A 72,089-nucleotide genomic window follows, 5' to 3' on the forward strand; every position below is an offset into this window, starting at 1 on the left:
CTAAATTGGAATTTTCCTTTTTGTAGTTTCTTTGCTGAACTACCTTTTGGAATCCATTATGTTTTAATAAAACTCATTTTGGAAAAAAAAAAACAACCTCAAAAGCACTAACAAGGAAATTACCTACTATATGCCAGGCATTGTGCTAAGAGTGCTAGGGATATGATAATGAAGGCAGAAATCATCTCTACCTTCATGTAGCTCAAAGTCTTTTGGGGAAGAAAGACACTGAAAAAGAAATTCAAATGTGATGTGTTATGAAAGAGGAAGTACAAGTTGCTAGGGGCATTAGTGGAGAGAGCAATTAGACATAAGCAGAAGAGAAATTTTCAGTGGAAAGAAATCAAAAGCCAAAATAAAAACCAGGAACTCTCAAGAATAAGTGGGAATAGATGGAGATCCATGAAGTTAAGATTTTATTCTTTTGACATCAAGTGGGTTGAATATTTCGATTAGGTAAGGACCCTATTTTTTCTTTTTTTCTTTTTGGGCCTTTGCCCAGAGAGAGTGGGAGCACTCTGAAAGATCTTGTCTGAATCTAAGCTCTTTCATTATTTTTATGGATTAATTAAAACTGTTATACACAACAGGGCTACAGAATGTGGGAGACAGGGCTATTGTTCAGAAGAGCTCATAGCCTAGAGAGACAATGTATAAAAATTAAAGAAATACAAGCAGTTTGTCAGACGACTATAAATGAATAAAGCCTTATAGAAGGCAGAGGAAGAAACTGCTATGGGCAAGAATGATAAGGGACAATGTCATGATGGAGATGTCCTATTTTAGAACTTACTGGTGAGTTATGACACTCCAAGACAGGGCTTAGTGTACAAGCCTGGGGCTTAAAATTAGACCAGGATTTATCAACTTTAACAGTATTGACATTTTGTGTCAGATAATTCTTTGTTATAGGAGGCTGTCCTGTGTATTGTAGGATATTAAAAGCAATCCTGGCCTCTACCGAATCACATCCAGCAGCACATTCCCCCCAGTTAGGACAACCAAATGTCTCTTAGCATTATCAAAATGTCCCCGGGGAGGCAAATCACCTTCCTGTTGAGAACCACATTAGACCCTGATACCATGTTGAGCCTTGCTCATGGCATATGCAGGTTCAGCAATACAGGGGAGATGCAGTACCAAAGATGGGTTGACCTACAGTCATGATGAGATAAATAACTGACATCAAGATTACACATTCTGGTATCTAGGAGGAGTGTCTTGAACTACAGAATGCCAAGCAAAAACTTCCCTTTCAGTATGAGACATTATGGGTTCAACTGTCCTTGAGACTAAATATCCAATGATTAGGACTAGACAGCTATTTCTGGGACAAATGAATAGGGAAGATAATTCCACACTAAGTCTCACTCAAAAGGAAGATAAAAATCTACTCAAACAAGTATCTATCAGGGATCTACAGTACCCCTGTGTCAACATATAGGGGATGAACAGGTCAAGCCATGAAGAGCTGGGGCAGGTAGACATAGATGTGAAACCCCTTCTTTTAGGTTTGGGCTTATTCATTGGTATTAGGGTGCTGGCCTGGATAGATAACTCTTTCAATTCCAAAGTTATAGCTATGAGATAAGGGAAGACATTTTAATATATATTTAATATAATGTATATTATTCAATATATATTTCTTAGTGTCTACTATGTGCCAAGTACTTTAAAAACATTATCTCACTTAGTTAGTCCTTAGGGCAACTTCGGATTACTATCCTCATAGTATAGCCAAGGTTTAGAGGAGTTAATAACTTGCCCGAGGTTATACAGCTAGTATGTAGATAAGCCAAAATTCAAACCCAAATTTGTCTGACCCCCAAAACTTTGATCTTTCCAATCACTATGATGTCTTCTAAGGTGTGATAAGGAAATGATGTGAAGGAAATTTCAGTTTCAGTAAGGGGTGGAGTAGGGGAAATGAGTAGGCTCTGGGTCAAAGAGGAATTGTGTAAGGATGAGTCTTTACTCATACATACAAAGGTTCTTAGCAAATATTTAATGAAAGTTTGTAAAATAGTATTGTGTTTAATTAAGGGATTGTTTGAGGGAGGCACTGATGAATGCTGGGTATCTAAAATATAAATAAAATTTTTATCCCTGTTCTTTTTTAAAAAATTTTATTTTATTATGTTATGTTAGTCACCATACATCATTAGTTTTTGATGTGGTGATCCACGATTCATTGTTTTCGTATAACAACCAGTGCTCCATGCAGTACATGCCCTCCTTAATACCCATCACCAGGCTAACCTATCCCCCCACCCCCCTCCAAAACCCTGTTTGTTTCTCAGAGTCCATAGTCTCTCATGGTTTATCCCTCCCTCCAATTTCCCCCTCTGCATTTTTCCCTCCCTTCTCCTAATGTCCTCCATGTTCTTAAAGAATTCTCAAACCAATCTAGCAGATACAACTTACAATTCTACAGAATAATAATAATACTTGATGTGAACAAAATGCTATGGGAGCTGTGGGTTGATGCTCAACCTCTTTCTAATCTGAAAAAACTGGAAAGCTAGTATCCTTTTCAGTTAGGATTCTAGATGTGATTGAGTCCAATGGATCTTGTGAGAAATGAATTCAGAACTGAGCCATGTGAGGAGAAAGGAAAGATACATGGAATCTAATTTGCTTGTGTGGATTTGGCAGAGGTGATATATGTGATTCTGGAGCTAGCAGTTTCCTGTAACAGCAGTAGCAGCAGCTGCAGCAAGTCATGCAGTTCTGTGGTGAACAACAATGGCAGCAGCTTCCTACAGCAACAGTAGTGGGAACATTTCTAATCATGGTAGAAATACCATGGTTGTAAGGGCTGAAGGTTATTCCAAGGAGTTGGACCTAGAAGTTGCTCCTCTACTTCTTTCAGTGATTTTGTAAGCACTCAGTTCCTCATTTTAAATCTCTTTTTGCCTAAACTAGATGATTCTGTGTTATGCAATTGAACACTGATGCAGTAATAAGAAAAGTTGTTAATGAATGATTTTCCAGGAAATGAGAATGTGGGATACCTTATCTGACTTGGATGTATCTGAAGGCAGCGGGGATCTGGTTACTATTAGTGGAGACTGGTAGTCTAAGATACACAGAAGAGAAACAGTTATTTAAATGATCACCTATGGACTAAAATAAACTAGTAAAATATAAGCTAAAGACCATTTCTGCCATCACATGGAAAGAGTCTCCCTGAGAATAAAGACAAAAGAAAAAGGCACAGTCATGTGATGGCAAGGGATAGATTCTTATAGACATTTGAGTCCCTGGATCCAGGCCTATCTGTAGACTTTTCAGTTATAGAAAATACATTCCATTTTTGCTTTAAAAAATTATCATCGGGGACCCTGAGTAGCTCAGCCAGTAAAGTGTCCTACTCTTGATTTCAGCTCAGGTCATGATCTCTCGGTTGTGAGGTGGAGCCCTGTGTTGGGCTTGCACTGCACATGGAGCCTACTTAAGATTCTCTCTCTCTCTCCCTCTGCCCTTCCCTTGCTCTTTCCAAAAAAAAAAAAAAAAACAAAACCAAAATTATCATCTGGTGTTACCCAGAATGAACTACCTATCAAAAGTAAGACTTTGATGGACCAACTGGCTGCTAAGTCAGAGTATTATGAAATGCACAAGAAATACAAGGGTAGGGATTACTTCTCATTGTGCTAGAAAAACCTAAAGAAAATTATAGGCTCAAGATTTCACATTTTTAGCCTAGGACATGTTAAAAAAAAACAGGCGTTTTCTATGATTGCTCTAAAAACATCCTTTATCATTTTTTTAAAAAAAGATTTTATTGATTTATTTATTTGACAGAGAGAGAGCACAAGCAGGCAGAGCAGCAGGCAGAGGGAGAGGGAGAAGCAGGCTCCCGGCTGAGCCAGAGAGCCCAATGTGGGGCTTGATCCCAGGACCCTGAGGTCATGACCCAAGCCAAAGGCAGATATTTAACCAACTGAGCCACCCAGGAACCCCATATATCCTTAATCTCTTAAAGCCAAGGGTCTAACACACCAAAAATTAGAAATAGAATCTTCTTTGTAAAATGCTGAATTATGAAAAAGGTAGAATTAATAGCTTCATTTGATCTCTGATGTGGAAGTTTTGGTACCGACAGTAAGAGAGTTGTATTCCAAACAAAAATGGTATCCTGTGCTGCCAAACTCCACCGAGTGTCCCTTGCCTGCAGAAGTAGCTCCCTTCTTGCCCTGGTCTTATCTTCCTTGAAAAGCCTAGAGACCTTATAGTAACCAATTTCCAAGAAGATTTCAGTGATTTGTACCTCTTAGTATTAAATGCCCAGTGTAGTCCTCTCCCACAATGAAAAGGGCTGACCTTTATAACCTATAGGATATCACAGAAATGATGGTGTGTGGCTTCCAAGGCCAGGCCATAAAAGATAGAAGTATGAAATCTATGAAAAGGTTTCTGAAGAAACAAACATTGAAGAGGGTTGTCATTTGTATTGGATCATCCACCCCTACTTATGACCCCAAAGGACCTAGAGCATACCCTCTCTTTACCCTATAGCATGAACAAATAGATTGAGGAGTACAGCACAAGCATCCCTGAATGTTACTGTAATAGCTGTCCTCTGGGGATAAAGGTTGCATGTGTTGCCATTCAAATGGGTTTTCTAATTTCAGTGATGTTGAGGGATCCTGAGGTCAGGTAGCAGAACATAACTGCTATAGACACAGTGGGCACAATTACCAATAAAAAGTTGTACCAGAGTAGTAATTGAAAGGTTTTGATCTACAGAGATCTTTGGTGGTGGTTAACTTTTTAATAGAGTTTCCAGTATTAAAATAGAAGGGTAGCTCACTAAGGTCATACATATTTGTGTAATTGAACAATCCCTAGGTTGGGAAAACAGAAGCTAGAGATACCACTAAGAGTAATGCAATAGCTTTCACCCATTTCCTAGTTCTGGAAAGTTCACAAACCCAGAGGCCCTTGAATACGGAGTATCCTAGGTACCTATGAGAAAGGACCTTGTGATAACATCAAAAGTATGATGTATGAATCTCTCAGCCTTTCCCCAAAGGGACATACAGTTATTTCCTAGGATAAAAGTGTGCAGTGGTAGGGGGGAAAGGGGGAAGACATGGACAATGGTGTTAATCCCTGGTGACCCAGAATACTATGCACACAAGACTCACTGGTCTTATTGTATATCCCCATCATCCAGTAGCAGCTTGTCTTTAGAACTCTTGAGTGGTCTTCTGAAGACTCAGTTCCAGTGTCAGCAGGGAGGGAACAATTTGCAAAGTTAGGGTGTTGTCCTACAGCAGGGATTAGCAAATTAGAGTCTGAAGGCTAAACCTGGCCCACATCCTGTTTTTGTACAGTTTTAAGAATGGCTTTTACACTTCTTTACATTTTATTTATTTATTTGGGAGAGAGAGAGAGACAGAGACAGAGAGAGCATGAGCAGGAGGGAGGGGCAGAGGGAGAAGCAGACTCCCCACTGAGCAGGGAGCTCAACATGGGGCTTCATCCCAGAACCTTATGATCATGACCTGAGCCAAAGGCAGATGCCTGACTGAGCTCCCCAGGTACCCTGGCTTTTACATTTTTTAAGGGCTGTAAACAAAAACAAAGAATATGTGACAGATACCATATGTGATCCTTAAACCCTAGAATATTTACTATCTGGCCCTTTACAGGAGAAAGTTTGCCAACTCCTGTTCTACAGTATTATGTGTTGTGAACTAGCAACTAACATAGAATGTTGTTTCTCCCTTATCTACGGCACAGGAGCTGGGGAACCCAGGAGTGAGACAGACAGCTCCCACTCATACCTATTGATCTACCCATAAAATGTTTTGCTTTCTATTCCCATAATTTTGAGGTTTGACCATTTAAAGGTCTCAGTATCCAAGGGAGGAATATGCTCCCCAGCAAACTCAACAATGGTTCCACTTAACTGGAAGTTTATACTACTAGTTGATTATTTTGGGCTCTTCTTGACATTCGAACAATAGGGGGAAAAAGAGGTTATAGTGTAGGCTGGGACAATTTATCCTTGATACCAAGGGAAAGTGTGATTGCTGCTACATAATAGGAACAAGGATGAGAAATGTCTTGAAACCCGGGAGATGCTTTGGGTCACCTCCTAGTATTGCTATGTACAGTGGAAAATAGGAAACTATAGCAACTGAATTTAAGCAGAAGCACCAAGGACTCATTCCTGAAGAATGAAAATTACCACATCATGTGAAAACCCCAACCAGCTGTAGATACTGGCAAAATGAATATGAAATAATGATGGATGGTATTTTAAAAAAAAAGCCTCAAGACCAGTTATAGAAATGAGGATATAGTAGCTATCCATCTCCTTTGTTCTGTTTTATATATATCTATATACGTTAATCATACCCACTGACTTGTTTTCGTCCTACTTGATATAGGGTATATTTGCAGTTTAATTAATGGTATTGTACTCATGTTAATTTATTAATTTGTGTAATTTTAATATGGTGATATAAGATGTTAACATTACAAGAAGCTAGGTGAAGAGCATCTGTACTATGTTTGCAGCTTTTCTGTAAGTCTAAATTTATTTCAAAATAAAAAGCTAAAAAGCACAATTATAAAAACATAAAATATATATTATAATTTAGACATACATATAATAAAAAGTGATGAAATTTTAGATGCAACCTGGCAATAAAAAATAAGATGCACTTAATGTTTGATCTTTTTAAAAAATACAGATGGCATTAAATATTTCTTCTAAATTACACTAGTCATACCAGGATTTTCTTCTATTATTTCTTCAGTTAATGCTGCCTTAAAATTCTCTCTCATCTCTTCTTTGGAAATATGAAATATTGGAATCTCTGGATTTTCCTTTCATCTTAAGCCACCTCTCCTTCAATATCTTTGTTCTTTTGGAATAATTTTTCAGTTTATTCTTCCAGTTTTGCTAATTTGCTTTTCCTCAAAGTCCACTTGCAGCTTAGACCATGCTTTATTTTTTAATTTAAACAATCTTTAACTCATTCTTTTTTCATGAAATTTAGACACAATATTCTCTCACAGTCTCTCATATTCCTCTGGGGATATTCTGCATAAGGATTAAAATTTTAAAGTACATGTAAGGTGCTTATTAGAACAATGCCTGATACCACACCCATTATGCAGTAAATAATTATTATTTCCAAGATCCTCCTCTGCTTTCTCTAATAACTATTTGCTTGGGTGTTAGTTCTTTTGTTGATTGGTATCAACTTTTCATAGCATTGGTTTTCCTTGGGTATTTGGTGGTTCTTGATTTTGTATTGATCTTCCTTGGGTATCCCTTCCTCGGGTGGTTCTTCGTCTTGGTATTCCTTGTTCTCTGTGCATGATGCTGTTTGTTTACCATAGTTTGCTCTGATGATTGTGAGGGAGGGTACAGTAATTAATATTCTGGGTATGAAGTGAGGCTTCCTTTCCTGGATATAGTCTCCTGGGGTACAGCCTGGCTCATCTGCCACAAGTTTCTAGAGTCAACGAGCTAGCTTAGGGGCAAATACCATTCCAGAGTACCCTTAACTTTGAAGAATGAATGGATGGAGAAACCAACTCAACCAGAGGTTTCCAATTCCATTCCTTATGGTTGCTCTAGGACACTGTGCCCTTCCCCTCCACCCCAACTCCCTGTTATCCATTGCCTCTGAAGCCTGACTCTTGCTCTGATTTCATATGCCCTCTGACTTTCAGGGAGTCCTCAAAATTCCAAATCTGCTGGCAATCCTGGGCTCCAAAAATCCTCAATAATCTTGATTGGGTTTTTTTGTTTTTACAATTCTGTGCCTTTGTCACCTGGCAAATTGAGATTCATGCATTAAGACTCAAAGTACTTCTTCAATTCATACTTCTTTAACCATATTTCTTCTCTGAACTTACATAGCTTCTTGTATACACCTTTATTGTTATTTACAAATGTCTGTGTCCTTTCCTACTAAACTGAATAAATCAACAAATAAAAGATATGCTTTCCAAAGGTCCATCAATGACACTAGTATGCCCACCAGATTCTCTTCCTTATATGGCCTTGTTGAGAGGTGACTTACACTTTATGTGCTTTTTAGATGATGAACATTCGGATATTACTAAAATTTGAAATTTATGGTACCATGGACCGAGACTGAAAAAAGTTTAACTTGTCCTATGTATGAAGAAAATGATTAGGATGAACAATCCTAGGAAAAACAATTAGGATGGAAATGGCTTATTTTATCTTACAGAACAGATAATTTTAACACTTTAGAATGATTCATTTCTAGACAAGTTTATGCTAGCCCTACATTATTACCATGTATTCAATGGGAAAAGAGTAATAGAACACTGTGGGCTTTGTCTGGCAGATGTTATTTGGAATCTCAGGTTTGCTACTTATTAGCTTTATCAAACTGGATAAGCAACTCGAACATTCTGACCTGTGGGAGGGTGGTCTTCTAAAATGGCTCACAGTGCTCTCTGACTCCTGATATTCATGCCTTTGTGTAATACTCTCTCTGTTTTTGGTTGGGGGATATATTCCCTATGCTCTACTTTTCATCCCTGTGACTCATTTATTTTATAATTGGAATTTTGTACCTCTTAATCTCCTTCACCTATTTTTCCCAACCCCTAAAACTCCTCTTCTTGGGCAACCACCAGTTTGTTCTCTGTGTTTGAGTCCGTTTCTGTTGTAATACTCTCTCCTCTTGAACGTGGGCTGGATCTAGTAACTTGTTTTTGTTTGGTTTTTAAAAATCAATAGAAATTCATTTTTTAACTGTTCTTCTGGAGGCTGGGAAATCCAAGATCAAGGTACCAGCAGATTCAGTGTCTGGTGAGAGCCTGCATCCTGTTCACTTAGTGACTTGCTTTTAATGAGAGAAGACAAGAAAAGTGATGGGATAATACTTCCAAAATTAGGTTGTAAAAGTTTGTGACTTCTGTCTCACTGGCTGGCACTTTCTCACTTGCTCACTTTGATGAAGGCAGCTGGCATGTTGTAAGCAGCCCTATAGAAAGGTCCATGTGTTAAAGAGCTGAGGGCAGCCTCTCACTCAGTCCAACAGCCAGTGAGAAACTGAACCCTGCCAACATGAGTGAGTTTGGAGCTGGATTCTTCCCCAGTGGAGCCTTGACAGGACTGTAGCTCTGGTCAATAACTTCACTGCAGCCTATGGAAGACTCTGAAGCAGAGTCTGAAGGTAAGCTATACCTAGGTTCCTGACTTACAGAAACTGTGAGATAATAAGTTAATTTGTTATACTGTAGATAATGCAAAGCCCTAGCTCATCTCTAAAAATGGAGCTGATAGCCTACCTCATAGAGTTAAATGAAATAATGTATATAAAACATTTGGCATCTAATATATGCTTTTTGGGGTGGGATGGGGGGATGGGGTAACTGGGTGATGGGTATTAAGGAGGGCACGTGTTTTGATGAGCACTGGGTGTTATATGCAACTAATGAATCATTGAACACTACATCAAAAACTAATGATGTACTATATGTTGGCTAATTGGACATAATAAAAAAGAAAAAAAGATTAAAAAAAAAGGAGTTCTATAGTTGAAGATCTCTGGAAAATAGTGCCTACAATATACCCCACCCTCTTAAAGTTACACAATGCATGTAAGAGCCAAAATCCTGCTATAAAAACAGTAACATTTAATATCCTTAAAAAAATATATACTTAAAAAAAATTTTTTTTTACCAACATTATGTTTTGGGTTATTTATTGTGCAGTAATAGTAACCAGGACATTATTCATAGCTTTATGATAAATATTTCACAAAATGTGTGAAATACTTAGAAGAGTGTCTAGCTTATATTAACATTTAATAAGTATTAGTACTTATTCTCCAGGTTAGATACTATTACCAGCACTAGAATTCAAACTATGTTTCCCTTTTAAAAATTTGAAAAACTATCATCTTAAACTTTTTTCCCCATTTCTGCCATTTATTCTTTTTTCAAAAATTTAAATTCAATTAATTAACATATATTATTGGTTTCAGAGGTACAGGTGATTCATCAGTCTTATATAATATGCAGTGCTCATTACATCACATGTCCTCCTTAATGTCTATCACCCAGTTACCCCATCCCCCCACCTCTCTCCCCTCCAGCAACCTTGGTTTGTTTCCCATGATTAAGAGTCTCTTATGGTTTGTCTCCTTTTCTGGTTTGTCTTATTTTTTCCTCTCTTCCCTTATGATCCTCTGTTTTGTTTCTTAAATTCCACATATCAGGGGCGCCTGGGTGGCTCAGTCGTTAAGCGTCTGCCTTCAGCTCGGGTCATGATCCCAGAGTCCTGGGATCAAGCCCCGCATCGGGCTCCCTGCTTGGCGGGAAGCCTGCTTCTCCTTCTCCCACTCCCCCTGCTTGTGTTCCCTCTCTCGCTGTGTCTCTGTCAAATAAATACATAAAATCTTAAAAAAAAAAAATTCCACATATCAGTGAGGTATGATAATTGTCTTTCTCTGGTTGACTTATTTCACTTAGTATAATACTCTCTAGTTCCATCCAAGTCATTGCAAACGGCAAGATTTCATTTTTTTGATGGCTGAGTAATATTCCATTGTGTGTGTGTGTGTCTGTGTGTGTGTGTATACACACACCACGTCTTCTTGATGTCAATGGACATCTGGGCTCTTTCCAGTTTGGCTATCGTAGACATTGCTGCTATAAACATTGGGGTGCAGGCGCCCCTTTAGATCACTACACTTGTATCTTTGGGGTAAATCCCTAGTAGTGCAATTGCTGGGTTGTAGAAAAGCTCTATTTTCGACTTTTTGAGGAATCTCCATACTGTTTTCCAGAGTGGCTGCACCAGCTTTCATTCCCACCAACAGTTTAAGAGGGTTCCCCTTTCTCCACATCCTTGCCAACATCTGATTTGTTAATTTTAGCCATTCTGACTGGTGTGATAATATATACATTTTTAAAAAGGTAACTCTTAGGTCCACTAAGTATCTCTACCAGGCAATGTCTTATTATAACACTGTTGACATTAAAATAATGATTTTTAATAATGCTATAGCATTTTGCAGTGATTTTACATACATCTTATTTTTCACAGCAGGAACATGATTAAAACTATGGCATAAGAAATATATATGGTCTCAATCCTGGGTTTCTGCCCCAGAGTTCCTAAAACTCTTGGAATTTCCTGATAGGAAATTCTTTTGTCCTTCATTAGGAGTCCCTTCTGAGTTTATGTTAAAGAAGTGACTTAGGTAGGGCTCCTAGATAGCCTCAGGATGGGGCTAGTCACCAGAAAGACCTAGTGGTCAGAGTTGGAACTTTCACACCTACCCACTGACCTCTGGGAAGGGAGAAGTGGGGGAGGTCTACAGATTAAATCTCTGTAAAAACTCATGAACAAGTTGAGCTTCTGGGTTGGTAAACACGTGAAGATGTGGGGGAGAATGGGCAGCCCAAAAAAGCATAGAAGCTCCTTGCTCCATCGTATATACCTTGCCCTGTGCATCTCTTCCATCTGGCTGTTCCTTACTAACATCCTTCTATAATAAACTGGTAAAGGTAAGTAAATGTTTCTGAGTTCTGTGAACAGCTCTAGCAAATTAATTGAACTGGAGAGGGTTGTGGGAACATCTGATCTTTAGCCAGCTGCTAGGATGACAACCTGGACTTGCTATTGGTGTCTGAAGGGCGGTCTTGGAGGACTGAGCGCTTTAACTGTGGGATCTGACACTATCTCTAGGAGTAGTGTCAGAATTGAATTAAATTGTAGGACATCTGGGGTGCCTGGATGGCTCAGTTGGTGGAACATGCAACTCTTGATCTCGGGGTCATAGGTTTGAGCCCTTCATTTGGTGTAGAGATTACTTAAAAATATAACCTTTAGGGGCGCCTGGGTGGCTCCGGTCACGATCCCTGGGTCTTGGGATCTAGCCCTGTGTCAAGCTGCCTGCTCAGTGGGGAGCCTACTTCTCCCTCACCCTCTGACCCCCTCACTTGTGCTCCCTCTAATAAATAGTCTTTAATAATATATATACATATATATATACATATATATACACATACACACACACACATATATATATAATCTTTAAAAAATAATTAATTGTAGGACATCTGGTCAGTGTCTGCTAAGAATTGGAGAACTGCTTAGTGTTGTTGAAAAAACCACATACTGGAAAAAGGTGATAATTTCTCTTTTACAGATGAAGAAACAGGGTGAGAGAACTTAAGTGACTTGTCCAAGTTTCCACAAGTAGAAAGTGTCAGAGCTGAGATTCAAACCTAATCTTTTCTCTCCATTACCATGTTCGACACTTAATAACAATGAAGTGTTCGGGATTATTCTAGGCCCTGAGAATACAGAGGCAGATAATAAAGTCAACACCTCTGCCCTCAAGGAGCTTATATTCCTTTTTATTCTATAAAATTGGAAATAATTTTTAATGAAATCTTTCCTGTTTATTCTGGATTCATTTTTAACATATTATGACTTAGAAATGCAATGTGTAGTTTACCATCAACTTTGTCCTAATCTGGGTAAATTTCACTAGCAGTAATGTAATACAAAGCAGAGCCATGGTTGTTTCAGTATTTGACTGGTTAAATATTAGGTAAGTGCTCCATGCATACATCAAACAATTCCTCAGTGATTTTTATAACAGGGTTTATGAAAAAAAGTTTGAACTTCAGGCCTTTCTTTCATAAGCTCTATTCATCTCTCGTTTTGGCACAGACTTTAGTTGATAAAAGTCTGCTTTTTTTCTTGAGTACAAAGTTAAGCAAAATAGGTACAATTTTGGTGTTGCACTATTTAAGGAGTGCTGGACTTACTAGATGCTTGCAGGAACACTGAGAACCTCCTAACTTGTAGTCAATTTATCATAAAATTAGTAAGACTCAGAACTTTAAGCTCACAACAGACTAGAGCTCTATGTATATTGTATCTGACTTGACATTGATGCCTTGAGAGTACCTTGTTTTCTAGAACAAGTACACAGTTTGTCAGAGAAAAATTTGTTTCCAAAGCCTTCCGGAAAAGGGATGTTGGTTTAGTTCCCGATAACAGCTGTCTGATCAATTTACGGTGCTTTGATAGACCATATTTATATTTAAAAGCTGGAATGGGTACTTGAAAAGCGAACTGCTGTTAAGATAGATGTGTTCTAGAGTGATCTTCACTGCTGCCTCCTTAAATAGGTGCTTGGTAAGGGGAAAAAGATGGTGAATGAATGTTGCTGAGTCAATCTGGGAGCTTCCAAAAGTATTTGAGACTTTGACAATATACCATGACTCCCTAATTTTATAAAAGATGAAGTCTAACCTCTTCATTTATACATATAGAACAATAAAAAGCATTTTGCATTTTAAAGGCCCTTCTCTAAACCCAAAGGACTTTGTGTTAGCAATTAATTCTTCCATAGTTGTATCATGGTTATATAACCCACCACAGAATTGCCTAACATCTATGAAGTGCTCTGGAAATTGACATGAGTGATTTTTTTATTTTTTAAAAGATTTTTATTTATTTACTTGACAGAGAGAGAGCGAGCGAGAGAGGGAACACAAGCGGGGGGAGTGGGAAAGGGAGAAGCAGGCTTCCCACTGAGCAGGGAGCCCAGTGTGGGGCTCAATCCTGGACCTGAGCTGAAGGCAGACTCTTAATATCTGAGCCACCCAGGCACCCCAAGAGAGATTTTTTATTTTTTTAAAAGATTTTATTTATTTGACAGAAAGAGACACAGTGAGAGAGGGAACTCAAGCAGGGGGAGTGGGAGAGGGAGAAGCAGGCTTCCCACGGAGCACGGAGCCCGATGGGGGGCTTGATCTCAGGACCCGAGGATCATGACCTGAGCCAAAGGCAGATGCTTAACGACTGAGCCACCCAGGCACCCCTCAAGAGTGATTTTTTAAAAAGTATTTTCTTTTTAAATATTCGAGTTCGAGTCCACAACTCAAACTCACAATCCCAAGATCAAGAGTTACATGTTCCATCACCGAGCCAGCCTGGTGCCCCAAGAGTGACTTTTTTTTTTTTTTTAAGAGAGGGAGGGAGAGCGAGCATGTATACACAAGAGTAGGGGGGGAGGAGAGCAGAGGGAGAGGGCAAGAGAGAATCTTAAGCAGGCTCCATACCCAGTGCAGAACCCAGTGTGGGGCTCCATCTCACCATCCTGAGATCATGAGCTGAGTCAAAATCAAGAGTCAGATGCTTAACTGACTGAGCCATGCAGGTGTCCCCCGAGAGTGATTTTTAAAATACTGTTTTTGGGGGTGCCTACCTGGCTCAGTCAGAAGAGCATGTGACTCTTGATCTTGGGGTTGTGAGCTCAAGCCCTGCATTGGGTGTAGGGATTATTTAAATAAAACTTAAAAAAATATATAGTTTTTGTAGCATGGTGGAAAGCCTTGGAACAAAATTTTATTCTGTCATCCCAAACCAATTCAGTTCTGTATCACTGAGACTAGAGTTTACCTTTCATATTTTGGGCAGGGAAGTAGGGGCTACTTCTTTATAAGAAATCTTGAAATCATCTGGTAAGGGAGTTCAAAACTAAGTTGAAAAATAATTCCAACAGTTAAATTCCTAAGGGTGAGTTCCTTTTGTTCCTCTACCAAAAATTCTGGAAGTCTCTTCCTTGAGGGACAGGGAAAGGTGACAGCAAAAAGGACATGGTGGTAGCATGAAGAGTTACTAGATGAGGCTTGGAAACCCAACATCATCTCTTCACTCAATATATACATATTTAAGGCCAAATCTGGGCATTTTTTTTTTAAAGTTTTTTTTATTTATTTGAGACAGAGAGAATGAGAGAGAGAGAGCACATGAGAGGGGGGAGGGTCAGAGGCAGAAGCAGGCTCCCTGCTGAGCAGGGAGCCCGATGGGGGACTCCATCCAGGGACTCCAGGATCATGACCTGAGCCGAAGGCAGTCGCTTAACCAACTGAGCCACCCAGGCGCCCAAATCTGGGCATTTTTATACATCATAGATTTTGTTTGATTAATGCACTACACTTACTTATGACAAAAATTAATCACCATTAAATCTTACAGGCTCCCAAATTTAGATAGTTGCCAAATTTGTGCCACAAAGCCTAGCATGGAGCTATATGGGATGAAAGGAAGTCCAACGTATGTTCCCTGGTCTTATGAATGAAAATGGAGAATCTTTCAACAAATATGTACATTTTCTAAAGGGGTCTCTAAAGTTCTAGGTCTCCTCAGAAGTGTATGAAGGGCCCAGTAGGACCTAACTTTGAGCTCTTAAAAAGTTAGGGTCCTATAGAGTGGATATTGTCTGTACTAAAGATTGTAATAGCTCTTCCCTCAGTGCCCTCTGACATATTTACAAATACCCCTTGGAGACGTTAACCTAACCCCCAACCTCTTCTATTTGAGAACCACAATGGCTTCCTATTGTACTTGAAATAAAATCCATACTCCCTCTAATACCCTAAGAAATCTGATTCATTCCTACATCTTTGACTTCTATCATGCTCATGGTGCCCTTTATTCCATACATTCTAATCTGTTCTTCAAAGATACCAAGCTCTTTCTGTATCAGGATGTTTGCATTTGCTTTCTCTCCATCTGGAATATTCTTTTCCCAATCCTTCATTTGAAAGTCTCCTTATCTCTCAGGCTTCAGCTCAAATGTCACTTTCTTGAAGACTTTCTCAGATTAACTCAGTTAACATGTGTCTTCTTTACTCTGACATTAACTTTTTATTTTCTTCACAGCACTTAAGTTTTTCCTGCTAGAGTGTAAATTCTTTGAGAGTAAATGACATCTTTACGCCCTTTTGTGTTACTATGGATCTAGTCCAAGTTTTGATATTTCTTTCGGCATGTCTATGGAGTTCTAGGAAGGTAGAGTCAAAGGTAGGCACTTAGGTCAGCACCTTAAACCTGAAATCTCAGCTTGTTTCGGGGAAAGGTTTGTTGTGCTCAAAGGGATTTGTCAAGAAAGCCATGCTAACTGCTATGTGACCAATTTTACCTGGTAAACAACTAATTCTTCCAAGAAGTTAAAACAATCCCTTAGGGAACTTTGTTTACAAACTTCGACAGAAAGTGACCTTTAAGAAGGACTACTCATACTATTTCTGCCTGATTATTGCCCCAATAAAGAATATGACTTATTAAACTTAAAAAAAAAAAATCACACTGTATTTACCAGGGACTCCAGCAAGTTAAAGAAAAAATAAGTTTGTTCTCAAGGTTAATTTTAATTTGAATCATATACCTGATTCACAACTAGCCGAACCTTAGCTAGTAAGCAAAATACATTTATCAGGTTGTCCCACTAAGAGAAATAAATGGCACTCGATGATACCTAATAACATCAATATATGCAACGATTTTGTTTCTGGTCTATAAAATATTACCTGTGGCAGAATTCTGAATGATAAAACTATAGTGGATGACTAAGTAACCAGAGATCAGGCTATCTGTTTGGGATGGCACTCATCTCATCATTGTGGTTAAGCTGACCAATAAATTCTAGTTTTATATTGCTTTCCCTTTAGGCTACTATGTTATGACGGTTTCGCCAATGGTAATAGAAAATCCAATGTAAACTATCTTAATAAAGGGCATTTACTGGCCTACGTAACAAAAAATTACAGGCAGGATAGTGATCAAGTATGGTTCAGTCAGCGCTCTGGTTTAATTTCTAAGTTTTTGGCTCTGCCCTCCTCTATGTGTTGGCTTTATCCTTAGGCTAGAGAGATGCAGCAATTCCAGGTCTCCCAAGTACACAGACCTTTAAGTGAGGAAACATCTTTTCTGAAAGCCCCTATAGTAAACAATCTGCCCTTGCTTTTCACTAGCCTATACTGGGTCACATAATACTCTGGACCAGTTCCTGTGGTCAGAGTAATACTATGCCTTAATACACTTAGATCCAGATTTCTGAACAATTTTTTCTTTTTTAATTTATTTGAGAGACAGAGGATGAGAGACAGAGAGCATGAGAGGGAGGAGGGTCAGAAGGAGAAGCAGACTCCCCGCTGAGCAGGGAGCCCGATGTGGGACTCGATCCCGGGACTCCAGGATCATGACCTGAGCCGAAGGCAGTCGCTTCACCAACTGAGCCACCCAGGCGCCCCTCTGAACAATTTTTATAAGTGCAATGGCATTTCACTCACCAGTGTGTTTTAAATGGTGGATCATGACCCAAGAATGCATCATGAAATTAATCTTTGGGTCCTAAACATCATTTAAAAAATTAAATAGATTTGAGAGTGCATTGCACATATGAGGGTATTATTTTATGAAACTTTGGTGCTCACATATACACATCTGGATTATAGTGTAAAATCTGCTTCTTATTGTGAATCAGGGTCAAAAAAATGTTTGAAAGCTTCCATCTTAGGCAAAGTAGGTTCACTCCCCTATTGGAGTGGAGTTGGCTGTTGCTTAAGTACATGGATTATATAAGGAAAAAAATGGATACCTGAAAGAAAATTGATAGTTTGGGAGAGGAAAACAGATGCTGGGGATAGAGTCAACAATTTCTACTGCAGCCTGCCTGACACTTTATTATTTACTCTATACTGGATTCCAATACAGTCATAACCAAGCATATTTTAATTCTTCCAATGTTTTCTCAATTTCAAAGTATACCTCCCTTCCAAAAAAAGCACTTCATTCCTTCCCCAGTTAAGTATCCATGGTGGGGCAATTTATAAATTTTGTCTTTTGGTTGGTAGAAAGTATTATGGTAAAATATTCATTGAAAAGCTTGGCTTCTAGGGGAAAAAAAAAAAATTCCAAATAACTGAGAAAATCTTTATCATCACCCTAATCTTTATTTAGGTTTAAATTTGGATCTTATGTGACAAGAACTTTAGAGCTCATTTTAGTTTAACTAAGTCAAGAAACTAAGGACTACAGAGGAGGATGAACTTATCTAAGCCAGTTAATTAGTTGCAGAACACAAGTCTCTCGACACCTGCTTCAGAATTCTTTCCATTGTACTAATTAACAGTGCAGTTATATCAACTTTAAAAAATGAAAGCAAGTACTGAACGTGAGTAAATTCCAGAGTACCTAGATTTACACTTCTGATTGATTCTTTAAAGAGTTGTAGGTAAATTATATTTTTGGGAGTAAAACTGCATTTTTAAGGAAACATGGGAGCTTATTTACAAAATGCCACTTCTGAAGTCTTTGAGAGGCAAAGAAAAGTTACTGCTTTATATGTTTAAGGCAGGCTAAGAACTTGAAAGCTAATTTTTATAATGTTACAGTATAAACTGTATTTCACCTTAATACTTCACCTTTTAAGGTACGGAATTCAATTCACTGAGTACTTTTTGTATGATTAGAAACTTACTAAGTTCTATGAATGATCCTAAAGAAGTCCTAGATACAAGAAATTACAATCAGTGTATTTATGTAAGTGTGGTACTAGGAAACAATCCTCATTAAGAAATCAAGGCAATTTCAATTACTTTAATTTTCATTTCTATTAATTTTTAAGTAAACTCTATGCCCCATGTGGAGCTCAAACTCATGACCCCAAGATCGAGAGTCACATGTTCTACCGACTGAGCCAGCTAGGCGCCCCACAATTTCAGTTACTTTAAATTCAAAGTGGAAAAGTCCTTTTGGGTTAGATACATTAGGTGAACTATGTTTCATGCACAGGCAGAAAGGGTAGCTGTCATTTGAGGATGCCGTAAGTTTTTTCAGTCCCCAAATCCCTGCCATTATGAAGAACGCCACCCATCTCTTCCTTTAAGAGTTGTTTACTCTTTTGGGTGAAAGGGTTTGTAAGAGGCTTCCCTCTAGCTCCAGAAAGAGCCTCAGTATGTGGAGTCTTGGAGAGTACTGACAGTGCTCAAGACTTTGCTTGGCTTTTATTTAAGAAAGGCAAAGTCTGAAGGGTAGGTAGGGTTTAAACATAAAAGAAAAGAATCTTCTGTTTTGGGATTCAGTCATGGTACCTACAGTAGGTTTGGGTAATATAGAAGTTGCTGTCTGGAACTAGATTTGCCTATCATCCAGCAGGTCCCAGGTCCACCTTCAGGTGCTAAAAAGTCCACTCTCACTAGCCATACATGGTATCCATAGCTTAGTCTGAGAGGTTACAGAACAGATGAGAAGCTGGCATCAAGAACCAAGTTGGGTAGTGTTGGCAATAAAGTGATATATTATCAGATTGCAGGGTCCCAGTCAACAGATTTGGGTTTAATCCAAGGATCTAGACTCTCAGAGGAGGAGGTTACAAGTAAAGAATTGGAAAAGAGAGGTCTTACATCTCAAGAGGGTGATACCCTGGACAAATAACTTAAGGGCTCAGGTTCAGTAATCACATGAGTCTCATTATCAGACTTGAGGTATCAGCCAGACATGGACATTATGGCATTGTACATGCCTCTCAAATTAGGGTAGATTTAATTCTAGGATTAGTTGACAAAAATCACTGCATGTATGAGCAATTATGATGAATCTTTTTTGAGAATTAATTTTCCTTGATGGCAATTTAACCCTATTTTTACATAGTTTTATATTAAAGCAAGCAGTCATATTTTGAAGTAGACAGCTTATTTTAGGTCACTCTAGAGAAGAAAATACAGGATTTTAAACAAATGTCCAGATTTTAGTAGGGAGTTTTATACTCCTAAGTCACTGTTTGATGCTCTTAATAAAGGTTTGAAAGGCAATGCCCACAAAAAGTACCATCTATGGGAAAGACCTGTTCTTTGTTTTGTTAAGTAAGCTCTGCACCCAGTGTGGGGCTTGAACTCATGGACCTTGAGATCAAGAGTTGCATGCTGTATTGACTGTACCAGTCAGGGACCCCACATTTTAAATTACATTCTGCTACTTAATGTGTGACCTTAGGCAAATTCAAAAATTACTTAATCCCATAGGATTGCTGTAAAAATGATTGGTAACATACAAGCATCTAGTAAGATAAAATAGGTGATTAATAATGTGACAAAACCTGGGCTAGAAATGCTTAATCTTGCTGCCTTAGATTAGGTCAGGCCCTATAGACTGGAGGGCTGTTAGTCTCCAGAGAACAAAAACCCAGACTAGAAGTTAATGTTGAAGTAAAGTTTAAATGGGACATGGCTGGATATGGAAGAGAACTAATATATGTTGTACATTTTTTCCTATCACCAACTGTTAGGAATTTTAGATAGGTACTCATTTAATCTTATTAATAACCCTCAAAGAAGGCATAATTTTACAGATGAGAAAACTGAGGTGCAGGAAGGCTCAAACTGCCCAACATTAAATAGCTAATTAAGCAGTGGAGCAAGTCCCCCAGTGTAGTCATGCTACCACATTCTGCCTTAGTGAGAATCCTTCTACTCCCCAAAATGGGAACTAGGTTTGAGTAAGTGAGATTTAATAAATAATGGCTACCTATATAGGAGTAACATAAAGTATGTGACATTGAGCTGGTGGCCTGTGATATGTGATGTGATGTGGGAAGAGATCCTAGGGACAGGAAAGTCAGACCTTCATAGAACTCTAAGGATAAACTGACAGGGGTTTCAAGTCTAATCATCTTCAAGTACAGTAAAACCTCATTAGTCTATAGTATGGAATTTATAATACTCTACATAGGAACTGAGAAACAATGAAAATACCTGATAACATTCTTCATACTTCCCTCTCCCCCAATAGTTCAGTTTGGATCAAAGCTGTGACATTATTTAGTGATTTCTGCCTAATCACCACACTGAATTCTAGGTAAAATAATTGAGCCAAAACCACAAAGGGTAACTAACATTCTCTACACATGCAGATATACAAATATAAACTACCATATCCTATTCCATTTTTTGTTGATTCACCAAAATTTTTTCCTTTACTGGGAATTTTACTTTAGTAAGGCCTTTTGCTAGGCAATGGAGACACAGCTGAATAAGACCTTGTAAGAGCTTAGTCCAATAACACTGGGAATCATGAGGCCACCAAGCAGATCATAGTTGAGACAAAATAGGGCCAAAACAGAAAGACATAGAGAATCAAAGTACCAAAGATAAATTAGGTCAAACTATTGAAAAGCAAATAGGAGTTTGTCAGGAAACAAGGGGAAGGAATATTTTTTGAAACCTGAAAGCATGAAACAGTGTAATGTATTTAGGGATTGGCAAGGCATTCCATGTGATTGGAGAGCTGCAGGGTAGGCAGGACTAGAAAAATTCATAGTGATTAGATCCTAAAGAGATACATTATGCTAAGGAACTGGGGTTTTATCTTGTGGATCAACATTTCCCACAGTTATGACCATGGAACTCTTTGAAATTACAATGTGAAGAAGAGATACTAATAATAAATGCTTAAAACTTCTGATTCTTTAGCTTTCTTAAAATCTAAGAAGTATAAAAAATATGAATCATTTTATTTAAAACCCCAAAATACCAGAGATGAAATCATCTTTTATTTTCATCTTATATTTGGTTATCAAGAGACATGCAAAAACCCTCTAATTTTAATGAGAACAGTGTTTTTGTGTCTTTTTATCACATATCCGCTTAATATTAGGTGTAATGTTGCTAAGTCGAATCCGCATATGAGGTGCAGCATCAAGTCTTTTCCTATATTTCGTTTTTGTTGCAGCATAATATGAAAATCCTGTTTCACACAGGTGCATTGTAGCAAAAGGAAGAAGTACACGAACCGCACGCCTTGCAATGCTTGGGTACTCTTGAATTAGGCTACTCCAAAAATCATTTAGTGAAAGTTCACTGAAATTTTGTTTGACTTGAGAATCAGATGTTAAATCAATCAGGCTCTCATAGTCCCGTGCTACTAATGAGGCCGGTTTAACAGTTACTGTAAATGGATTTCTAACCCAAGTGTTATTGTCATTTGTTACAGGAAAATATTTTAACAGAGTAGAGCGCAAACCCCTTAGATGCTGCACAATGGCACTACAAATATCTTTATCAACTGTAGAATTAATTTCAGTCAAAAAGTCACTGAGTGTAGGAAAACAATCAAAGTTTTCTTCCTCTACAGATGAAGCCCAAAATTCCAATTTTCTTAACAATGATGACATTTTATCAAATACTGTAAAAACTGTTACATTTTTCCCTTGCATTGATAGATTAACCTCATTTAATTTAGTAAAAATATCTGCAAGATACGCAAGTCTTAGCAGCCAAGATGAATTTGTTAAACAGTCAGACAGTCGAAAAGCAGAATCCATGAAAACCAATAGTTCACGACGAAGCTCAAAAAGTCTTACAAGAACTTTACCTCGGGAAAGCCACCTCACTTCTGTATTCAGAAGAAGTGCTGTGTGCTGAGCACCCATTTCCTCACATAAAATTTTTAGTAGCCTGGATTGATGTGGTCGAGCTTTAATGTAATTGATGATTTGTACTGCCTGATCTAGCACATTTTTCAGAGATGTAGGCATTATTTTAACTGCTAGTGCATGTCTATATAATAGGCAGTGACTACTGGTGCTTTCGGGAGCCACATATTTTATCAAGGTGACAGCCTCAGCAATTTTCCCGTCCATTGCCCTAGAAGCATCACTACAAACATCGACACATTTTTCCCATTCAATTTCATGTTTCTGCATAAAGCTGTTGATGCAGTTGAAAATTTCTTCACCAGTAGCATTACTTTGCAAAGATTCACATAAGAGTAGGTCTTCCTCAATAGATTTATTAAACCTATAACGAACAAACACAAGCAGCACAGCAAGTCCTGAAACATCAGCTGATTCATCTAGTTGCAGTGAAAACCCATCACAAATTTTCAGTCTACAAACAAGCTCTTCTTCAATGTCAGCAGCAAGATCCTTAATTCGACGTGCAACAGTACTATTTGATAGTTGTACTGCATCTATTTTTTTACTATATTGTTCGTCAAACATTCGCATCACAACATCTTTTGCACAAGGCTTGATAAGCAATTCTCCAATAGTATGAGCCTCTCCACTCAGGGCTATATGGTAACTTACATTGTATGATGCCTCTGTAGCACTTTCATTATCTGTATTGACAATTTTAGGTGTTGGAGGTTTGTTATTTTCAGGTGAATCAAGATGTTGCTTGAAAAAGCTTATGTCTTTGTCTTTATAGGCAGCATGTTTAGTTTCCAAATGTCTTCGAAGCTTACTAGGGGCCAAAGAACTATTTGATAAAATTTTTTTACATAACACACACTGAGCATGAGGTGCATCTCTATTTCCAAAGTAAGTAAATCCAAAAGACAAATAACTTTCATCATATTTTCTTCTTTTTGGTTTCTTACTAAATGTTGTTATTTTGTTGGAATTGGACATAAATTTGACCCTGGAAAGCTCACCTTCTGATCTTTTAGAAACTGAAGGCTGCAGCTGTTCATCCTCGCTTTGTAATATTCCAACCTTTTGATCATTTGATTCAGACACAATTTGATAACAAAAAGATTCTACTTCTTGTTTAAGACTTCCTTGTTTCAGCAACAGATCCATAGGCAATGTGTTTGTAGTACAAAACATGGTTAATTTAGAATAAACATTGAGTATCACAAATGTGTTGAAATTATACGACAGGATACACAGAAGATGAGCAATCATCAAAGAGATGATATAGAGCAACACATCAGTTAATTTGTAAATGCTGCCTATGCATCAATGCGCAGATGGAACATCACACGTTCGTGTATCAGGTGATTTCTCATTCGACTTCCTGGTGCTCTCAGGTATGGCACACCTTTTCTTAAACGTAGATTATCACATAAAAATAAAGCTATAGAAATGAGTTTAGTAGTCTTAAAACTTAATATTTTAAAATAAACTATAAAGAAAACTATTGTTAGCATTGATCTTTTCCTCAGAACACTTATTAACATAGAGAATATTAATGTTCTATAAAATACAATTTGGGAACCACTGGGCTAAGAAATAATGAAGAGTTGATAAGTATATTTTTAAGGAAGGGACCCTGAGGAATATGTTCCATGGCAGGGGTTGGCAAACTTTTTCTGTAAAGAGCAATATAGTAAATATTTCTGATTTTATGGGGCATATGGTCTCTGTTGCAACTATTCAACTCTATAGTCGCAGCATGGTAGCAGACACAGATAATGCAAAAAGAATGGACATAGCTGTGTTCCAGTAAATCTCTATTTACAAAAACAGACAGCATGGGCCACAATTTACCAACCCCTTCTCATGGTATATAGTATCTTGGAATCTCTTTTAGTTTTCTGATGCCTACTGCCATTAGATACATTCACTGTTGATGATAATATACATCTGAAGCCTCCTACCAGGACTAGTGACTATTTTGATAAGCTATATTAAAGACACACAAACACAGTTCAAAGTTCTGCAAGACACAGAATTCTGTATCCTAAATACTGTGCTAACACTGAAAAATAAAATGTAGACCACCAAAAGTTAGCTACTATTTCTCTGGAATTAAAATCACATAAATATTTATATCATCCAAATTAAGACCCACTGAAAGTAATGTATATTTTACTGATTATTCTGCATTCCATTATACTATAGGTGAAGACTTAACCAGGACCTAAAAAAACATAAACTCTCATTTTAATAGGTTTATTCCTCATATAGTTTTTAAAATCATAATTAAAAGGGTAATGCAAATTTTAAGACCTTTACAGACTACTACTAACTTTGCAAGTTAAGGCATACATATTTAGGTCTATCCAAATGTATCTGCTTTTGATTTAAACTTTATGATTTGGCTAGAGTAAGCTTTGGATTTTCATGTTACATCCTAAAGCAAAATGGTTTTCCTATTAATAGCTAGATGGTAAGATACCTGAAATGAGGAGTACTCCCTTCTGCAATCACACTCTCCACCTTGGCAGCTTGAAATGCAGATTCTTCAAAAGAATAAAATTAAGGGATGGGGTGGAAAGGGAGTAACCAAAAGCCTAGAATGAGAAAAATTAAAATTAGACACTGCAAAAGCAGAACTAACCATAAACCCCTAAGATGATCCTTCATTACAGTTTATTTTAGATCCAGGCAGTGCAAGTGATTCTTCACTGCAATGCAGTGAACTGAAATAGAAGATGCCTAGCATAGTAAAAATGCTAAATGTTTTCGTCTCACATAATACCCTTGTTATTCATTGTTTTGAAACACTTTCCCAACCACTGACTTCATAGAAACACACGTAAAAGTTTCAAAAACTAAACCTAACTTTTAAAAGTGGCCACATTTTAATGTCTCTAAAACGAAACATTAAAAGTAATCTAAAATAGAACTATACAGGGAAGTGTTATATGAAATATGCATTTTTGCTATAACCATTTTTGTCCCCTCAACCAATTTCCTAAGTTAGGTTACTAATGTTTATTGAATAATCATTGTTTACTATGCTTAACTGCTAGATCCCTCATACAGATTATCGCATTTAATCCTCAAAACAAACGTGAGAGTCAGGGACTGTTAATAACCGTAAGAGATGAACTAATAAACAGAGAAGTCATCTGCCAACTTAACACATCTTGTAAGTGAAGAACTAGAACAGAACCCAAAAAGTTGGGGCTGCAGAGCCCACGCACCTAGCCATTCCTTGTGTGTTCCTGAATACTCTAAATTTCTCAAGCACTAACGGGCGGCACAGAGAGAAAGGGATTACAACTGCCAATTAGTCGAGGGTCTCAAACCGGCAGCAGCAAAAAGCCCTACTCCATTATTGGGAGCAAAAGAGCCGTAGATTCTCGTTTCCACCATCCCGATTTTAATTTAGCAACAGAGAACTTCGTGGAGCTGCTGGTTAGGGTTAGGATCCCTCTCCCTGGCTACCCGAGCAGGACACAATGGAGTAGGAAGCTTTGTTTTCCCGAAGTAAGGCCTCATCCCCACCTCTTCTAGAGGTGCTTTCCCGAATCTCTCGAGGACAAAGAGTCTGGACTCCCTAGAGAGTCAAGTTTCTATTCCATTAATCCGAAAAGGCTGGCGGGGTGGGGGGGGGAGTAACCCTGTTCCTTTGTCTCTTCTCTGGGTTAAACTGACAGGTAACACCATCCCTTCACCCCCACCTTCGGGCCGTTCCAGCTGTGAATACACTCAGGGGCAGGAGGGCCGGGTTAGAGTGCAGTCCAGTCAGAAAGTCTAGGCAAAGATGGGTGCGGCTGCCCCTTCCAGCACCTACATGCTTCTTTAAACGGTCACTTCGATATGCTGCCTGGGCCAGCTATCCCTCCTTGTCACAGGTGCGCGCTGCCAGCAGACCGCCACATCTGGGGGCTCGCCCACCCTCGCCTCCAAAACTCTTCTCTCGCGTCCCCGGGCAGTCTCCTCAGCACCCAACACTATCTCTCTACGTCACCTCCATCAGTGATGGAGACCGGTCTTTGCTGCGGCTGGGCTGCAGGGCAGCGCCGCGGTCCCCAGCAGAGCCTGCGCCGCCATTTTAAACAGCTCAAGGCAGCGGCCATTTCAGAGCGCACCGCTCAGCCGCCGTGGCGGCTCTGGTCCTCACCTTCACCGCGGCCTGAACAGGGTCAAGAGCCAGTCGTCGCGGACTGGAAGAGGGGAAGGAGGGAAGGGGGGAATGAAAAACAAAACAGAGGGAAGAAGGATTCGGGGACAGGGTGATGCTCTCAGCTCAGGGATATCGCCTATGCCACCTCCAGAGAGATCCGGTTCGCGGCTGGCGCGGTCGCTCCTCTGAAGATAAATTTAGCACTCTGGAGCAGCCGAACTTACAGTCTCCACGAGCGGCTCCTCCGCCGCCCAATCAGCTCCAGAGTTGCTCTCCGCCACCAATCCACGCTGAGCAGCGGGGCGGGACCAAAGGAAAGGACCAAGCTCGGTTGCTGCGCGGCCCAGCGGCCGCCGAGGTGCCGGATTCCGGCGAGCGGGCTCTTTCAGCTGGTGCTAGACGTGAAGCGATTATTTTCAAACTTCCCTGGGTTCCTGTTAGCCCGGATGCTTGTTTAGAATGCAGGTTCCTGGGTACTGCCAGACAGAGTTTGTCGTCCCGTGGGGCTGGAGTGGACTCCAGGAATCTGCACGCTCATAGCACTGGCGTTCTGCCCAGGCGGCGGTGATTTGTGTGGATTCGCAGTTACCTCAAGGAGCGCGCAGAGCCTCGGCTGCGGCTGCTTTCACGACCTCTTTGTTTCCCGAGCCGCACCCCAGGCTCAGGTTACGCAACCGCCTCCTCTTTCCCTTGTTTTCCCTCCGGAGTGGGGCAGGAGACGCCCTCTCCTTTCCTCGCCCCTCCCGACGATGCTGTGTCAGGGGCCCGGCCGAGAGCTGAGCATCCTGCCAGAGCTCTCGGGTCAACCCAGATGCGGTCGGGGCCGCGGTGTAGGCGTGTGTAGGGATAGCGGCGTCTCCGCTGTGTCACAGGGAGAGTCCGCTTGCTGTCTTGACACCTCTCACAAGAGGCACCCTCCGCCTTCACCCGCAGGCCAGCCCGCTGGGCTACACCGTCTGCTAGCTGCGGCCTTCGGGTGCTTTAAGCCTGGTGCTCTCCCACGCCCCTCCCCTCTTAGGGAAAAGCACAGCAGAGGTTGCGGGCCTGTGTGTTTCCCTCTTGGCGATCCGTCGTGGAGACCAGGAGCCGGGTTCTCCAAACTGGCCCCTTAAAATAGATACACGTCTAGGAGTAATTTGTTAAAGTACGAGTAGCATTAAACAGTAGGTCCCATTGTTTGTAATATTTTAGCCTTTCCAGGCCCCGTGAAAATAGCTACATGAACACTGGATCATGTTTTCAGGCACTGCATCCAATGACAAAATCCTCAGCTTGTGGTCAAAAGCAAGGGCAGCTTCTGTTTTTCTTAAACACGTTTCTTGCATATGTGAATAAATCTCTTAGGCGTAAAAAGAAGCCTACACCTTAACACAATTTTCAGGAGGACGGTATAGATGATTTCCTTGGACTGATAATAGAAGACACCATTTGGTCCTAAATATTTTTAAGCCAATTCAACTTATCTTCAGATTTTTGCCCTATAGTAGGCTATCCATATGTCTTCATTATTTTTAAAAAATTATTCCTGTGAAATCAAATAATCAAAATTGCAAGTTTCATTTGAACTTTAACCACAAAGGTGGGAATAATTTTTGGGAAGGGGGCTGCAGGTCTACTTGAAGAGCAAAGAATTTCCTTTTGTCATTGCAGGAGCTGTCTAGCTTGATAATGACATTGGAATAATATCCCATATTTTCATATGTTTTATATTTCGGAATAAACTTTTACATATAGTTCTCAATTTAATCTTCACACATCTGGTTTGCATCTTCACAAACTGAGAAAATCTGAAACATTCAGATGATGGGAAAAACAGCGTTTAAACAAGTTCAAGTAAACTCTAGGACTTAACCTAGGTCTTAAACAACTGAAGAGTCTGATAATTAAGGACTTGAAACATAAGAATTTTTTCTGTAATTGCTTAATCAATAAATTATCATGTAATGTTGTTGATGAGACAGATTAGAATATATATAGACAATGTAGAACTCAGACCAATAATGGTAACAGGTAACATTTACTGAGTACATAGTACAAGCCAGGGGCTGTTCTACACAATTTTTAAGGTGTTAACTCATTTAATCTTCACACACAACAATCCTACCAGATGATTGTTCCTATTTTACAGACAGGGAAATTGAGCAGATTGATGATAACTTGCTCAAGTTCCCAAATTTAATTGGTAGCAGAGCTTAGGTTAAGTGCAATGCTGGTTGTGGGAACTACAGCCCTGTGGGTCTAGATGGTGTGTGTGTATGTGTGTGTGCACATGCACTTGCAAACTCATATTAGAAAACTATTGTGAATAAGACTATAAAAAATTATTGGGTAAGTAAGTAGAGCCTTATTGTTAAAAAGGAACTCTGTTTGTTACATGGGGCTCAAGTAAAATCATCACTAGAAGCAGTGACAAGAATTTCAACTGATATCCCAAATTTGCAGCCCCAGTTGCTGTTAAGAAGTCTGAGATAGCAATTCTGTTCTCTTTGGTTGCATGAGTTAATTTGCTTTGCAGTTAGGTTTACCAGAAGCATGTGATGAGACAGGAAGCCCTAGAGCCAGTATTGTAGGTCAGAGTGTCCCACTCCCTGCCCATTATACTCCTCCATCCTTCAGTATATGTGGGCTGTCCTGGGCAGGGAAGACGGCAGCCGAGGCAAGCCCTGAGTGAGCTGACAGCTAGGGGGCCATCTGCTGATCTTGCACCTGCCCCTGAGCAGGGCAGCAAGTCCTTCTTGAAAAAGGATCTGAGTGGCACATCTTCATGTCTGGCACTGTGTGTAACCTTTAATATAAAGGTAAATTAGTACAGTTTTCATTATTTTTGTGAAAGTTATCATTATTGTGGTGGTGTGTATTTTGTCAACTTTTAAGATTTATAAAATACTTAAGAGTATGTTGTCACCACGTGTAGGAGATTGATTTATTGGTATTAGATTTACAAGAGTTACATAGGTGCTTATAAAGATTTCACTGGCTAACTATTAGATATATTTCTATTTATAGTTTAAAATAGCTAAGAAGGAAACCCTTGCTGGGACAGTGTGGTCTCAGGACCCTCGGGGTCAAAGAAAGACCGGGGGTGCCTGACTATGGCAGAGCTCCCAGGTATCGGAGTGGGGAAGCCGGCTGCAGAGACGGAGCTGAGGCGCAGGCTCTCAGCTCAGGGTTGCCATAAACCATGATCCATGACATGGTGGGGCCACTGCTCTTCAAGCAGGGACCCAAAGAGCGGCAGATCTGGGGAGACTCCCCTTCCTCCGCTGGGAGGAGTGGCGCGGGAGTGCACAACAGGGATCTGCTGGGTTTTGAGACTCCACACAGGGTCGTGTGCCAGAGATAGAAACGCTCCGTCATAGGCCGGGTGAGCACGGAGTGCGGCCGGAGACCGGGGAGATGGGAGTGACTGACTGCTTTTCTCCGGGGGCACACTGAGGAGCGGGGCCCCGAGTTCTCGGCTCCTCTGGGGCGGAGATTGGGAGGCCGCCATTTTCACTCTCGTTCTCCAAAGCTGTATGGAAAGCTTGCAGGGAACAAAAGCTCCCGAGAGCAAACCCGAGCAGATTACTTAGCCCGACCCTGGCAAGGGCGGGGCAATTCTGCATCCGGCAAAGACATTTGGGAACCACAGCAACAGGCCCCTCCCCCAGAAGATCAGCAAGAACAGCCAGCCAAGACCAAGTTTACCGATCAATGAGAACGGCAGAACTCCAGCGCTAGGGGAATACAGCACATAGAATTCATGGCTTTCCCCCCCATTATTCTTTAGTCTTTCAAAGCTAATTTTTATAGTTTTCTTTTTTTTTCTTTTTTTTTGGATTTTTCTTCTTTTTTTCAACCAACATCTTATCAATTCCTTTTTTAATTTTCATTTTTAGTCATATCTTCACTGTATTAACCTTATTTTTTGTATATATATAAGTTTTCTTTCTTTAAAATTTTGGGATACAGTTTCTTCTAACAGACCAAAATATACCCTAAATCTAGTGTATGATGTTGTCCTAGTCTCTCACCTGATCACATTCTTTTTTTTCCTTTTTTCAACCAACTTCTTATCAATTCCTTTTTAAAAATCTTTTTTAATTTTCATCTTTACCATTATATTCCATCCCTTCATTATATTTACCCTTATTTTTGTATATATATAAGTTTTTCTTTCTTTAAAATTTTGGGAGGCAGTTTCTTCTAAAAAACCAAAATACACCCAAAATCTAGTATGTGGCTCTGTTCTATTCACCAGCCTGATCATATTCTTTTTATTTTTTCCCCCTTCTCCCCCCCCCCAGTTTCGGGTCTCTTCTGATTTGTTTAGTGTATATTTTTCTGGGGTCGTTGTTACCCTTTTAGCATTTTGTTCTTTCATTCATCTCTTCTCCTCTGGACAAAATGACAAAATGGAAACACTCACCTCGAAAAAAAGAACAAGAGGCAATACCGACTTCCAGGGACCTAATCGATACAAACATTAGTAAGATGTTGGAACCAGAGTTCAGAATGACGATTATAAAGATACTAGCTGGGCTTGAAAAAAGCATAGAAGATACTAGAGAATCCCTTTCTGGAGAAATAAAAGAACTAAAATCTAACCAAGTTGAAATCAAAAAGGCTATTAATGAGGTGCGATTAAAAATGGAGGCTCTAACTGCTAGGATAAATGAGGCAGAAGAGAGAATTAGTGATATGGAAGACCAATGATGGAGAATAAAGAAGCTGAGAAAAAGAGAGATAAACAACTACTGGATCACCAGGGGAGAATTCTAGAGATAAGTGATACCATAAGACCAAACAATATTAGAATAATTGGGATCCCAGAAGAAGAAGCTAGAGAGAGAGGGGCAGAAGGTATATTGGAGCAAATTATAGCGGAGAACTTCCTAATCCGAGGAAGGAAACAGGCATCAAAATCCAGGAGGCACAGAGAACCTGCCTCAAAATCAATAAAAATAGGTCAACACCGCAACATCTAATAGGAAAAATCAAAGTCTCAGAGACAAAGAGAAAATCCTGAAAGCAGCGCAGGACAAGAGGTCTGTAACATACAATGGTAGAAACATTAGATTGGCAGCAGGCCTATCCACAGAGACCTGGCAGGCCAGAAAGGACTGGCAGGATAGATTCAGGGCACTAGATGAGAAAAATATGCAGCCAAGAATACTATATCCAGCTAGGCTGTCATTGAAAATAGAGGAGAGACAAAAAGCTTCCAGGTCAAACAAAAACTAAAAGAATTTCTGAACACCAAACCAGCCCTACAAGAAATCTTGAAAGGGGTCCTCTAAGTAAAGAGAGAGCCTAAAAGTAACATTGACCAGAAAGGAACAGAGACAATACACAATAAAAGTCACCTACAGGCAATACAATGGCACTGAATTCATCTTTCAATAGTTACCCTAATGTAAATGGGCTAAATGCCCCAATCAAAAGACACATGGTATTAGATTAGATTAAAAAAACAAAACAAAACAAGACCCATTGATATGCTGTCTGCAAGAGACTCATTTTAGACCCAAAGACATCTCCAGATTTAAAGTGAGGGGGTGGAAAACCATTTACCATGCTAATGGACATCAAAAGAAAGCTGGGGTGGCAATTCTTATATCAGGCAAATTAGATTTCAAATGAAAGACTATAATAAGAGATGAGGAAGGACACTATGTCATACTTAAAGGGTCTATCCAATAAGAAGATCTAACAATTTTAAATATCTATGCCCCTAACATGGGAGCAGCCAATTATATAAGCCAATTAATAACAAAATCAAAGAAACACATTGACAACAATACAATAATAGTAGGGGACTTTAACAACCCCCTCACTGAAATGGACAGATCATCTAAGCAAAACATCAACAAGAAAATAAAGGCTTTAAATGACACATTCGCCAGGTGGACCTCACAGATTTATTCAGAACATTCCATCCGGAAGCAACAGAATACACCTTCTTCTCTAGTGCCCATAGAACATTCTCCAGAATAGATCACATCCTGGGTCACAAATCAGGTCTCCACTGGTACCAAAAGATTGGGATCATTCCCTGCATATTTTCAGACTGCAATGCTTTGAAATTAGAACTCAATCACAAGAGGAACGTTGGAAAGAACTCAAATACATGGAAGCTAAAGAGCATCCTACTAAAGAATGAATGGGTCAACCAGGAAATTAGAGGAGAATTTAAAATATTCATGGAAAGAAATGAAAATGAAAATACAACTGTTCAAAATCTTTGGGATGCAGCAAAGGCAGTCCTAAGAGGAAAGTATATAGCAATACAAGCCTTTCTCAAGAAACAAGAAAGGTCTCAAGTACACAACCTAACCCTTCACCTAGAGGAGCTGGAGAAAGAACAGCAAATAAAGCCTAAACACAGCAGGAGAAGAGAAATAATAAAGATCAGAGCAGAAATCAATGAAATAGAAACCAAAAGAACAGTAGAACAGATCAATGAAACTAGGAGCTGGTTCTTTGAAAGAATTAATAAGATTGATAGACCACTGGCCAGACTTATCAAAAAGAAAAGACAAAGGACCCAAATAAATAAAATCATGAATGAAAGAGGAGAGATCACAACCAACACCAAAGAAATACAAACAATTCTAAGAACATATTATGAGCAACTGTATGACAGCAAATTAGACAATCTGGAAGGAATGGATGCATTCCTAGAGATGTATAAACTACCAAAACTGAACAGACCCATAACCAGTAAGGAAATGGAAGCAGTAATCAAAAATATCCCAACAAACAAGAGCCCAAGGCCAGATGGCTTCCCAGGGGAATTCTACCAAACATTTAAAGAATTAATACCTATTCTTCTGAAACTATTCCAAAAAATAGAGATGGAAGGAAAATTTCCAAACTCATTTTATGAGGCCACCATTACCTTGATCCAAAAACCAGACAAAGATCCCATCAAAAAGGAGAATTACAGACCAATATCCCTGATGAACATGGATGCAAAAATTCTTACCAAAATACTAGCCAATAGGATCCAATAGTACATTAAAAGGATTATTCACCACAACCAAGTGGGATTTATTCCTGGGCTGCAAGGTTGGCTCAACATCTGCAAATCAATCAATGTGGTATAATACATTAATAAAAGAAAGAACAAGAACCATATGATCCTCTGAATAGATTCAGAAAAAGCATTTGACAAAGTGCAGCATCTTTCTTGATTAAAACTCTTCAGAGTGTAGGGATAGAGGGTACATACCTCAATATCATAAAAGCCATCTATGAAAAACCCACAGCGAATATCAGTCTCAATGGGGAAAAAACAGAACTTTTCCCCTAAGGTCAGGTATGATACTTTATGTGGAAAACACCAAAGACTCCACCCCAAAATTGCTAGAACTCATACAGGAATTCAGTAAAGTTGCAGGATATAAAATCAATGCAGAGAAATCAGTGGCATTTCTATACACTAACAACAAGACAGAAGAAAGAGAAATTAAGGAGTTGATCCCATTTACAATTGCACCCAAAACCATAAGATACCTAGGAATAAATCTAACCAAAGAGGCAAAGATTCTATACTCAGAAAACTATAGAATACTCATGAAAGAAATTGAGGAAGACACAAAGAAATGGAAAAACATTCCATGCTCGTAGATTGGAAGAACAAATATTTGAAAATGTCTATGCTACCTAGAGCAAGCTACACATTTAATGCAATCTCTATCAAAATACCATCAACTTTTTTCAAAGAAATGGAATAATCCTAAAATTTGTATGGAACCAGAAAAGACCCCGAATAGCCAGAGGAATGTTGAAAAAGAAAACCAAAGCTGGTGGCATCACAATTCCAGACTTCCAGCTCTATTACAAAGCTGTCATCATCAAGATAGTATGGTACTGGCACAAAAACAGACACATAAATCAATGGAACAGAATAGAGAGCCCAGAAATGGACCCTCAACTCTATGGTCAACTAATCTTCGACAAAGCAGGAAAGGATGTCCAATGGAAAAAAGACAGTCTCTTCAACAAATGGTGCTGGGAAAATTGGACAGCCACATGCAGAAGAATGAAACTGGATCATTTCCTTACCCCTCCCCCCCACAAAAAAAAATAGACTCAAAATGGATGAAAGACCTAAATGTGAGACAGGATTCCATCAAAATCCTTGAGGAGGAGAGGCGGAGCAAGATGGCGGAGGAGTAGGAGACCTGGATTTCGTCTCCTCTCAGGAATTCAGCTGGATAGGGATCAAACCATTCCGAACACCTACTAACTCAACAGGAGATCGAAGAAAAGAAGAGCAGCAACTCTCTGAACAGAAAAGCGACCACTTTCTGGAAGGTAGGATGTGTGGAGAAGTGAATCCAAGGTGATATTTGGGAGGATAGACGGCGGGGGAGGGGCCTCCATCAGCCGCTTCTGGCAAGTGATAGAGTTGCAGAGCACAAAATCGGAACTTTTAGAAGTCTGCTCCGCTGAGGGACGTCACTCCAGTGGCTAAGCGGGGGGTGGAACCCTCATGGGACAGTGTGGTCTCAGGACCCTTGGGGTCACAGAAAGACCGGGGGTGCCTGAATGCGGCAGAGCTCCCAGGTATTGGAGCGGGGAAGCCGGCTGCAGAGTCGGAGCCCAGGCGCGGGCTCTCAGCTCGGGGTTGCTATAAACCGTGATCCGCGGCACAGTCGGGCCACTGCTCCTCCAGCAGGGACCCAACAAGCGGCAGATCCGGGGAGACTCCCCTTCTTCCCCCGGGAGGAGAGGTGCGGGAGCGCACCACAGGGATCTGCTGGGTTTGGAGACTCCACACGGGGTCAGGTGCCAGAGATACAAACGCTCAGTCACAGGCCGGGTGAGCACGGAGTGCGGCCGGAGACCGGGGAGACGGGAGTGATTGACGGCTTTTCTCTGGGGGCTCACTGAGGAGCAGGGCCCGAATTCTCGGCTCCTCCAAGGCAGAGATTGGGAGGCCGCCATTTTCACTCTCCGCCTCCAAAGCTGTACGGAAAGGTTGTAGGGAACAAAAGCTCTGGAGAGCAAACCCAAGCAGATTACTTAGCCCAGAAGGGGGCAAGGGTGGGGCAATTCCGCCTCCAGTGAAGACTTTTGGAAACCATGGCAACAGGCCCCTCCCCCAGAAGATCAGCAAGAACAGCCAGCCAAGACCAAGTTTACCGATCAATGAGAACGGCAGAACTCCAGCGCTAGGGGAATACTGCACATAGAATTCATGGCTTTTTTACCATGATTCTTTAGTCTTTCAAAGTTAATTTTTTTTTTTGAATTTTTCTTTTTCCCTTTTTCAACCAACATCTTATCAATCCCTTTTTAAAAAAAATTTTTTTTTTTTACGAACCATGAGAGACGATAGACTCTGAAAAACAAACTGAGGGTTCTAGAGGGGAGGGGGGTGGGAGGATGGGTTAGCCTGGTGGTGGGTATTGAGGAGGGCACATTCTGCATGGAGCACTGGGTGTTGTGCACAATGAATCATGGAACACTTCATCTAAAACTAATGATGTAATGTATGGGGATTAACATAAGAATAAAAAAAAAACTCAAAAAAAAATTTTTTTTTATTTTTCATTTTTATTTTTCATTTTTAGAGTCATATTCTATCCCTTCATAGTAGTTACCCGTATTTTTGGCATATATATATAAGTTGTTCTCTCTTTAAAATTTTGAGATAGTTTCTTCTAACAGATCAAAATGTACCCTAAATCTCTAGTGTATGTTTTTTTTCTACTCCCCTGCCTGATCACATTCTTTCCCTTTTTTTTCTTTTTTCTTTTTTTTAAATCCTCTTCTTTCTTTTTTCACACAACTTCTTATCAATTCCTTTTATAAAATTTTTTATAATTTCCATCTTTACAGTCCTATTCCATCCCTTCATCATATCAACTCTTATTTTTGTACATATATAAGTTTTTCTTTCTTTAAAATTTTGGGAGGCACTTTCTTCTAACAGACCAAAATACACCCAAAATCTAGTGTGTGGCACTGATCTATATACCAGCCTGATCATATTTGATCACATTCTGTTTTTTTTTTGTTTGTTTTGTTCTGTTTTTGTTTGTTTTTATCTTTATCTTTTTCTTTTTTTTCTTTTTCTTTTTTCTCTCTTTCCCTTTCTTTTCCCACTGCTTCAGATCTTTTCTGATTTGTTTAGAATATATTTTCTGGGAACGTTGTTACCCTGTTAGCATTTTGTTCTCTCATTCATCTATTCTCCTCTGGACAAAATGACAAGATGGAAAAAATCACCTCAACAAAAAGAACAAGAGGTAGTACCGACTGCCAGGGACCTACTCAATACGGACATTAGTACAATGTCAGATCTAGAATTCAGAATCATCACTTTAAAGATACTAGCTGGACTTGAAAAAAGCATGGAAGTTATTAGAGAAACCCTTTCTGGAGAAGTAAAAGAACTAAAATCTAACCAAGTAGAAATCAAAAAGGCTATTAATGAGGTGCAATCAAATATGGGGGCGCTAACTGCTAGGATAAATGAGGCAGAAGAGAGAATCAGTGATATAGAAGACCAAATGATGGAAAATAAAGAAGCTGAGAAAAAGAGAGATAAACAATTACTGGATCATGAGGGCAGAATTCGAGAGATAAGCAATACCATAAGACGAAACAACATTAGAATAATTGGGATCCCAGAAGAAGAAGAAAGAGAGAGAGGGGCAGAAGGTATACTGGAGCAAATTATAGCAGAGAACTTCCCTAATTTGGGGAAGGAAACAGGCATCAAAATCCAGGAAGCATAGAGAACCCCTCTCAAAATCAATAAAAATAGGTCAACACCCCGACATCTAATAGTAAAACTTACGAGTCTCAGCAACAAAGAGAAAATCCTGAAAGCAGCGTGGGAGAAGAGATATGTAACCTACAATGGTAGAAACATTAGATTGGCAACAGACCTATCCACAGAGACCTGGCAGGCCAGAAAGGACTGGCAGGATATATTCAGAGCACTAAATATGCAGAAAAATATGCAGCCAAGAATACTATATCCAGCTCGGCTGTCATTGAAAATAGAAGGAGAGATAAAAAGCTTCCAGGACAAACAAAAACTAAAGGAATTTGCAAACATGAAACCAGCCCTACAAGAAATCTTGAAAGGGGTCCTCTAAGCAAAGAGAGAGCCTAAAAGCACCATAGACCAGAAAGGAACACAGACAATATACAGTAACAGTCACCTTACAGGCAATACAATGGCACTAAATTCCTATCTTTCAATAGATACCCTGAATGTAAATGGGCTAAATGCCCCAATCAAAAGACACAGGCTATCAGATTGGATTAAAAAACAAGACCCATCGATATGCTGTCTGCAAGAGACTCATTTTGGACCCAAAGACACCCCCAGATTTAAAGTAAGGGGGTGGGAAACCATTTACCATGCTAATGGACACCAAAAGAAAGCTGGGGTGGCAATCCTTATATCAGACAAACTAGATTTTAAACCAAAGACTGTAATAAGAGATGAGGAAGGACACTATATCATACTTAAAGAGTCTATCCAACAAGAAGATCTAACAATTTTAAATATCTATGCCCCTAAATGGGAGCAGCCAATTATATAAGGCAATTAATAACAAAAGCAAAGAAACACATTGACAACAATACAATAATAGTGGGGGACTTTAACACCCCCCTCACTGAAATGGACAGATCGTCTAAGCAAAAGATCAACAAGGAAATAAAGACCTTAAATGACACACTGGACCAAATGGACTTCACAGACATATTCAGAACATTCCATCCCAAAGCGACGGAATACACATTCTTCTCTAGTCCCCATGGAACATTCTCCAGAATAGATCACATCCTAGGTCATAAATCAGGTCTCAACCGGTACCAAAAGATTGGGATCATTCCCTGCCTATTTTCAGACCACAATGCTTTGAAACTAGAACTCAATCACAAGAGGAAAGTCGGAAAGAACTCAAATATATGGAGGCTAAAGAGCATCCTACTAAAGAATGAATGGGTCAACCAGGAAATTAAAGAAGAATTAAACAAATTCATGGAAACCAATGACAATGAAAACACAACTATTCAAAATCTTTGGGATGCAGCAAAGGCAGTCCTAAGAGGAAAGTATATAGCAATACAAGCCTTTCTCAAGAAACAGGAAAGGTCTCAAGTACACAACCTAACCCTACACCTAAAGGAGCTGGAGAAAGAACAGCAAATAAAGCCTAAACCCAGCAGGAGAAGAGAAATAATAAAGATCAGAGCAGAAATCAATGAAATAGAAACCAAAAGAACAGTAGAACAGATCAACGAAACTAGGAGCTGGTTCTTTGAAAGAATTAACAAGATTGATAAACCCCTGGCCAGACTTATCAAAAAGAAAAGAGAAATGACCCAAATCAACAAAATCATGAATGAAAGAGGAGAGATCACAACCAACACCAAAGAAATACAAAGAATTACAAGAATATATTATGAGCAACTATATGCCAGCAAATTAGATAACCTGGAAGAAATGGATGCATTCCCAGAGATGTATCAACTACCAAAGCTGAACCAGGAAGAAATAGAAAACCTGAACAGACCTATAACCACTAAGGAAATTGAAGCAGTAATCAAAAATCTCCCAAAAGGGCGCCTGGGTGGCTCAGTTGGTTGAGCGACTGCCTTCGGCTCAGGTCATGATTCTGGAGTCCCGGGATCGAGTCCCACATCGGGCTCCCTGCTCAGTGGGGGGTCTGCCTCTCCCTCTGATACTCTTCCCTCTCGTGCTCTCTGTCTCTCATTCTCTCTCTCTCAAATAAATAAATAAAATCTATTAAAAAAAATAGCATCTTAAAAAAAAAAAATCTCCCAAAAAACAAAAGCCCAGGGCCAGATGGCTTCCCAGGGGAATTCTACCAAACATTTAAAGAAGAATTAATACCTATTCTTCTGAAACTGTTCCAAAAAATAGAAATGGAAGGAAAATTTCCAAACTCATTATATGAGGCCACCATTACCTTGATCCCAAAACCAGACAAAGACCCCATCCAAAAGGAGAACTACAGACCAATAACCCTGATGAACATGGATGCAAAAATTCTCACCAAAATACTAGCCAATAGGATCCAATAGTACATTAAAAGGATTATTCACCACGACCAAGTGGGATTTATCTCTGGGCTGCAAGGTTGGTTCAACATCCGCAAATCAATCAACGTGATACAATACATTAACAAAAGAAAGAACAAGAATCATATGATCCTCTCAATAGAAGCAGAAAAAGCATTTGACAAAGTACAGCATCCTTTCTTGATCAAAACTCTTCAGAGTATAGGCATAGAGGGTACATACCTCAATATCATAAAAGCCATCTATGAGAAACCTACAGCGAGTATCCTTCTCAATGGGGAAAAACTGAGAGCTTTCCGCCTAAGGTCAGGAACGCAGCAGGGATGTCCACTATCACCACTGCTATTCAACATAGTATTAGAAGTCCTAGCCACAGCAATCATGACAACAAAAAGAAATCAAAGGCATCCAAATCAGCAAAGAAGAAGTCAAACTCTCACTCTTTGCAGATGATATACTTTATGTGGAAAACCCAAAAGACTCCACCCCAAAACTGCTAGAACTCATACAGGAATTCAGTAAAGTGGCAGGATATAAAATCAATGCACAGAAGTCAGTGGCATTCCTATACACCAACAACAAAACAGAAGAAAGAGAAATTAAGGAGTTGATCCCATTTACAATTGCACCCAAAACCATGAGATACCTAGGAATAAATCTAACCAAAGAGGCAAAGGATCTGTACTCAGAAAACTATAAAATACTCATGAAAGAAATGGAGGAAGACACAAAGAAATGGAAAAACGTTCCATGCTCATGGATTGGAAGAACAAATATTGTGAAGATGTCAATGCTACCTAGAGCAATCTACACATTCAATGCAATCCCCATCAAAATACCATCCACTTTTTTCAAAGAAATGGAACAAATAATCCTAAAATTTGTATAGAACCAGAAAAGACCCCACATAGCCAGAGGAATGTTGAAAAAGAAAAGCAAAGCTGTGGGCATCACAATTCCGGACTTCCAGCTCTATTAGAAAGCTGTCATCATCAAGACAGTATGGTACTGGCACAAAAACAGACACATAGATCAATGGAACAGAACAGAGAGCCCAGAAATGGACCCTCAACTCTATGGTCAACTCATCTGTGACAAAGCAGGAAAGGATGTCCAATGGAAAAAAGACAGTCTCTTCAACAAATGGTGTTGGGAAAATTGGACAGCCACATGCAGAAGAATGAAACTGGACCATTTCCTTACACCACACACAAAAATAGAGTCCAAATAGTTGAAAGACCTCAATGTGAGACAGGAGTCCATCAAAATCCTAAAGGAGAACACAGGCAGCCACCTCTTCGACCTCAGTCGCAGCAACTTCTTCCTAGAAACATTGCCAAAGGCAAGGGAAGCAAGGGCAAAAATGAACTATTGGGACTTCATCAAGATAAAAAGCTTTGCAAAGCAAAGGAAACAGGCAACAAAACCAAAAGACAACCAACAGAATGGGAGAAGATATTTGCAAATGACATATCAGATAAAGGGCTAGTATCCAAAATCTAGAAAGAATTTATCAAACTCAACACCCAAAGAACAAAGAATCCAATCAAAAAATAGGCAGAAGACATGAACAAACATTTTTCCAAAGAAGACATCCAAATGGCCAACAGACACATGAAAAAGTGCTCAATATCACTCGGCATCAGGGAAATCCAAATCAAAACCACAATGAGATACCACCTCACACCAGTCAGAATGGCTAAAATTAACAAGTCAGGAAATGACAGATGTTGGCGGGGATGCAGAGAAAGGGGAACCCTCCTACACTGTTGGTGGGAATGCAAGCTGGTGCAGCCACTCTGGAAAACAGTATGGAGGTTCCTCAAAAAGTTGAAAATAGGGCTACCTTATGATCCAGCAATTGCACTACTGGGTATTTACCCCAAAGATACAAAAGTAAGGATCCGAAAGGGTACATGCACCCCAATGTTTATGGCAGCAATGTCCACAATAGCCAAACTATGGAAAGAGCCAAGATGTCCATCGACAGATGAATGGATAAAGAAGATGTGGTATATATATACAATGGAATATTATGCAGCCATCAAAAGGAATGAGATCTTGCCATTTGCAACGACATGGATGGAACTGGAGGGTATTATGCTGAGCGAAATAAGTCAAACAGAGAAAGACATGTATCATATGATCTCACTGATATGAGGAATTCTTAATCTCAGGAAACAAACTGAGGGTTGCTGGAGTGGGGGGTGGGGTGGGAGGGATGGGGTGACTGGGTGATAGACACTGGGGAGGGTATGTGCTCTGGTAAGCGCTGTGAATTGTGCAAGACTGTTGAATCTCAGATCTGTACCTCTGAAACAAATAATGCAATATATGTTAAGAAAAAAAAAAAGAAGAAGATAGCAGGAGGGGAAGAATGAAGGGGGGAAATCAGAGGGGTAGACGAACCATTAGAGACGATGGACTCTGAAAAACAAACTGAGGGTTCTAGAGGGGAGGGTGGTAGGAGGATGGGTTAGCCTGGTGATGGGTATTGAGGAAGGCACGTTCTGCATGGAGCACTGGGTGTTATACACAAACAATGAATCATGGGACACTACATCTAAAACTAATGATGTAATGTATGGGGATTAACATAACAATAAAAAAATTTAAAAAAAAATCCTTGAGGAGAACACAGGCAGCAACTTCTTCGACCTCAGCCACAGCAACTTCTTCCTAGACACATTGCCAAAGACAAGTGAAGCAAGGGCAAAAATGAACTATTGGGACTTTATCAAGATAAAAAGCTTTTGCACAGCAAAGGAAGCAGTCAACAAAACCAAAAGACAACCGACAGAATGGAGAAGATATTTGCAAATGACATATCAGATAAAGGGCTACTATCCAAAATCTAGAAAGAATTTATCAAACTCAACACCCAAAGAACAAAGAATCCAATCAAGAAATGGGCAGAAGACATGAACAGACATTTCCGCAAAGAAGACATCCAAATGGCCAACAGACACATGAAAAAGTGCTCAACATCACTCGGCATCAAGGAAATCCAAATCAAAACCTCAATGAGATACCAGTCAGAATGGCTAAAATTAACAAGTCAGGAAACAACAGATGTTGGCGAGGATGCGGAGAATAGGGAACGCTCCTACACCGTTGGTGGGAATGCAAGCTGGTGCAGCCACTCTGAAAAACAGTATGGAGGTTTCTCAAAAAGTTGAAAATAGAGCTAGCCTACGACCCAGCAATTGCACTACTGGGTATTTACCCCAAAGATAAAAATGTAGCGATCTGAAGGGGCACGTGCACCCCAATGTTTATAGCAGCAATGTCCACAATAGCCAAACTATGGAAAGAGCCTAGATGTCCATCAACAGATGAATGGCTAAAGAAGATGTGGTATATATACACAATGGAATATTATGCAGTCATCAAAAATGAAATCTTGCCATTTGCAATGACATGGATGGAACTAGAAGGCATTATGCTAAGCAAGATAAGTCAATCAGAGAAAGACAAGTATCATATGATCTCGCTGATACGAGGAATTTGAGAAAGAAGACAGAGGATCATAGGGGAAGGGAGGGAAAAATGAAAAAAGACAAAACCAGAGAGGGAGACAAACCGTAAGAGACTCTTAATCTCAGGCAACAAACTGAGGGTTGCTGGCGTGGGGGCAGGGAGGAGTGGGAGAGATGGTGTGGCTGGGTGATGGACACTGGGGAGGGTATGTGCTGTGGTGAACGCTGTGAATTGTGTAAGACTGATGAATCACAGACCTGTACCCCTGAAACAAATAAAACAGTATATGTTAATAAAAAATAAAATACCTAAGAAAATTTGACTACTTGAGTATGCAAATTGTGTTAAATATTTAGGAATTATTTAGTCTGTTAAGCCTGTGAATTAATTAAATCATAGTGAATAAGTGAAAGTGATTGTCCATATTTTTATGCTAAGTTGAGGAGACTTATAAATAGACTAACAACATTTATAAATTGAGTTTAAAGGCTTAAATGAGTTTACAATTTTAATATATTTTTGCCTATTAATAAACAAACCTTGCCAATTATCAATGTTTATTATAGCTTTTATTCTCTCCTAGTACTTTTACTATTCCTTCTATGTACAATGATTCTCAAAATATAACACTTACATAACTGACTTCCCACTTGATCTTCAGTTCCTGATTTTCAAGTCTGTAAACTTTGTCTTTGAATATACACCAACAGCTCAGATTAAGCATAATTAAAACTTTACTAATTCTCTCTAATACTTGTATTTTCTCAATGACCTCATTTATGTTAAAGGTTTTTTTTTCTTCTTTCTTTTTTCTTAACATATTATGTATTATTTGTTTCAAAGGTACAGGTCTGTGATTCATATCAACAGATTCATATACATATATGAATATATATATATATATACACACACACACATACCACATCTTCTTTATCCATTCATCTGTCAATGGACATCTTGGCTCTTTCCACAGTTTGGCTATTGTGGACATTGCTGCTATGAACACTGGGGTGCACATGCCCCTTCAGATCGCTACATTTGTATCTTTGGGGTAAATACCCAATAGTGCAATTGCTGGGTTGTAGGGTAGCTCTATTTTCAACTTTTTGAGGAACCTCCATACTGTTTTTCAGAGTGGCTGCACCAGGTTGTTAAAGATTTTATTATTCTTTTACTATTCCAGGGAAACTTGGAGTCAATAGTAGTCACTCTTGACTTACCTTCACATTCCATATATACAGGCATCAAATTGTTACTTTCTTTGAATGTTGCTTAGGTTCATACCCTTCCTCCCATCGCTCTTCCATGTTCTCTACACCAAGCTCCAGAAATGTTCCTTCTAAATTATTACTACAGTCTTGCTGGCTTCCAGTCTCTTTCCATTTAATTGGTTTTGTATACCAATATTCCACATTTTAGTATCTTCAGTGACTCTTAATTCTCTTCTCTTATGGTATAGAATCATAAAACTTTAGAGCTGAAGAAAATCTTTAGAAAATAGGACAGTGCAATCAATCCCCCTTTCCCTCAGTTTTATAAAAGAGAAGAATCAATCCCAGATCTATTACATGACTTTGATGTCACATTGATAACTGGTGACAAAACTGGAATACGATCTCCAGTTGTATGGGGCATAGCTTAGAATTCCTTTTTACCTCCCATTGTACTGGACATGAAACTGTTCATTTGGCAGATACACTGTAAATATTATAAATTAAGCCCTTTTTAATTCTCTGTTAAAAATTCTCTTTCTGGGCGCCTGGGTGGCTCAGTTGGTTAAGCGACTGCCTTCGGCTCGGGTCATGATCCTGGAGTTCTGGGATCGAGTCCCATATCGGGCTCCTTGCTCGGCGGGGGTCTGCTTCTCCCTCTGACCCTCCCCCCTCTCATGTGCTCTCTCTATCTCATTCTCTCTCTCTCAAAAAAAAAAAATCTTAAAAAAAAAAATTCTCTTTCTGTTGCAAATGATAGAAATCCAACCCATAAGCAGTTAATTTTTTGGCTCACATTACTAAAAAGCCCATTGGTACAGGTATGGGTGGGTTCAATGTTCAAATGATGTTGTCAGGGCTCTGTTGGACTCTATGTCTTGATAGGCCCTCTCTGAATGGCAGGTGTAATAGCCTCTGGCATCCCAAAACTTATGATGAAAGATGACATATTCCCTAATAACACTGGGAGAAAGTTTCCCAGAAAGGGCTTTCATTCTGCTTCACTGTGCCTGTGAACCAAACACTACTGAGGGAAGGAGTACTCTAAGTGGTCAACTTGGGACACTTATCTCCTTGAGTTTTGAGAATATGAGTTTACTCTGATTCACCACCAGAATCTCAAGGAATGATTGAGAGGTAGTCCCTAGAAGGAAGAGATTCTGAAAAACCCACTAAATTTACTCTCTTTGCCCTTCATATCTGATCAGCTGCCAAGAAGTCCTCCATTGTTATTTCTCTTTGTCCAACCTTTTCTCTCCAATTCCACTGCCATCCATTTAGTTCAGGATCATATTATTAATCTCCTAACCAATCTGTTGGCTACCATCAGTCTCTATCAAATTTATCTCGCACGCAGATAAGCACTCTTTTTACACACACTAAAGTCATTCCTTTACTCAAAGTATCCCTGTAGGGGCACCTGGGTGGTTCAGTTGGTTAAGCAACTGCCTTCGGCTCAGGTCATGATCCTGGAGTCCCAGGATGAGTCCCACATCAGGCTCCCTGCTCAGTGGGGAGTCTACTTCTCCCTCTGACTCTACCCCCTCTTCTGCACTCTCTCTCACTCTCTCTCTCAAATAAATAAATCTTAAAAAAAAAAGCTATCCCTGTTGCTGGGGTGATAAACTCCTTGGCTTGGCATTCAAGGTTCTCACTAAACTGGTTTCAATTTTTCAACATTTTTTTTTTAAAGATTTTATTTATTTGTCAGAGAGAGAGAGAGCGGTTACAAGCAGGAAGAAGGGCAGGCAGAGGGAGAAGCAGGCTCCCTGCTGAGCAAGGAGCCCGATGTGGGTGGGACTAGATCCCAGGTGGGAAGTGAGGCAAGTAAGGACTGGATTGTCTGGAGCTCCCTTTCTTTCGCCAGGTAATATGTAGGTTGGTTGTTCTGGCTTAAAGTCTAAACTTTGAGGTATTCATTTAGTTGTTTTATTTTTAATTTTTATCCCAAGCATAGAGTTTAAAATTTCAAATAGCACTAAAAGGATTATAAATGATAACAGCAATTCTTTGGCGCCCCTTCTTCAGGTGCAACCACTTGTAACATTTTATGCCATAGCTTTTGGTATTTGCCTCCATATTTCTCACTGAATATGTCTATAAATATTGGTATTTGCTCACACATGGCCCATCATTGTTCTCACTCTGAATCAACCTAAAATCACCAAAGCCGTCAGTTCATTGGCTCAATCCTTCAGTGTCCCAATCCCAAAATCCTGAGGGAAGAATCTGGTCCCAAGTTATGTTTTTTCATCAAGTCACCTACCACTGGCCAGCCCATGGGTGGGCTGCCCTTAAGTTGAATTTCCACTCTAACCTGTCGCCAGGGGTGGAACAAGCTAGCTCTAGGCTGGCTCTAATAATTTGGCGTCTGATTGTAGCAGACATCACAAACTGATGCACTCAACTCAATTACAACTCCCTTCCAGCAAGTCTTATTGCTTGAGGCTGGAAACCTAGAGACTATATTTTCCAGAAGTCCTTACAGCTTGGACTGAAACCTAGTTTTTCCTTGATCATGAAATCTAGTTTCTGTAAAACAGATGTACTTTAATGAGATATGCAAGTTAAAAGTGAACATTCTGAGGTGGAGGCTGCATTTCTACTACTTCTGTTATTTATACTGGCAGATACTGGTTTTTCTGAGCCAGTTCTAGCAGAGGCCCCAGTGTTCAGTCCCTACATTTCATAGGCGATGAGAGACAGGGAGCAGAGTATTCATTTTGCTAATTCAGATTATGTCAGAGTCAACAGCTATGGAGATGGCTTCCCGATTTCCTAACTCCATAAGTGTGGCAGAAGCATGGTGCCCATGTTGGGCCAGTTCTGTAATGGTGCTCTGGAAGTTGTTCCTGAAAGCATAGCTTCAACTCTGTTCTTGTAGCCCTCCCATAGATATAGATCTCTAATTCCTCCTGGAAAATCACTTTCTGTTTAAGTTAGATATAATGAAAACTGTTATTTACAGTTGAATTCTAAATGATGCACCTTTCAAAAGTATTCTTTTTTTTTTTTTTAAAGATTTTATTTATTTATTTGAGAGAGAGAGTGAGAGAGAGAAAGAGCACAAGAGGGGGGAGCGGGAGAGGGAGAAGTAGACTCCCCGCCGAGCAGGGAGCCCGATGCGGGACTCGATCCAGGGACTCCAGGATCATGACCTGAGCCGAAGGCAGTCGCCCTAACCAACTGAGCCACCCAGGCGCCCCAAAAGTATTCTTTAAATATTTGTTCAACCCTTATTTGATGGGGGCAATGAGAAACTTCATTTTCAATCAATTAAAATTACAAACAAGTCCCTAAGCAGTGTCAATATTTTGAAGCAATTTTAGCAATATATTTCATGTTTTTTTAATAGTTTCTACTCTCTTTTCACTTTTGCAATTTTTTTTCTGAACCAGACATGTTCTTTGAAGACATATTAAATGGTTTGGAATTTGTATTCTAAAATTGATCACTGGTTCCTGGCCAACAGCACTACCCATGAACTATTTGGTTTCAGATTTAGTCTGCCTGATCAATGTAATCTAATCATTCTTTCAAAACTGCAAGACACAAAAGCATATGACAGACTTAGCTAGACTTGGGGGTGGGGTGCTGTGAGGCATAGCGAGGATAGGTCCTAGAGGAAGATTGGTTTCATATCGCACCTCCACTGTTTGCTACTTGTGTGGTCTTAGGCTCATCTCAATTTCCTCATCTGAGATATAGGTTTAAAAACAATAGCATACAAACAAATAATTGCTGGGTTTAAATGAAATCATACATGTAAAGCATTTGATAATATGCCTGGTATGTAATAAGCATTCGATACATATTAGATAATACTATTGTTTTTAGTTTCCTCTTTCTTGTACTATATTTCTTTTTTTTTTTTTTTAAAGATTTTATTTATTTGACAGAGAGAAACACAGGGAGAGAGGGAACACAAGCAGAGGGAGGGGGAGAGGGAGAAGCAGGCTCCCTGCTGAGCAGGGAGCCCAATGCGAGGCTCGATCCCAGGACCCCGGGATCATGACCTGAGCCGAAGGCAGATGCTTAACGACTGAGCCACCCAGGCGCCCCTCTTGTACTATATTTCAAGCAGGGACACATTTCTATTCCTCCACCTGTGTAAGAATTTGCCTGTGGAAACCATTGCCGTTTCTATAGTTACTAATTATTCCAGTGATTTTTCAATACCCCTTATAGAATAATAATTCAGGCAACTGCCCAACCACCCACCTTTCAATCTGGCTCTGGCTGTGGTTGAGGAAGCATTGTGTGAGCAGCAGAAGCTGAAGAAGGAAGCAGTTCACTCAGAAAAGGAATATGGCAGATATTGCAGTGAGTAACATGTTTAGTATAATCCAATTTAATTTAAAAGGCTTAAGTCACTTTGTCTCTTTCAACTGTGACCTACCTTACAAATAAACGCTACCTTACAAACATCACTCCTTTTGTAGACACTGTAGTGTAGTTGGTCTAGAAAGAACAAATTATGCAGCCCAAGTTGAGAGGATTGAATATGGCAAATCAAATGTCTTCTCACATTCTGGAATTGAGGGAATGAGGCAGGAAATATACTTGTATTGAGAACTTGGGTTTCGTATATTAATAATGGTTTATCTGGAACTTCATACCTTACAGAGCACCTTTCCAATCTCTCTTATTTGAGCCTCAAGACAACCCACGTAGTTAAGCAGGAAGATATTCTTATTCTCACTTTACAAATGAGGAATCTGAAGTTTAGAGAAGTTGACGGGGTTGTACAAGGTCATACATATGGTTATTGGCAGCGGCAGTGCTTGGCTCAATCCATTTCTTTAGAAAGTTTTCAGAATTAAGATAACACAGTTATAGAGTACCCCCGCTAAGTTATCGATCTTAGGCTAAATAATATGATCAGAGCTGTCGTTTAGAAAAACCCTATTTCTTCTAGAGTTGTCCTCTTATAGAAGGTGAAAACTAATCTTACTCTCTTGCTTTCTTTGGAAGGTTGATGTTAAACTGTTAAAAGCCATCCCTTTAAAAAGAATGCCAGACATAGGCAATTTTTAAAGCCAAAGTGAAGGTTTGCAAGTCATTTAAACACTCAATTACTTGGGGAGAGACTGAAATGCCAGGGGATGGGGTTATTTATGGCTCTGTGCTGAGAGCCAGTATATATATTTATTTGTACATGAGTGGAATCCTGGCTCTGGATCATTTCCTGACTTGTTTGAAAATCTAGACAAGTCATTTCTTTTTTTTTTTTTTTGTAATGAAAAGGAAGTTTAATTATACATAACAAGTAAAATAGAAAAAAAAATTTCTTACAGACTGGTTAGTGGTAATGTTACTCAAAAGTTGCCTTTCAAACGTGAAAGACCTAGCTTGCTCTATTATTATTATTTTTTTACACTATCAAAAAAGAATGTCTTGCCACAAATGAATAATGGACAGAGATATGTCATTGACATGTTTACAATTAGGAAATATCTAAAACCCACTGACAATTGACTAAAAAAATAGTTAAAGGTAATTAGAATATTTATTTTCAAGTAAGGAAAAAGCTAAGCTGGTTACAGTTGAGATTTTAATTAGACAAGTCATTTCTTATGTCTGTATTTTGGAATTATAGCCTTGCTTCCAAGGTGTGCTCTGTGAATAAATGAACCTCTATTTGTAAATCTTGTTTAAATTTCTCTGACAAAAGGTATATCAGTGTTGATACTTGTGAAGGGTAAGGACACTGATAATAACAATGATGATATCAGTGTCTTGCATTTAAGCAGTACCAATGCTCTGAGAAGCTTTGAAGAAGCTTCCCATGTCGCATGTATTTTTTAAAAAACTGTAATTACAAACATTTCACAAGAAATTATTCTTCTTTTTAAAGATTTTTATTTTTAAGTAATCTCTACACCTAATGTGGGGCTTGAAATTTCAACCCCAAGATCAAGAGTTCCATGCTCCACTGACTGAGCCAGCCAGGCACCCCGAAATTATTCTTATTATAATTTTTAAGTACAGAATTCAACAACAACAAAAAAACCCAAGTATAATCTTATTTTATTTCCTCCCAGTCCTCCATTCCCCTCGCTCACCAAAGGTAATCACAGTTAAAAGTTTGTTGTATACACAGATACATCTGTATACATACAGATGTATATAACTGATATACATATTTTATGAATCACTCTGCAACATGTTTTGGCCTTATCAACATGCCTTGAAGACATTTTCATGTCAGCATATAAAACTCTATTTCTTTAATTTTAACAGTTGCAGAGTATTCTACTAATTTATTTGATTGTTCCCTTATGTAAAGATTTTTAGTTGTTTCTAATCCTTCAGCATTAGAAACAATGCTATAATAAATGTCCTTGTTTATACATCTTTGTGCATCTATGTGTGTACTTCTGTGGGTTAGATTCCTAACGTGGAATCACTGGCTTAAACTTTAAGCCTTAAAAAGTATGTACCTGTTACACTGGCCCCCAAAAGCCTATACCAATTTATACTTCTATAAATAGCACACGAGAGTACCTGTCTCCCCATCCTTGTGCTAACATTGTTTTTGATTTATCAATCTTTCTAAATTTTGCAATTTGATAGATTAAAACTCTGATTTTTAATTTTCTTTTACTTGATTTTTAATGAGGTTAAGTATCTCTTTATAAGTTTATCAACCATATTTACTCTTCTGTGAATTGCTGTTCAGAAGCTTTCGGATTTTCCCTATTGGGAGGTTTTCTCTTTCTTACTGATATGAAAAATTTATTAAAATATTATGATTATGAATTCTGTATTAAGCATGTTTTTCCCAGCTTCCTGTTTATGTTTAGAGATACTGTTAATGTTCTTTGCTGAAGAAATGTTTTTAATTTCTATGAAATCAGTCTTTCCGTTGATGGCATCTGAGACTTGTGTCTTGCTTAAGAAGGAAATTCTTCCACTATGTCTACCCAAGGTTATGAAAAAGTTATTTTTAATTTTTTCTATTATTTTTTAAAGCACCAAGTGATCTTTAATTCCTGTGGAGTGTATTCTGAATAGCTGTGAGAAAGCGATTTACTTCAGTATTTTTCCAAATGTTTAACCAATTGTTTCAAGTCGTATGCTAGCTAGTTCATTTTTATCCTAATGATTTGAGATGCCATCTTTCAGAATGATCAAATGGTTACAATTCTTTTTTTTTTTAAAGATTTTATTTATTTATTTCAGAGAGAGAGCACAAGAAGGGGAGACAGGCCAAGGGAGAGGAAGCAGGCTCCCTGCTGAGCAAGGGGCCCAATGCGGAACTCGATCCCAGGACCCTGGGATTAGGACCTGAGCCGAAGGCAGACGCTTAACTGACTGAGCCACCCAGGCGCTCCAGACATTAACAATTCTTGATTCTCTTTGTAGATAAAGCTATTTGCTTATTTCTGCATCAATATTGTATTATTTTATTTTTATTATTTACACAACTTTATAATCTATCTTGATCTCTGGTATAGAAAGTTTCCCCTCATTATTTTTTCTCCCAAATTGTAGGGCTCTATCTTGTGCATCTTTTTCAGTAGTAACATTAGAATAAGCTTTTCAGATTCGATAAATAATAATTTTAGGATTTGGGTTGGGATTAGACTTAATTTATAGGTTAAATGTAGGAGAGTTAGCATTTTTATGCTATTTAGTCTTCACATTCTGGAGCATTTTGTGTTTTCCCATTTATTTAGAACCATTATTTAGGTCTTCATTTAGGATTTTCAGTGTACGGTAGTCCCCTTTTATGCAGTTTCGCTTTCCATGGTATCAGTAATCAGTGGTCAGCTGGCATCCAGAAGCAGATGATCCGCCTTCCGATGTATTGTTAGAAGGTAAGTAGTAGCCTAACGCTAAGTCACAATGCCTACATTCTTCACCTCACTTCATCTGATCATGTAGGCATTTTATTATCTCACATCATCATACAAAGAAGGGTGAGTACATTAGAATAAGATATTTAGAGAGAAAGACACACACACACACACAGAAGCCATATTCACATAACTTTTTTTACAGTATATTGTTATAATTGTTCTATTTTATTAGTTATTGTTGTGAATTTCTTACTGTGCCTAATTTATAAGTTAAATTTTATCATAGGTATGTATGTAGAGGGAAAAGCAGTATATGTAGGGTTGGGTACTATGTGTGGTTTCAGGCATCTACTCGGGGTCTTGGAATGTTTGTAGATGTCCTTGGACTTGAATGAAGTGTTTAGTTCCTTGTCAATGGAAAACAGTATTCTGATCATATATAGTATGCAGTAGGATCATGATTCATTAAAGTATCACCCATGGTTGCTTGGGAAGAAGTACCTCTTGAAGTAGTTGCCTTCCAGATCAAGTGGATGTTGCACTTAACCATTATGAGAGTAATGATGACAATGAAGAGTATGGGGTGTGATGATCTTATGACTACACTAGAAAAATGACAGAAAAAGGCAAATTCAGGTCTTTAAAGTTGAATTCAGACAATCAGAGAACTTTTATGGCAAATCCTAAAAAAGTCTATTTCTTATAACTGTAAGACCAACTTTATTAAAAATGTGACCAGGTGGGTTGCAAAGTTATAAAGGAAATTGAATTCACTGACCCACCAAATTATTTATGTGACAGAGCATTGGGAACAAGTGGGATTCTAAGACTTGGATTGAACTTGGATGAAGTTAAATGCCCAAGTCTCTCTGAGCAAGCAGCCACAGCCCCTCTTCTTATGACTGAGAACACTGCACTTTTCTTCTTAGACTCTAAAATCACCTTATTTGAGGCAGTTGCCTTGCAAGGGGATGCTTATTCTCCTCAAGGCCCATTCTCACTCTCCATTATTTCCTATTCTAGACCTAAACTAGAGTCAGATCTCAGAATGCTCAAGCAGAACAAATGAAGATTCTGACTCGGGAAGAAATTGCTTAGAGTACAAAATAAATGCAGGAGTTTGCTAATTCATATTGGTAGAAACCCAAGAAATATGTGTGAGAATAGATTCTAAGGATGTTAAGCCAAAAAGAACAAAATATAGTTTTGTATCAGGATTAATATATTGATATAGGTTACCAGGTATTCTGGATTTAAAGTGGGTTAAGTATTGGTTGGGTAAAGCTGGAAATGGCTCTAATAGTTTGCTTGGATGATTAAATTTTAGACTCAGTGATGGCCCACATTCAAGGAAGTCTGGTGCCAGAACTTCCCTGCTGTGATATCATGACTTATAATAAGCAATATATATTTGGTTTTCATTCCTTGTTTCTGGCACTGAGCTCCTAAAACTCTTGGAGTTTTCTAAGTGATAAGAGCAATAAAGGTGTCTTGATATCTGTAACAAACCCCTTTCAACCACACCTGGGTTTATGTTAATGAGGTGACTTTTGGAAAGCAGCTATGGATGCGAGCTGGTTGCCAAGGGAAAGAACAGAATGAGTAGAGTCCCACCCCTCTACCTTCAGGGAAGGGAGAGGGGCTGGAGAATGAGTTCAATCACCAGTGGCCAATGATTTAATCAGTCATGCCTATGTAATTAAGCCTCCTTAAAAATGCAAAAGGAGGGGCACCTGGGTAGCTCAATCAGTTCTTGATTTTGGCTCAGGTCATGATCTCAGGGTTCGGTAATTGGGCCCCGCGTTGGGCTCCATGTTCAGCGTAGAGTCTGCTTGAGGATTCTCTCTTCCTCTCCCTCTGTCCAACCCCCCCAGACTCTCTCTCTCTCAAATAAATAAATATTTTTAAAAAAACACACACACAAAAGGAAGGGGTTCAGAGAGCTTCCAGGATGGCAAGCACACATCTATGTACTGTGAAGGTGATCCACAAGGACAGAAGCTCCTGTGCTCAAGACCCTCTCAGACCCTGCCCTCAGACCCTCATTTGACTGTTCATCTGTATCCTTTATCATATAATAAATTGGTAAACATGTTTCCCTGAGTTTTGTGAGCTGTTCTAGTAAATAATTGAATTCAAAGGAGAGGATGAAATCCTCTAGAATCCTCATGGATGATTTCTAGTCAAGTCAGACAAAAGTTGTGCATAACTTGAAGACCTACTACTTACGATTGCCATCTGAAGAGGGGGATGGTCGTGTGGAACTGAGCCCTTAACCTGTGGGACCTGATGCTATATCCAGGTAGATAGTGTCAGAATTGAGTCAAATTGTAGGACACCCAGCTGGTGTCACAGACTTGCTTGGTGCAGGAATAACCCCTCACTTCTGGCATCAGACATGTTGGGAGGGTGGTAGTGGTATAAGAGTGAAGGAGACACACCAAAGTGAGTTTTTCCTACTCAGTTGGTGTCACCTTCTTGTTGGTGTTCCAACAAGTCCCAGAGGAGACTTCTTCCCCTAAAGCATTAAGAAACACATTAGTGAGGAAGACACTGGGATCTGTGACATGCTCTATGGTGTCTGTCCTCTGTAGCCCAAGAATGATAGTGGAAGATATTGCCATTGAGATGGATATAACACCACCCTTCATTTACCTTCCAATCATGTCTCTCTGCCTCTTTTTCTCTCATAAACACACATGGAGTCTTACTTTGCTGGGATTACCATAGGAAGTGAGAAGGCCTTGCATTCCAGATCTCTAATATTCTTACCACTGGCTGCTATATCATTGGTAAGTCACTTTAGGGATGTGGGAATTTCAAAGATTGTAGACCAGGGCCAGGTGTTCTCAAACCCTAACTCCTAGTTTCCAAAAATAAAAATGAGAAATGGGGGAAATTGTGCAAGAAACTAAGATAGTGTGTTATCAGTTAGGACCATTAGCCATTTTTCTAGTTCTCTCAGGACTTAAAACTTTATCAATAATGTGCTTTTTAAGATTTCAAATTAAGTCACCAGAATTGAAATGGAGAAAATAGTTAATTTTATCACTCATCAAAGAAACTATGTTGGATATTTTGAGACTGAAATCATTTCACTGAAAATTTTAGTAGAATGGTTTATGTGTTTTTAGAATTATTGAAACATTATTAATTTACTGAAATGCTTTTACCTTATCATTGACTTAATAATAATTTGTTTACTAGACTGAGAATAGCAAGTCACTTCTAAAAGGAAAAGAAAATTTGCAGTAGATGAAGGACAGTGTATCTTGTAGCAGATCCATATATATCTAAACTTAAAAAAAATTCAATACCAACACTTTTCCTGGTCCAAAATTCAGGAAGCCTTGGTTAATACACTGAAATCTTGCTGAATAAATAGATGACTAAATGCTTAACCATAATCATCTGTGAAAATCTGAGTGCTTGTCCTGAGGCTTTGCCTGTGCCTTCAAACCCTGCATATCACTGCTCCTCATCTTTACAGCCAGGCCCGACCTCATAATTCCTAAAGGAAGAAAATGACTGTCACAGTGTACAAACTCCTAGTATGTTTGCTTAAGGATGGAGAGTCATAAACTGAAAGCAGGTGATTTCTTTTCCCTTTTCATTTTAGGTTATTTATTTAATGCCCCTCCCACCACTACCTTTTTTTCAAATTTATATGGGGCCACACTAGGAGATCCGTGTATGAATAGATTTTATGGAAACACTTCCATTTGCTTCCCCAAACCTACTCTCAAACTGTGACTTTTCCAGAATCTACTGATGGATCATTGGGTGTCCATGTTCCTTAGGACTTTAGACTCATGAAAGATATGAGGAGATAAAGTTAAGGAACATCCCTGATATGATGTGTTGTCCTCCCTTTCACTTTGGTGATAGCTAGGATGCTATCAGTGTTCACTTTCCTATCCCTCCATCTTCCCCCTCCCCCACAGGTAGAAACCAATGGTGGGGTGCCTGGTTGGTTCAGTTGGTAGAGCATGCAACTCTTGATCTTGGGATTGTGAGTTTGAGCCCCACATTGGGTGTAGAGATTACTTAAAACTAAACTCTTAAAAAAAATAAATCTAAAGAGAAAGAAAGAAAGAAGAAAGAAAGAAAGAAAGAAAGAAAGAAAGAAAGAAAGAAAGAAGCAGATGGCAAACATGAGAACACAGCATTGATTCTCCAAAATTTTGGTGTCCAGACCACTTTACTCCTTTAAAAATTATTGAGGATCCCAAAGAGCATTTGTGTGTGAGGGTTATATCTACTGATAGCTCCTATGTTAGAAATTAAAATTAGAGAAAAATTTAAAAGTATTTATTTTTAAATAACAATAATAAGCTCATTAAATTTTTTTTTAAGATTTTATTTTAAAATAAAATCAGGGACCACAACCTGAGCTGAAGACAGATGCCCAACCGGCTGAGCCACCCAGGTGCCCCTAAAATTTAAGTCTTTTAATGTAATTATTTTGAGCTTTCCTCAGCCTCTTCTTTATGTCCTTGCTGTGCTGATTTTTTTTTTCTGTGATTATTTTGGGGGAAGTCTGTCCCTATCCTTTTCTGCCTGTATTGGGCACTCAACTCTGACATTAATTGCCTTTTTATCAGTTTGATCAGTAAGTCAAATATTTATATCAAGACGTAACTTAAAAAGCATACACCGAAGTTGGAACTAGAAGGTATTATGCTAAGCAAAATAAGTCAATCAGAGAGAGATGATTACCAGATGATCTCACTGATATGAGGAATTTGAGAAACAAGACAGAGGATCATAGGGGAAGGGAGGGAAAAATGAAACAAGACAAAACCAGAGAGGGAGACAAACCATAAGAGACTCTTACTCTCAGGAAATGAACTGAGGGTTGCTGGAGTGGTGTGGGGTGGGAGGGATAGGGTGGCTGGATGATGGACATTGGGGAGGGTATGTGTTATGGTGAGCGCTGTGAATTGTGTAAGACTAATGAATCACAGACCTGTACCCCTGAAACAAATAATACATTATATGTTAATAAAAAAATAACTTAAAAAAAAAAGCATACACTGAGTTATCTTTACCCTATCTGCTTCGTATCTTTCAGAAATTCATCAAGATTGCTTTGGTGGTGATAGCATTCCTCTTGGTTGTTCTAGTACTACTTTGTTCTTCTTTTTATATCCTTGTTATTTCAATGGCATTTGGAAGAAGTGGAAAAAACTTTGATTCTGCTTGTCAATATTTTAAGCCCAGAAGTATTACTTGTATTTGGAAATAATGGGAATTCTGAGTTTTCACTAATTAGATGGATCTTCCCCCCAACTAGATTGACTTGCACAGTGAGGTTTGGGTGCTTCAGGACTTGGAGGTGCTCTCTTCACCTCTTTGCTGACTTTGGCCACGTTGCCTCCCTCCCAGAGTTCATTTCAAGGGCAGGGAGGTTATACATGCCAGAGATGTCATAGTGTATCAGCCCTTCTAGTTGGCTCAATCGCAGAGCAATGTTCTGTTCTTACTCCAAACAATTATTCATTGAATTTGGCAACCTGGCTCTTAATATCCCATTTAAAAAATGTCTATCCTTTTCAGTATGTTTTCATGACTTCATATTTTCTGGCCTGAAATTAAGATAATAATATCTTTCTTTCCACTGAGTTCAAAATAAAACAAATAAGATGAAAATCTTGTGGGAGAGATGTTTATTGGAAGGGAGTTTATAGCATAAATGGAGGATGTGTATCATCACTTGAACAATGCAGAATTCAGGATAATGTCCTCATTCATCATCAGCTTCATCATTTTTTTGCATGTGAAAATATTAGCAGCATATCAAGGTCTTCAAGGCCAGGGAAGGTTAGACTCTATATTGTATTTACACTGGATATGTTTTACTTTAACAGAGATAAAGTTCATTAAGATCCCTCCAGAAAGTTGAAGTTTGCCACAAGTCAAAGGGATTTTTCTTTTAGGAAGATTTTCAAAGAAGGTATATTCATTCTGTTCCTACTGATGGTGTCAGATTCACTTTTAGTGCTTTGATATATCATACGGACATCTTAGAAGTTCTCATTCAGGACTGGAACAGAAATTGTATTGAAGTACAAGTTCTTGAGGTGATAATGCTGCTCAGCTAAGAATAAATTAGTAAATCAACACGTGTTGACTGAACCTGGATAAAATGGCTTTGAAGAATTAAACATTTCTATATGACTTATGGTTAGTAAGAAGACATTATTGTTCAGTACCCATAAGTAATAACAACAGCACCACTGTTTAATGCTCTTCTCCAAAGCGGGGCTGTGGAAGAGTAGATTATTGTTCAGTGAATCTTCATTCCCTCCCCTCTAACTCTTATGGTAGGGTAAATATTCTTCTCTTTCTCACTGATGTTGGACTTGGCTGTATGATTTGCTTTGGCTAAAGCAAATGGTATGCGGGCAAAAGTGATAACATAGAACATTTGAGCCTCACCTTAAGAGGAATTGTATGCATCATTGCTCTTTGCTCTGGGAGTTTTCATCCTTTGCTGTGAGAAGAAAATGTCCCCAGGTAGCTGTTGCTCCTTCAGCCTGACTGTCCCTGCTTCCCTGCAAAATATGCAGCCTAAAGCAGTCTGTCTTAGCCAATCTGAAGACCTGTGAACTTGAGAATAATGCTTATTGTTCCATGACAATTTTGTGGTGGTTAGTTATGCAGCAAAAGCTGATTTGTATAGGGATTTATAGCATTGCCTTGACATCATACAATTACTTCCTCTAGGATATTAAGGTAGTAAGTAGGTACTATAATTACTGGGTTGCTAAGTGAGACAGAATTTTCTAAATTTTGCCAGGAACTTCTCTTTGACCCATTGATTGTTAGAGTATGTTTAATTTCCATGTATTTGTGAATTCTTCAGACTAGCTTCTGTTATTTATTTCTAGTTTCATTCCACTGTGGTTGGAGAAGATACTTTATGATTTAAATTCTTTTGAATTTATTATTTTGTGGCCTAGCATATGATCTATCCTGAAGACTGTTTCCTGTGTATTTGAGAAAATGTGTTGGGGCACCTGGATGGCTAAGTCAGTTAAGTGTCTGACTTTGGCTCAGGCCGTGATCCCATGGTCCTGGGATCGAGACCCAAGTCAGGCTCCCAGCTCAGCAGGGAATCTGCTTCTCCCTCTCCCTCTGCCTCTCCCCCTGCTTGTGCTCTCTCTCTCGCTGTCAAATAAATAAATAAAATCTTTACAAAAATGTGTTTTCTGCTGTTGTTAGGTAGAGTGTTTTACATATGTCTGTTAGGTGTAGTGGGTTTATTGTGTTCAAGTCCTCTATTTCCTTGTTGGTCTTCTAATTGTTCTATGCATTATTGGAAGTGGGGTACAAAGTTTCCAACTATTATTGTAGAACTATCTACTCCCTTCAATTCTGTTAGTTTTGCTTCATATATTTTGGATTTCTGTTGGTAGGTATGTATGTGTTTATATCTGTTAACATCCTCTTGATGGATTGCCTCCTTTACAATATATAATATCCTCCTTTGTATTTCTGATCAGAGCCTCTTTCTGATCTAGAGTGGTTAACTGGATATGCAACCTATATCACTGCCCACTAACATCTGCTCTAAGCATAATTGCATTATGCAATAAATCCTTAACATTTGCTGCACAAAAAGTATGAATGAGATGGATATTTCAAGGATGGAAATAAGGCCAGTGTGGCTTACATATTAGTATCAAGTGGAATCAGAAAGGTAGTCAAGGGTCAGATCCCTTAGGGCTTTGTAAGATAGGATAAGGAATGTAGAACTTTATTCTTAATGAAATGAAATTTTAGTGGAGGGTTTCAAGCATGGGAGTTACATTTTAAAAAGTTCACTCTGGGAGCTAAATGAAGAATGGATCATAGACAGGCACAAGGAGAGAGCAGAGAGAGGGGGGATGTCAATGGCTTGGACCAGTGGGGCAACAGTGATGGAGAGAAGTAGAGACTTTGGAGGTATATCTTATACATAGAGTGGATAGGACTTGCTGATGGATTTATGTAGGGAATAGTAGAAAATAGCTTAGTGTGGTTTTTTTGGGGGTTTTTTGTTTGTTTTTTGTTTTTGTGTTTTGGCTTGAATATCTGCATAGCCTTTCCTGAGACAAAAGGAAGGGTAGTAGCAGGTCTTTTTTGTTTGTTTTGTTGGCTGGTTATTTGCTTGGGGTGAAGGATAAATCAAGAGTGTTCTGTTTGGTCTTGTTAGTTAGAGATACCCATTTTAGGTAACCTTTCAAAAAGGAAGAGTAGTTAGTTGGGTCAAATGCTGTGTGACATCAAATAAGATGAGGACCAAGCAGTGACCCCTACATTGGCAATGTGGGGGTCATTAGTAATTCTGATAAGAGTAGTCTCTGGGAAGTGGTGGGGCTAGAAACATGATTGGAGTGGATGGCCAGAGATTGTGAGATGGAGTGGAGAGAGTGTACAGAGATAACTCTATCAAGAAGTTCTTCTGTGGAGGGTTTGAGAAGTAGTTGGTAATAGTTGGTGGAAGTTGTGAGGTTTAAGGGAGTTTTCTTTTTAAATAAGATAGAACATAGCATCCCTGGCCCCAGCTAAATGCCACTTGGGCTCCCTGCTTGTTGTGACAACCAAAATGCATTCTCATTCATTTCCAAATTCTTCTTGGAAGGGAAAATTCTGCCTTCTCCCTTTTCCAACTACAACATATTTGTGTAACAATGCAAATGATCCAGTAGGGAGGGAGAATGCAGGAGAGAAGCATAACTGCAGGAGCGAAGACTGAATGCAAGAGGGGATAGGATCAAGATTGGGCAGGGATTGCCCATAAGAAAGCAGAAGCAGAGAGAATGTGTATTGAGTGGGTAGGTTGGTATCTTGTTGGTGGAAAGATTAGGGAGAACTCTTAGTTGCTTTTTTTTTTTTAATGAGATGTGATGGGTGGTTATCTGCTGTGTGTAGGGGCAGAAGTATTGGGAATAATGGATTTGAAGAGGGAGAACATGGGAAGTAGTTGTTCTGAATGATAGAAAGTGAACACACTGGGGAAGTGTTATCACATTGAAAGAAGCTTGAGTATCCATTTGAGATTTGATTGTTGCCCATTTCCTTTCTTTTCTTTTTTTTTAAAGGCTTTATTTTATTATTTTTTAAGTAATCTCTATATCCACGTGGGGCTCACATCTACAACACCAAGATCAAGAGTCACATGCTCCACTGACCGAGTCAGTCAGGCTCCCCTGATTGTTAACGCATTTTTACCATTCAACTCTGAGCTCTGAGTGCAGAAATGGTGTCTCTTTTGTTGTGCACCAGTGTACCTGCAGTACCTGTCATGGTACCCGCTGCCTAGTAGGTACTCGATAAATATTCAATGATTTAATAATGCCTGACTCCCTGTTGAAACTGCTATCTTAGAAGACACCTGTTTTTTTTAACCAGTATTCCATAGTCCTTGTTTTCCAGACATCATTAACATTCATTCATCACTTCATCTCCATCTTCTGAGACCTCTGTGCCTTGGCAGGTCTTGAGCTGATCTGCTTATCCAAGTGACACCAGTCCACTTGCTTATCCACTTGCTGTTGATGCTTTTCTTGGGCTTCCCTTGTGGATCTACTTGTCATGTGCTTAGTTCCCTTGTTATCTGCTCCTATAAACTCACATATTCTCTGAAGAGCTCCCAGCTTTGTGCATTTTCCCCCTCCCCCTACTTCCATCAGCATAGGCGCCTTCCTCTCTCCAGGTATCAGCTTGCTCCCTCCTTGGGGAATCCCATTATTCACAAGAGACACTAGCATTTTACAACTTCTCAATTTTTTAAAAATTACACATATGTTACATGTGTATTGTAGAAAAAGGTAAGAAAAAACAGATACAGCATCTTCATACTAAAAGTATCTTTCTCAAACACCATCTGGTAGGTTGCATCGATTGCTGTTTCTCACTCCCTCCTTGCCAGTAAGATTATATTTCCCTTCCCCCATTGACTTGGAGCTTGGCCATATGGCTTGCTTTGGCCAATGAAATGTGAATAATATGACTTACGTTATGTCTGAGGAGAAGTTTTAAATGTGATTGTCTGATTTGGCTTGGCCATTAGAGTTTCTGCTTTTTGCCATGAGCACAGCACACCCCAAATGAGGGCAACTCCCTCTGCCTGGATCCTGGAATGAGAAGAAATGTGGAGCAGAACCAATCCAGCCCATAGCCTGATGCTCTGTGTAGTGAGAAATAAGTGTTTATGTTTATAACCCACTGAAATTTTGTTTTTTATTGATATTGAAGTAAGAGCTAAGACACATGACTTCCTCTGAGAATTGACTTTCAAGCTCAATGCTCTCAATCTCCAAAACAAGGATGTCATGCATGGTGCCAGACTCTCCTCTTGTACCCATTGATCAGGACATTTTTCCCCACTGAACCCAGATATGACTTCAGAATCCTCGTGAATATGGCATTCCAGGGAGCTACTACAAGAGATGGCTGGTGAGAGGAAACCTTTATGCCATGCTTCCCCTACTCTATTCTGTCCTCTAAATTCATTGATAAGTTTTGTTTGAATGGGTCCTTCAAAGCAGGAACATCCTTGGAAATACCAATCAGATCTGCCTTGGCTCAGAGAACTCATTATTTTTAATGCTTATCATATCATTAGTGTCTTGGAAACAATAATACAAGATGAGAAGGAAACAAACTCGTAAAGGTATGACTTGCTCAAGGTCACATACTAGGACTTGAACCTGGTCTGTTTGCCTCTAATGCCATGATCTTTCCATTACATCCATAGGACCCACGTATGGCTAAGGGATTCCACTGGCTAGAGCCCTTGGATTTCTTCTCTGTCTGGGCCCCAAACTTCATTTCCTAGACTCCTGAGGCACTGAAGCAAATTGGTTCTTCAGATCCCCTTTCCTCCAGAGAGCTGATATCCAAGTGTCCTTATGGATGAAGAGAACTGCTATGGGATTGTATCACAAAGGAATTATTAGTGGAACTAGGAGAGGCACACAACTGGCTCAGGAAGCCTGTCTTCCTAGCAAATGCATCTTCCCGAACTCCAACCAAAGCAGCAACTGGGGCTTTGTTGAGAAAACTGACCAGGAAAGCCAAATATCCTTCACGTGTCATTAAATGTAAACCTGTCCATTAAAAAGGCACGGTGGGGTCTCCATCAAAACATGGAGTTGCAGGATGAGGTAACTAACATCTGTACTACTAGTTTTCTGGGTTATGGTAAAGGACAGAGATTCACTGGGGTAGTGGTCCATGGTTTTACCTGCAAGGCGACTCATCCATATACCTGCAAGGCAGAACCAGTCATTATAATGGGGGTTAACCAATATGAAAAGAATTCCCTCCTAAGATATAGGGGTTTCATGGGTTATCAGGCTAAATGTTCATCGAAGCATTTATAGCTCTGTGATGAGGTTGCTTTTGTCCTGTTTTATGTTTATCCTTCAACTGATGTCATTTTTTTTCAAAGTGGTTATGATTTTGGCCTTGTCATTTCTGTCACTAGGCAGCTTCCAAATTGCCCATTCTTGGCAATGTTTAATGCCTTTCTCCTGTCCTGTTGTCAGGGACAGCTCATTTAAGCTGCCAAGAGGACCTGCTTTATTGCTCAGCCAGCCAAGGCCTAAGCTGTTTCATGACATTTCAACGTGAATCAATGATAGAAATTTCAATTTGTTTCAGAAGAGAGTTGTCAACAGGCCCAGAGCTCAGAAAATGAGTGGCCAGCTCTTTTGGAGGCATCAGTTTGAGTGTACATAGATGAAAGGCATGCTCACTGCTGTTTCAGCATGCATTTACTCTCTGAAACTCACCCTTATTTATATGTGAGTACGGCTTCTGAAGAAACTTGAGTAGTCCTGACACTTGCTCATGAGTAGAACTCCTTTTTTTTTTTTTTTTTAAGATTTTTATTTATTTGACAGAGAGAAACACAGTGAGAGAGGGAACACAAGCCGGGGGAGTGGGAGAGGGAGAAGCAGGCTTCCCGTGGAGCAGGGAGCCTGATGCAGGGCTCGATCCCAGGACTCCGGGATCATGACCTGAGCCGAAGGCAGACGCTTAATGACTGAGCCACCCAGGCGCCCCAAGTAGAACTCCTTCTTATCTATTTTGCTAAAAGTAGTGATCATAGGTTGTTCTTGCCTGTCCCTTTGGGGGACTACCCCTCCTCCACTCCAGTGAATGGAGCGATTTCAGACTTTGGTTTCATGGGTAGGCATGTGACTCAGGCCTGTTCAAGGAGAAACATGGATTTGACATAGGCATGGGCATGTTAGCTGTATTAGTCAGGATCCTGGAAACAGATGAAACTCTCAAACTGGGTTATCAAATAACTTTCCCACAGATGTGTGCGCAGAGTATAAGAAAACTCTAAGTGAAAGTGAAGTTCCTGGGTGGTGTTGGTACCAGGTACTAGGTTGTAGAGACATGATTGAGGAGCCATTACTTGAACTCAAAGAGAAAAGGATAAGTAGAAAGAGCTGAGGCAGGACCTCTGACTATTGACCATGAGACATAGCTAATCCATGCAGACTCTTGCTAAGGGAACTGGAGGGAATGAACATCCTCATCTCATTCTTTTCTCTTCCTTCAGTCTCCTACTGGTCTTTCTACGACAATGCACAAAGGAGAGCATAGGGGAAAGAAGCTACTGATGCATCCCCACACAGGTCAGCCTCTCAGCCTCAGAGCAGGGAGAAGGGTGGAGAGTGGATTTGAAGGTCAAACTGAAATGTTCAGCACATTAGGAATTCAGGCCAGTTGACAGTCAATCCTGGGACTTTTGATGGAACAATGAGGAAATAGGTACTCTCCTTCCACTGGGATTTCTGTGGAAAAGAAGCTTGGAGCTACTGGGGGTCCTCTTGTCATTACTCCAGAGAGAGGAAAGCAGAGCAAAGAGATGGGGACACATTCCCGATGACACCACTTAAGTGATGCATTACTTTTTAAAATTGTAAGTGATGACACACTTGGATCCAGTTACACTTGACAACTACCTTTAGAATTTTCAGCCAGGCGCCAATAACTTCCCCTCTCAGCCAATTTCCACACTTGCATCTGAAAAAGGCCTGATGAATACATGGTCTGTGCAATTTAGTATACTGCAAAACTTAGCTCCTGGAACCAACCAGACGATCTCCTGCCACACCCAGCAGTGGCTTCTAACCTATTCATTTCACTAAATCTGCTCTCTGACTGTGCAGGTGCCAGCCCCTGTCTTTCCATAACACTCTCTAGCTGTAACTTGTTCCTTGGTAGTCCTGAGATAGCCGGGGTATTCCTGACCCAGATGCACCATGGAACAACATCTGGAATTTTATGAATCCAATGTGTTTGTGACACTATTCAGTATGGGAGAGGCACTATTTCAAAATAGGAGGGAAAAATAATGCAGGTCTCCCTTGGTAGGGAAAAAAGCTAGAATGAATAGAGACTGAGGTTAGATTATTTGGTTTTTTAAATTTTGAAAAAGATTTTACTTTTAAGCAATCTCTATACCCAACATGGGGCTCAAACTTACAACCCCGAGATCAAGAGTTGCACGCTCTACCGACTGAGCCAGCTAGGTGCCCCTGAGGTTAGATGATTTAATTGAGATACTGAAATGTGTGCAAAGTTTATAAATGCTGGGCCAGGTTAAATAATTCCATGGGAGAACTATTTTAACATAAGGATAGGCTTAGTCTATGTACTTAGCTTCAGAAACACCTGTTCTGAGGGATACTTAGCCTCGAGGGATACTTAGCCTCAGAGGATACTTGATAAGTCAGCATCTTTGATAGGTGGTGTGTTCTCTATTTACAGGGAGCCCTCTCTTTGGAATAATGTGCATGTCCTTTATTATTATGCTTTTCACCAGCAAGAAAGAAAAGGGAGATAGTTTGTGGGCAGAGGGCCAGGAGAATTCAGTCTTCAGAGCAGTTCTGCATCTTGACCTTCCCCTGTCTCCATCTCCAGCATTCTCCCCATCCATACAAAGCAGAGAGTGAAAGATCTCATCTGTAAATACAGGACTGGGGGTGGGTGGTGGTGGAAGGAGGCTGGAGCAAAATGTGGCAGAATAGACAGAGCATAGACTTGGACCCAGATTCTTCCATTTGTTAGCTGTGCAACTTTGGCTTAATCTCCCCGAGTTCCTGTTTCATCTTCTGTGAAATGGAGATAATAACTTCCTCAGAGCATGGTTGTGAGGATTAAATGAGATCGAATGAGCAAAACTTCTCTAATGTACTGCTTGGCAAATGTCTTCATAAATGGCCATAGCAACATCAGTGACACCAAGTCTGGGCAGGTTGGGGATTGTGGCACATCAAACACTGAATCTGACCAGCATGATGCCTGGCATTCAACAGCAAATGCTAATTACTATCTCCTTCTGGCTTTCCCCAGGAGTGCTTTCTCCCTCCAATGGAATTCTCCACTAACTAAGCAGGGATGTATAAGATGATGGAGGCAATTAGAGTTTTAAATAGCCTCTTTGACCCCATAGTTCCATTTCTGAGAATTAGCCTAAGAAATAATATAAAAGAAAAGAAAAAGTAGCCTGTGCCAAGATGTGTACTACAGGATTATTTATAATAGTAAAAAAAACCCAACTGAGGGTTCTAGAGGGGAGGGGGGTGGGAGGATGGGTTAGCCTGGTGGTGGGTATTGAGGAGGGCACATTCTGCATGGAGCACTGGGTGTTATGCACAAACAATGAATCATGGAACACTACATCAAAAACGAATGATGTAATGTATGGGGATTAACATAAGAATAAAAAAAGCCCAAAACCCTGCCAATATGCGATAATGGGGTCAGTTCAATTACGGTAATTAACTAAATGGGTTATTCTGCAGTCACTGAAATGATAACTTCAAAGAGTATACAGCAACATTAATATATTATTTAATATAATTTATTAAATTATAAACCTGGTAAATCAAAAGAGACACACAGAATTGTGTTTATACTCTGACACACTATGACAGAGGCTTATGTCCATTATCAGGGCCCCACTGGAGTCTGTGTTCCCCAGGTGCTTCATTTTTTTTCATCTTTACACATTGGGTTTGTATTCAGTTGGGGAAATTCCCTAACTTTCTGAAACTCAGTTTATTTTTTGACCAGGTGTGAGTATTTATTATATATAAACCTTACCAAGGCCAGTAGAGAGAGCACTAAAAAAATAAAAACAATGTGGGGCACCTGGGTGGCTCAGTCGTTAATCGTCTGCCTTCAGATCAGGTCATGATCCCAGTGTCCTGGGATCGAGCCCCGCATCAGGCTCCCTGCTCAGCGAGGAGGCTGCTTCGCCCTCTCCCACTCCCCCTGCTTGTGTTCCCTCTCTCCCTGTCTCTCTCTCTGTGTCAAATAAATAAATAAATACATACATACATACATACATACATACATACAATGTGATTCTTTGGGGTAACAGGCTTTGTGATGAGGGTTAATAATGCATTTTAACTCCTGCTGATGGGCACAATGTTTAATTAACAATATTTTAAATTGATATTAAGTAAAATATATTTAATTACTATTAATAATGTTTAATTAACAATAATGTACCTTAGAATTATGGAATGATTCTTCTGTTCCTGTTTTACTTTGCGTAGGGAAAATGAATTATTGGATAGTAAATATTTAGAATAAGGCCTGACATAGAGTGATCCATACAAAAGAACTTACAGCCTCGCCCTTTATTACATACAAGGTACTACTCTTCTATGAATGAATGAACTATAATCCCCATGACAATGCAGTGAAGGAGGGACTATTAGTATCCCAATTTTAGAGATGGGGAAACAAGCATAGAGAAGTTAAATTGCTTGTCTAGGGTCACATCACTAGTAAATGGCATAGCAGGAATTCCCCTGGGGGCCACGTGCCAAAATCTCGCTCCTCACCATTCTATCACAGTGCATGCTCATAAAGGAAAGCTGGCTTATGGAAAAGAAAACCAAGTGGCCAGCTGAACTTTTAGGGGAATTTGGTTTTTAGGTCCCTAAGCCTTTAGGGAAGGGGATGAGGAGGGTCTGGAGAGGGGGAAGAGAGGAGCAGGGACTGGCTCTGGCCCTTGTCTCTGCACCTTCTGGAGTGGAGGGACAGGAGAGGTTGGGAGTAGGGGAACCTTTGACTCTTTCATTCATTGGTGAAGAATGTCTATGACAGACATGTTGTTAAAGTCAGACCTGGAGTCTGGCACACAAAGAAAAGGCTCTGAACCATAGGGAGCCACTCTTAACTTCCAGGGACTTAGAACTGGATGCTTGTTTGAGATATCGGGAACAACATGCCCTCCCCCAGCCCGGACACACAATTTAGCGAGTAGGAAACAAGGTCCCCCGAGATGGCAAGTGCCTCGCCTTCTGATGCCTCGTTACGTTTCCCCTCAAAAGTCACCCCAAACCTGTAGACAGAAATGTTTGCAGACAGATGTGAGACTCCCCAGTCTCCGTGCCCTGTCAGGGCTCTGCAGGAAGCGGTGTTGTCCTCTTCTCTCAGACCTCCACTCCCTGAGAGCCTGGAGAGCCTCCCTCTGATCTCAGTGAGACAGTGGGGGTGGCGGTGGGGGTGGGCTGGGCCTGCTGGGACCCAGGTAAGGCCAGCATGAAATCAGAAGCTGAGCCCAGGGCAGAGCTATTCCAGGTGAGGGAGGGATTCCAGGAATTAGGGCCCAAGTTGGGGCCAGCAGCCGGGGGCTTGATCAGGGAACCCCCCAGCTGCTAGAATTGGAGGGCAAAGGAAGACTGAGGGTCAGAAGCAGGCAGGGACCAGGGAGCAAATCCTCACTCTCTTCCTGTCCTGGGAATGATCCCTGCTAAAGGAGGACCCAGGGGCCGGGGCTGAATCATGGAGTCCTCACCTGAGACCAGGAGGCAAGCCAGCACTGCCCAGCAAGTTGAGTCAGAAACACATGAGAGGCTGTGGTCTAAAAAGGGAAGTCCAAAGGGTCACCAAAGTGAAGCAGCAATGGCAGCTGGGATAGGGAGCCAGGAATCTGAGAACCGGAGAGGTGAGAGCAAAAATAGTAGATCCTGGGTAAACAGGATTGGCCTAGAACAGGTGCGGCTCGTGGCTCACCCTGGTGGGCCAGCTAGGCATTGTGGGTATGGGTCTGCTAAATTTAAAGGGCCACGACTCAATAGCCTGGGTTGGGTCTGAGACGTCTGGACACAGTTTGCCCTGGACCTGGAGCTGGCAGACCAGGCTGAGTCTATGGGGAAGGGGAAGGCCAGTGTTGGAGATAAGGACAAATCCCGATGGGCACGCGGGTGGAGGGACACGTCTGAGCACTGGGGCCTCAGTGCGGTGGGGCCCGCATGCTGAGGCCTGCCTGAGAATGGAGGGCTGTGGGCGAGAGGAGCCGATGAGTCACCAGTCCCAGATGTGGAGCTGATGCTGCCGGCAGCTTTGGGCTTCTCGTCAGCAGATTTGACCACGCCTGGGCCAGCTGTCAGGCTCAGGCCACTGGCCCTGTTCCTGGCACAGGGAAAGCCTCAGAACTTTCTCCTCCGTGAGCGTTCCCTCTTGGAGATGTTTTGTAGCCCCACAGAACCGCATTTGGGTGAGCAAACGCATTCCCGGAGCCAGGCTTTACAAAGCTGATTTGATGACACATCTAGGCAGAAGGTGAACTGCCCCAGTCATTGACTCACTTCCCCCTGTGGGCGAATTCTGCAATGAGTGGCTCATCTGAGCAGTGGAACTCCCTTCTCTAGCACACGCAGACCTGTCATGTACACTTGGCTGCTCACATAAATCCTTGGCACCTCCGAGGCTGTCCCGGGTTCACCCCTGAGACCACGTGCTTTCTCTTGCCGGCGACTCCAGCTGCTTCCTGGAACAGGCCAGGACACAGGGATGATGTTCTGCGGGGAAGGCTGGGCCGTGCAGGCGAGGCCTCGATACACATCTGGATGCTTAACCCCCAGCATGCCATGGCAGCCAGGTGGCTTAATCTATGTGTCTGTCCTTTTAAATCCTAGCTTCACGACTGTTTAGGCCACTTTTATCATCCCAAAATAGCGCTCTGACCATGACTCCGAAGAAGGGCCCCTGGAGCAAACGAAGTGGGCTGGCTGCCAAGGCTGGCAGAATGAGGCACAGTACTTGAAATAAATGCGGGGTGTTGGCTTACAGATTCTTCTCCTCCACATCATGGATGAAACAGATGACTTCTCACCCCAGATTCTGTTTTTACCCACTTTCCTACTCAGAGGCGGGGGTGGGAGGATTTTATAAAGCTTAAAATATATCCCCAAATTATATTCTGTTTTCTCTTGAGTTTTAATGTAGACTAGGGATTCTTTCATGCTTTGACACGGCTAGGAATTTTTTTTTTTTTTTTTTTACTTTTTCAGTTTCATTCTGTTGTAATTCATGCCCGCGGAAGAACACGAAGTAGTAAGTCGAGGGGCTTAGGGTCAGGTCTCCACTCTGCTCAGTAGTAGCAGATTCGGGGCAAGTCCGTTCATCTCTCTGAGCTTCAGTTTACCCGTTGGCAAATGGGGGGTCAGTTCCCTGAGGAAGCTGAGAGCATCCATGGGGCAGGGTGACTTCCCCCTTTGTAGCTCTGGAGTCTGAAACCCAGCCCTTCACTTCCCACTCTTGTCATGACAACAAGTTAGATCACTTGTGGAAATGCTTTGAAAGCTAAAATGCTACATTTCTGAGAGGGATAATCATTACTACACACCATGCCAAAAAAAAAAAAAAAAAATCAGTGTTTCTTCTCTTCAGCCTTCTTCACGCTCAACTTAGCCTCGTCAGTGTTGTAGCGCTTCTTCAGTATCCCTGGCAAATCGTTTCACTCCAGACCCAAAGCTGGACCACCTCCTTGATTCCATTCACAACACCTTTGCAGCTGCCTGGTTTTTGTTTTTGTTTTTGTTTTTAGAGAGCTCCGTAAAGGGACGCCTGGGTGGCTCAGTCGGTTAAGCGTCTGCCTTCGGCTCAGGTCATGATCCCTGGGTGCTGGAATCGAGCCCCGCATCGGGCTCCCTGCTCTGCGGGAAGCCTGCTTCTCCCTCTCCCTCTGCCTGCCACTCCCCCTGCTTGTGCTCACTCTCTCTGACAAGTAAATGAATAAAATCTTAAAAAAAGTATTCCATAAGTTCTTTTATTTTTTATTGTGATAAAAATAGACATAACATTAAATTGACAATTTTAGCCATTTTTAGCAGTATAGTTTAGTGACATTAAGTTGTGCAACCACCATCACCACCATCCACCTCCAGAACTTTTTTCATCCTTCCAAGCTGCAACTCTGTACTCAGGAAGCAGTAGTTCTCCATTCCCCTTCTTCCCACTCCTGGCAACTGCCGTTCTGTTTTCTGTCCTTAGGAATCTGACTACTCCAGGTCCTTCATATAAGCGGAATCATCCAATATTTGTCCTTGTGTGTTTGGCTTATTTCACTTAGCATCTCATCAAGGATCATCCACATCTGCTTTTCAGAGAAATAAAATTCCCAGAAACTTTTAAGCAATAGTTTGTTTGTTTGTTTTTTTAAAGCCAACACTTTTCCCAGAAATTATGATAAATGAGGGGGGAAAGTCTGAATGGACATACCCGCTTCTGTGTGTGTGTGCTCTTGTGCTCCAGTTAGAGTTGAAGTTTGTAGGTGCTGTTTATAGCTGTAACGTTGCTTTTATAAATAAAAAATAAAATACACTGTGTATCTGTATCTGAATCTCAGCTGCCCAGGAGCTGAGTGAGTGTGGAATATTTGGAATGTGTTGTTGGGCAACACTCTTCCTCCCAAGTGTTTATTTGTAACTGATGACTTACCTGGGAACCGGAGAAGTCCTGAGGAAGGAGACTTAAACCATGTCCACAAATGGGGGTTAAGCCCTCAGTGTCACAGCTGATGGTTTGGGGTTCTGACTGAAGCCAGTTTTCAGGAAGGCAATTTGGACCCTCGTGGGGGGGAGAATTCAATGAAAGGGAAAATGTAGGCTGGTACGGTGAGCCACACCCAGCCCCCGAGGGGAGCAGCATCGACACCCCAGAGCACCCCAGGAGGAAAGGCCAGGAATAAAAAAAAAGAAAACTATTAAGCTCTGTAATGCTTTGGGACCCAGTGCAAAGCGGTCAAGGAAGTTACAGCAGGACGACGGGGGGCCATTTTCCTCTACCCCATGGCAGTGACTGGGGAGGGGAG

The 72,089-nt window shown here is 40.1% G+C and overlaps 1 protein-coding gene and 1 long non-coding RNA gene across 5 annotated transcripts in view; both read right to left on the bottom strand.

Moving 5' to 3' along the window:
- Positions 1 to 3,510: 3,510 nt before the first annotated feature.
- Positions 3,511 to 27,278, bottom strand: ZBED5 (zinc finger BED-type containing 5). Of its 4 annotated transcripts, none has more exons than XM_045894133.3 (3): positions 26,401 to 27,278; positions 24,727 to 24,841; positions 3,511 to 23,651 (listed from the first exon to the last, which is right to left on the bottom strand). In XM_045894133.3, exon 3 carries the CDS (start codon positions 23,508 to 23,510, stop codon positions 21,426 to 21,428), a length of 2,085 nt encoding a protein of 694 aa, XP_045750089.1. In that variant the 5' UTR covers positions 23,511 to 23,651; positions 24,727 to 24,841; positions 26,401 to 27,278; the 3' UTR covers positions 3,511 to 21,425. The 4 variants fall into 4 exon arrangements, with proteins under 4 accessions (XP_045750089.1, XP_045750092.1, XP_054368030.1 ...); XM_045894136.3 differs by having other exon boundaries at positions 3,511 to 23,682; XM_054512055.2 differs by having other exon boundaries at positions 26,628 to 27,277.
- A 42,777-nt stretch (positions 27,279 to 70,055) lies between these two features.
- LOC135362389 (uncharacterized) overlaps positions 70,056 to 72,089 on the bottom strand; it is a 2,530-nt gene continuing 496 nt past the window's right edge. Inside the window, exons 2-3 of the long non-coding RNA XR_010407009.1 lie at positions 71,717 to 71,845; positions 70,056 to 71,372 (exon numbers count right to left, since the gene is read on the bottom strand). This is a non-coding gene — a long non-coding RNA (uncharacterized LOC135362389). The remainder of the gene's footprint in view (positions 71,373 to 71,716; positions 71,846 to 72,089) is intronic.

Source organism: Mirounga angustirostris, unplaced genomic scaffold, assembly GCF_029215605.1.
Source record: "Mirounga angustirostris isolate CCGP_5_RB_7025 unplaced genomic scaffold, mMirAng1.0.hap1 SCAF_13, whole genome shotgun sequence".
NCBI classification, from domain to species: Eukaryota; Metazoa; Chordata; class Mammalia; order Carnivora; family Phocidae; genus Mirounga; species Mirounga angustirostris.

What these genes read in the sequence shown, in the direction of transcription:
- ZBED5 (XM_045894133.3), bottom strand. Translation starts at nt 23,510, where the DNA reads ATGATTGCTCATCTTCTGTGTATCCTGTCGTATAATTTCAACACATTT.